Source organism: Papaver somniferum, chromosome 2 (genome assembly GCF_003573695.1).
Source record: "Papaver somniferum cultivar HN1 chromosome 2, ASM357369v1, whole genome shotgun sequence".
Classification (NCBI taxonomy): domain Eukaryota; kingdom Viridiplantae; phylum Streptophyta; class Magnoliopsida; order Ranunculales; family Papaveraceae; genus Papaver; species Papaver somniferum.
In genome coordinates, this window is record NC_039359.1 from 144880717 (window position 1) to 144952805 (window position 72089).

Below are 72089 nucleotides of genomic sequence, written 5' to 3' on the forward strand. Positions count from 1 at the left end.
GGGTATATTAATTATATATCCCTAGTTTTAACATCCTACAAATATACCTTTATACAATAATAAATATAATCCTATTTTTTAATAATCTTATTCATTTAATATTAGATTGCTTTAATACCCTCACCCATATAATATTCTTCTTTATTTCAAAATGAAACAAAATTTCTTCCTCTAGCACTTCACCCACACCACCACCACCATTTCACCACCACACGTCCATCACCACCACCAACATTCAACTACCATTCCACCACCACCGTTCAACGACCACCACCTACCAACCACCACCTGCCAACCGCCACCACTACTACTCCACCACCATTACACCACCATCACCACCACCGATGCGGCCACCGACGCCACCACCGCCAGTCCGCCACCACCACCACCACCCGCCGACGCCACCAAAATTTTGTGTCAACAACAGAAGTTGATCCAAAATTAAAAGTTCAAAAATAACTTTACCAATACATATTCTTATTTTTTTGTGTCAATAATGGAAGTTGATCCAGTGAATGGTGTCAACAACAATAGTTGATCCATAAAAAATGGGATCAACAACAGTAGTTGATCCATAAAAATTGAAGTCCAGAAATATTTTTTACTCAACAACAGTAGTTGATCCATAAAAAACGGGATCAACAACAGGAGTTGATCATACAAAAACTGAATACCAGAGATTTTTTTTACTTGGGATCAACAACAGCAGTTGATCCATAAAAATTGGGATCAACAACAGCAGTTGATCCATAAAAAATGGATCAATAAAAGCGGTTGATCCATAAAAGATGGGATCAACAACAACAGTTGATCCTACAAAAACTGAATACCAGAGATCTTTTTTACTTGGGATCAACAACAGTAGTTGATCCATAAAAATGGGAATCAACAACAGCAGTTGATCCATAAAAAATGGATCAACAAAAGCAGTTGATCCATAAAAAATAGGATCAACAACAAGAGTTGATCCTACAAAAACTGAATACCAGAGATCTTTTTTACTTGGGATCAACAACAGTAGTTGATCCATAAAAAATAGGATCAACAACAGCAGTTGATCCATCCTACTACCAATCACCTGCACCATATCTAGCACATGCTCCTTACTTCTATAAATCACAACCACGACTACCCTCTCCAATATCTGAACGATACTGCTAAAAAATGTAAAACAACCACCAACACCAATAATTCAAAAACTGATATTTAAGCTTATAAACAACAAAATGTCACCTACCAACACCACCGACAACACCACCATCACCAAATCGTATCGAAACAATTGTAACAATTCTACTAGAAACCTAAAGCAGACAACAAACGGGTATCATTCATACACATTTCAATCAAACTCCGTTTAACTTTAAGCTAATAAAAAATATGAATATAAAACAAACGCGAATGCAAAAATGATTCAGGCATGTTTTACCAAAAGAGTAAAACTATACGTTGATGCTGCATAAGACCTAATTGGGTGATATGAGCAAATGTAAATCAATATGTTTATTTCAATCTAGTTCATTGAATCATTTTCAATTTCGAAGTCAGCTGAAATTGTTTCATGGATGCACTAAAATTGTTTATCATTTGAGTCTGTAAACAAACTTAATTGGACTATGAACATGCTAACAAGTTGGGGGAAACAAAACCTCTGGAGCTAACCATCGGTAACCATCCGTTTCGTATTCCGTCACTTCCCCCATGCTCTGGCAGACTGTAACAATACCCAAATCCCTACACAAGCATTTCCCTGCCAATCTAGAAGGATCCTGTTTGCATCCAAATCTCTATAAGCGACATCGTGATCATTCATAAATTTGACCCCTTCCGCAACATTTGTCCAAATCTTTACAACTTCTCTAGCCAGAAGCTTCTTCCTCGTCAGAATTACTTAATGAACTGACCCTTCGTCCATCATTTTAAACACCACACACAACCCATGATTCTCGTCAATGCAAACTCCATGAAACTTCAGAATACACTTATGCCCATATCTTATCAACTCTAACAAGTCTGGTCGAATCTCAAACTTCAATAGTAATAAAACAATAGATACAGGCCAATAAGAACACATTCAAAAACATTAAAAAAATGGTTAAACATCAAGAACACATACCAAAATAAAATATCAAAAACCACAAATTTGAATCATACATGAACCCATATAATTTGTTGAATCATTTGAAATGAAACTAAATCACCAGAAACCCTTAAAAATTGAAATCAAAATTGTATGCAACCAAAATGATGAACATATGAATTGAATCTGTCTTGAGTTTCGATGAACGGAATATGAAAAACTTATACTCTCTTTATATGCAACTCGAAATTACCAAACTCGAAATCAAAAAAACCAGATCTCTCAATCTATATGAATCTGATGAACTAGAATATAATTAATTTACTTGGATGATGAATTTGTTTCTCGGAGGTGAAGGTGACGGTGCGGGCGAAGTGGTGGTAGGTGCAGAGGTGGTGGTGGTTGATGTCGAGAGGAGGAAAGAGAATAGAGGGATTTTTCTGTATCAGATCTGAAAATAAAACGAAGATGTTGATCAACTCTGCTAATAAATATACCTATTGGTGTTGCTAGTTGTGGTGGAGGCGATTGATATGGTGGTGGTGAGAGTGATGGAGGCAACATAGCTTTATCTTCTGTATTATTATCTGAGATAAAGAAGAAGAAAACATAGAAGGTTAAATATGGAATTATTGATATTCCATTTTTAATAAAAATTTCCATTATACCACTAGAGATATTTGTGAAGTCTGATAGGGATATTTGTGAAGACCCATTAAAATGAGGGACAATAGTTCAATTTCCATATTTTAGAATCTCTTAATTTCACGGTTGTAATGACTAGGTGGCCTAAAATGTACAAATTTTCAATACAAATTCGAGGAGAATCTAAGCAAACATGACCAAGTGCACCCACACCCTCCTACATTTTAATGCCATTCTTTATCACCCAGCAGAACAAGAACGGAGACTATACATCGGACACAAGAGACCGAACATATGTTGTTATAGATCAACATATTTGGGATCTCATCTACAACAAAACATCAAGTGTAAATTTTGTGGAACCAAATCAATTGATACCAGTTGCTTTAATCAACGTCTTAACAATGACTGTAGATCCGGTATAATTCTTTCCAGTCTCTGCTGTGAATGTGTCGTAGCGTAGGAAAAACTCTACCACCAGAAGTCTGGCTAACAATAGTACGAATCTTTCCCGGCACATTGTTTATTATCGGCAGTTGGATCAACCGTTTGACGTTCATTAGACCAATAAGCATGTTTTAAAAGCTTCTCTCCTTCTTCGCCCATAAATCTAGTCCCTCTAAACTCATTTGGATTCTCAAATATCAAAGGATCACGCATAGCCAGCAGTTGATATCCAAATAAAACCTCACCTTTTTTCACTTGGTAACTAGCATTATGACTGCTTATTACCATATCTTCTCTAGCTCTGGCATACTGATGCGGGGCAGCTGGTTCCATCCTAAAAATTTCAAACACCACCGATTTTGTGAGCTTCATTTTCTCGACTGACACGAGAGTCACAACTCCGTCTTCGGACTTGACAACGGCTCTAATTTCTTTAGCAAGTTCTTTGTGTAGCTTCTCTCCTCCTAGATATAACCATTCCATCAAACCATGGAAAAGGGGTCTCAGACCAGCGTAAGCATTGGCACCAGACATAAAAACAAGATTATGACAAGTTTCCTCTTTTGATAACCCAAGCTTCTTAGCTTCATCAAAAACCGGTGTAGACGAAGCGTAAATAGCATCATAAATCTTTTGATAGTCGGATTTCACTAGAAACGAAGGACATGGAAAAGTATGCAAGAGAGTATCTTCAATCCAACTCAACCACTTGGGTAATCCTATAGTTATTATTGGATGAAATTGTACAAACAACCATTTTCTTATCATGGACGAACCTTTGTTACCCAGCTTCGCAGGATCGATATTGTAGAAAACATGAAGAAGTAGCTCGAAAATCATGTTATCACTATAAGTGTTGAAGCTAGCTTGACCTTTTGCAGCCACATCGGAGTCAAGATTATCAAAAAGAGTAGCAAAATATTTTTGAGATACAGGGATAGTTTTATGGTGTATGGATGCAAATAGACCGATAAACAGACTTTTTAGTTTCCCATGTTTTTCATCCGAGGGATCCAAATAACCACTAACTTTATACCCACCGGTGAAAGAAGTTGATGGCACGTAAGTACCAACAATGAGATCTTTTTTTTCGACTTTAGAATGATCAAAAAGGATCGGAAAACTAACTGCATCGGCTAATACAATGACTTTAGGATCTGGAACATTGACAAACTCTCCTGGTAGAATGTTCATTCGGAATATAGTTGAGTTGTATTCTTCCATATGAGACTTGATGAACTCTGTATGGCCTTGGAAGTAATTGTAGTTGTAACGATCAGATATTGGACCGAGAATTGGGAGACCCAAGTCTCCAGGGATTTCTTTCAACGGTAGTTCCGACGACCGAACGTCAAAATGCGCCATTGATGCTGTTTAAAGTTGCTTGAGAGTAGAAAATATTTTTTGGATGAACTGAATTAAGCTGGCTAGAGATAAATACACTTGTGCATGTAGACAATTAAGTTATCAGGGATGGAGTATGGGCCAAGTGCCCCCATTTGACTAAATAAAAACAGTAAATAGAAGTGTTCGAAGTTTGGTTTCTGGATGGCGGTCTTCAAAAAATGTGTTTTTTATGGATGGCGGCCTTTAAATGGAGGACTTTTCATTATTTATCTTAGTCCTATCGACTATGGCCGTGTCGCATATATGAACAAGACTTATTTAGCTGGGTGATGTCTTTTCATGCCAACAAACAATAATTGAAAACTTGAAACAAGAAATACAAATAAAGCAATGTGTTGAATTGTCTTTGCTTGGAAAGAGCATAAAGGTGGTAGAAGTGGCTTTGAAACCTTCTTCTACTAGTGAGCCACCAACTGGCCTTCAAAATGGTAGAACTAGACAAACATAATTCAGTAATGGCTGCCTAATATAATGTGAAAGTCTTGTCCTCCTTTGCCAAGTCATGGATGCTAATGGATGATGTTATTGTCAGGTAAAACTTTTTTCTTTTTATTTTTTGTTCAGCGGAAAGTCTATATGTACCGAGAGCCAAGAAACAAACAGTGGGACCCACTTTATCCGCAAAAATCTCAATGCTAAGAACGCTCCCCTCTATTTGTTAGATGAGCGATCGGGATTTACCCTTAGGTTCGAGGATATTTTGTCATCAAATTGTCCAATGATGCTGATTGGAAGAGAATAAGCTATGAAGGTCCGTGGAAAGTTAAAGAACAACAATTAAAAGTGCTGCCATGGACGCCAATGTTCAACCCAGAATCGAAGACGATTAAAAGGGCAGCTGTTTGAGTTCGTTTTAAGAAGCTCTGTCTTGAGTATTGGGAAGAAGAAATTCTTTTTAGGATTGCTTGAGGGCTTGGAAAGCCTGTTGCAGTTGATCTGAGAACATTGAAGCATGAGTATGGTTATTTTGCTGCGGTTCTTATTGATATTGATTTCTCAAAGCCGCTTAATAATATTGTTATTGATGATGAAGATCAACATGACAGTTTTTACTTGGATTATGAAATTTTGAACATGCCTGAATTTTGCGATTATTGTAAGTCTGTTGGCCATGTTGAGGATCATTGTAGAACAAAAAAATACAATGAATTAAAAAAGAAACAGGATGTTGAAGAGGATCAAGAGAAGTGGGATGCACTTCAGGCTGAGATGGACGAGCTAAAATACTGGAATTTGAGAAAATTTAATAAGAAAGATCCCCCACCTGATAAAGGGAATGATGCTAATAAGCCGAAAGACAAAGGTGATGGCAAGGGGGTCGATAATTCTGGAGTTTTGCCGGATAAGGGAGATGGTAAAGATGCTGATGTTGCTTCAAAGGAGAAGCCTGACGATTTACTGATTGGTGGCGCTAAATTTGCTGGCGTTCACACAATTATTCCAAGCCCAACCACTAGTGTGGCAGACGACAATACGGTCCGTAATGAGGAGGTTGTGCATCCTGATAGTTCAGAAGCGCAATCTATTCATGCTCCGACTACTTTGGATGATGGGTCGTCGCAGAATGGAACTTCTGCTACAAATGCAATTGATTTGGCAAAGGAGGAATAAGAGCTTTATATTCATTATGATGAACAGAAAAAACTCGCTAATGAAATGGCTAAGGCTGCGGATTTAGCTAAAGACGAACAAGGTGTGGCTTTGGCCAAGTTACAAAATATGAGAAGATTAATTATGGAACGGAAAAAACAAGCTGAGGCTGAGGTGCAGCAATCTGAGAAACAACATGCCGAGGTGCTACATGCTGAGATGCAATATTCCGAGGAACAACAAGCTGGAGTGCAAGATGCCGAGATAGCCGAGGGAACTAGTCGTATTGAAACTATTGCCATATGTGATCCACCAGCTAATTATATTATGGAGCCAGCTGGAGGTGATGGTTTTAGTTCCCCTACTAAAACAACAAGAAGAAATGCCCAGGCCAACATAACGGAGCCTCTTGAGACTTCAAATATGTTTGAGACTAGAACTGAAGAGACTGAGGAGGAGGTTGAAAACGTTTTTATTGAGACTCAGACTGAACCTTTATCAACAGCAATATCTACTGGCATGGTAGAGATTGAGGCTGCGAAATTGGATTGGAATGCTGCTAAGGATGAGGAAGACCGCTTGAAGAGGGAAAAAAATGAAAAGAAAAAGCTAAATGCTTTAGCCAAGAAAGGTGATAAGGGTACTAAAGTTTCTCCTAAGAAGAAGGTTACTCACACTGCTCCTAAGCCAGGTGAGGAAGAAAGCCATGTTGGCAGACGAGGAAGAAGTAGGTCACGCAAAGATGATGAAAAGGGTTCGGCAAGCCCTTCACGTGAATCCGTCATTTAATGCGTGTCTTTTGGTGGAATGCTCAAGGCTTGGCTAAAGATGGTGCAAGGTCCAAGTTGACTGAGCTTTATCACTTGCATAATCCTGACATAATTTGTGTTGCAGAACCACATGTTTTTTGCACTCTGCGTCTTGTTAGGAAGTTAAACTTAGTGAACTTTTGTGAAGATGTTATTACAAATGAAGCAAATGGCGAAAAGGCTAATCTCTGGATTTTGTGGAGAAATTCCTTGGCAAGGACGGATGTTTTATCTTCTTCAAAGCAGGCAATTACTTTGAATGTTGCGGGAGATTTTGTTACGGCAGTGCATGCTTCTTTTGATCTGGTTGCAAGAAGAAGACTTTGGCATCAGTTGAATTTAGGTTTTATATTTATTCCTTGGTTGGTGTTGGGGGACTTTAATTGCATCTTACGATTAGATGAGAAGAAGGGTGGTAGGCCAATAAAGGAAATGTATGTGAATGAGTTTAAAAGTTGGATTTCAGACAATGGCCTGGTTGAGGCGGACGCAATTGGGAAAAATATACTTGGTCTAATTGTCGTAGTGGTAATGATAGAATTGTTTCAAAGCATGATAGAGCGGTTGTGAATGATGCTTGGCTCTACAAATATGAAAACTGGAGGTGTAAGGCTTTGCCTAGAATCTGCTCGGATCATTCTCCCCTTTTTTGGTTTGCTTTTGAGAATCCAAGGACAGCCTAGGCGCCTTTTAGAATTCAGAAGATGTGGTTGTCTCATCCAAGTTTTATGAAGATGGTTAAAGATAGTTGGAATATGCAACTTAATGGTGCGCCTCCTTTTGTGTTCACGGCCAAATTAAAGAGGTTGAATAAGCGTTGGAATTTTGGAATAGAACTGTTTTTGGTGAAGTTCAATTTCGTTTGAAACAAGCTGAATTAAAACTTGAAACTGAGAATGATCTTTTGGATTTTGATCATGGTAGTGAGTTTCAGTTTGTGAAGGTTGCGGATGCTCAGAAAGCTGTTGACGATGTGAAAACGGAGTTGGCAGTTATGCTTAAGATGAAGTCGCGTGTAACTTGGTTGGAGGATGGAGATCAAAATACCCGATTTTTTCATAATAGCATTCGTATAAGGAGAAGTCAAAATACGATTTCAGAACTTAAAACTACGACTAACACTATTTTGTTTTTGCAGGATGAGATAAATGACTACATTGTAAATCATTATCAAGCAAAATTCAATGGTGGTGACGTTAATATTGATCCAAGGCTGTTTGATATTGACCATGAGAGCATAAGTGACGCTGAAAGTGCTTTCATGGATGCTATTCCGTCCTTGGAGGAGGTTAAAGAGGATGTTTTTGATTTGGGAGCGGACTCTGCGCCTGGTCCAGATGGCTTTATAGGTTCTTTCTATATACAATGTTGGAACATTATTTCTAAAGATCTTTTTAATGCCATTGCAAACTGTTGGGCTATAAGTAAAATTCCCAATGGCATTAATTCAAGTTTGAAAGTTCTCATTCCTAAAAATAACAAGTATGATGCTATCAAGGATTATAGGCCAATTGGTTTGAGTAACTTTTTCTTCAAAAATCATCACTAAGATTTTGGCTACAAGGCTGGGTACGGTGCTTAATAAGTTGATTTCTAAAGAACAAGTGGCTTTTATGAAAGGAAGGAATATTCATGAAAATATAGCTTTGGCTTCTGAGTTGATCGATGAGATTGGCACGGAAAGGAAACATGGTAATGTTGGAATCAAATTGGATATTACGCAAGCTTTTGATACAGTGAGTTGGGAGTCATCACTGACGTTTTTAGGCAATATGGTTTTTCCGAAAATTGGTGTTCATGGATCCTTAGTATTCTGAATTCAGCTCGGATTTCTGTGATGATAAATGGCAGTCCTGAAGGTTTCTTTAGCATCTCTAGAGGATTGCGCCAAGGTGATCCTCTGTTACCTTTGATTTTTTTTCTTATTGAAGATTCTTTAAGCCGCAATCTCTCTAAACTTTTTGCAAGGCGTAGTATGCACTCTATGGTTAGAAAAAAGGTGTGGCCCCTACGCATCTACTTTTTGCAGACGATATTCTTATTTTCTGCAGAGGTAATCTTCATAGTTTACAAAATTTGAAGGATATGCTGGGAATGTACCAACGTGCTTCTGGCCAATACGTAAGTTATGCCAAAAACAAGTTTTATTATGGAGGAGGCACTGGCTCTCGTGCTATTTCTATAGCTAACTATTTGGGAATGGAAAGAGCCTTTTTTCCTGACAAATACTTAGGAATTCAATTGAATCCTGGTATTGTTCGTCACATCCATGTTCGTCAAGTGGTGGAGAAAATTATGGACAAGTTGGCCGGCTGGAAAAGTAAGCTTTTATCCTTTCAGGCCAGACTGGTTTTGATTAGATCCGTAATTTCTAGCTATGTGATTCATTCCATGGCCGTGTACAAGTGGCCATGCACGGTTATTAAGCAGGTTGAGAAGGTCATTAGAAATTTTATATGGTCGGGTGATGCTGAGAAACTAAAGTATTTCACGATTCTTTATGATGATTTGTGCTGCTCGAGGCGTGAAGGTGGCCTTGGCCTTAAGAAGTTGTTGGATGTTAATAGAGCTATGCTTATGAAGTTGTGGGTTTCTATTCGAGATTCAGACAAGATTTGGGCCAGATTCTTGAGGGAGAAATACTTCAATTTAAATGGCAACTTGATTGATTATAAATTGGGTTCCTCGGTTTTCCCAGGGATCAGATTGGTCTACAACTTTGTGCAATCGCACACTCGATCAATTATAGGTAATGGTGTTAATATTTCCTTATTTTTTGATAATTGGTGTGGGGATTTTTCTATTGCGAAGCGGCTTGGAATTTTTTCCAAAGGGCCAAATGATTTCACGGCAAAGGTGAGTGATATTCTTGTTGATGGTGCTTGGGCCATACCTCCTCGCGTGAGGGATTTGATGATTCATTGTAATATTGATATTGAAAATCTACCGCTTATTGCTGGTGGAGATGATTACAAAATCTGGGATTTGGATTACAAGGGCGTTTTTTCAGTCAAGTCTACGAAGGCTTCTATTAAGGCGCCAGCTGAAGTTTTACCTATTGCATCTTTGTTCACTAGGGAAGTTGTACATCCTACTTTGAGTATGCAATATTGGAAAATCTGGGCGAAACAATGTTGTGCAACTGAAGATAATATTATCAAGAAGACTGGTAGGAGTATGCCTACGATTTGCCACCTGTGTAGGAAGAATGAAGAGACAATGAGCCATATCACTTGGCATTGCAGAGTTGCTAAGAGAATCTGGACTATGCTTTCTAGGCATATCTTGATCAAAACCACCCTCCCTGCTTTATTGAGGAACTTCCTTTTCCAAGGCGCCAACTTCTTCTCCATTCTCTGTATTACCACATCCCAAATAGCAACACTCCTGCTATGAGCCCCTATCGGCATGCCTAAGTAGGTAATTGGTAACTCATCTACCTTGCAACCCAACTCCAAAGAAAGCTCATTAACAGCCACATCTGCTCCTATGCTTATCATAAAGCTTTTGTCTAAGTTCAGTTTAAGCCTTGTCAAAACCTGAAAAATTAGAAAAATTATGAAAAGTCTCTTTACTTCCTCCTTGGAAGCATCTAAGAAAATGATTGTGTCATCAACAAACTGAAGGTGAGACACTATCGATCCACCATCTACCATCTGAAATCCTCTTAGCCTGTTCTCAGCCACTTCACCATTAATCAACATAGATAAGACCTCCACAACCAACAAAAATAGAAATGGCGAAAGAGGATCACCCTGGCGGATCCCTTTTGAAGGCTTGATTCTGTTTGTAGCTTTTCCATTCACCAATAAATAGAACTGAGCCCCTGTCACGCACCACCCTATCCACTTCAACCATTTTTCGTCAGAATAGCAAATAATGAAGGCCAACTGACGTTGTCGAAAGCCTTGTCCATGTCTATCTTGCATAGGATGCCCGGTTTCTTCTGCCTCAAACGACTATCCACACACTCATTTGCTATTAATATGCCATCCAGAATCTGCTTGTTATTAATGAAAGCGCCCTGAGTATTCGACACTAAACCCGGCATTACAATTTTCATTCTTTCCGCAAGAAGTTTAGCAATTATGTTGTAAAAGCCGCTAATGAGGCTGAGAGGCCTAAAATCCTTCACCGTGGCTGAATCTTCCTTCTTTGGGATCAGCTTTATAAAAGACATGTTGAGACGCCAGTCTAGAGAACCTTTACTATGAAACTCATTCACAAATACAATAACGTCAAACTTAAGAAAACTCCAGCATGCCTTATAAAACTCAAGGTTGTACCCGTCAGGCCCTGGCGCTTTGTTCGCCCCACAGTTATTAAATTGCAGCTAAAATCTCCTCCTCCCCGAAGTTCCTTTCTAACCAGGTTTGTTGTTCTCCATCTATTCTCCTGAAACGCAAATTATCAAAAGAAGGTGTAATTGACGAAGTAGCTGTAAACAACTTTTCATAATAACTCTGAAGTTCATGATTAATTGTATCTTGATTGAAAACATCAACGCCTTCAATTTCCAACTTTGTTATGCAGTTGCGTTTTTTCTTTGCATTCGCAATCCTGTGAAAGTACTTCGTGTTCTTATCACCCTCCTTAAATCCATTCACTTTAGCACGCTGGAAAGCCATTCTAGCCCTAGTTATTTTGATGTTATTTAGCTTGAAAAGAAGGCTTGCTTGCTCCTCTCCCTGAACATATGTCAATGCTGCTGTCTCCTCTTGCAAATTTAAAGTTTTAATCTTCTCCAGTAACTCATCCTCTCCTTCTTAACATTACCAAACACCTCTCTACTCCAAGCCTTTATAAAAAAAATTAAATTTTGCAATTTACGAAACAGAACATAATATGGTGTGCCTTCAAATACCATTGTCCTCCACCAAATTTCCACCAACTTTATAAAATCCGGATGCTTCAGCCAGTGATTCTCGATTTTGAAACTTGCAGCACATCGAAAATCAGGAGTCAAATCCAGTAATAACGCATTATGATCAGATATTGTACGTACCAGTGCAGTCTGTGTTGCTCCACTAAATTTAGCATCAAACAAAGTGCACACCAAAAATCTGTCAAGTCTACACAGTGTTGGATCAGCGTGTTTGTTACTCCAAGTGAACGCTCCACCATTAAGGGGAAAATCAATCAACTCCTGCTCCATAATGAAATTATTCAGGAAAGCCATATTCCTAGTATCCCCTCCAGGTTTGTTCCTCTCCGCATCACTACGAACTGCAATTAAGTCCCCTGCAAAGCACCACGCCTCTGCTGACCAGTTTCTTATCTCTGCCAGATCTCTCCAAAAGTCCTCCCTCAAATTGAAATCGCACGGAGAATAGGCATTCGTAACAATAAATTTAAAGCTTGTGCTTCTGTACCTCAACAAACAAGAAATTGAGTTCAAACCCACTTTCTTATCTAGAAGCTCCAAATTCGCACTATCCCAAATAGTTAAAAGTCCTCCACTGTTCCCAACACTTCCTTGTGATGGGATGAAATCCCACCCAAAATACGAATCATACCAAATCTGTCTCACAAACCAGCTCGAAAGATGTTGAATCTTAGTTTCTTGAATAGAGCACACCATGCATCTGTGAGCAGCAATCATATCCCTCAACGCCACCTGTTTATCATAGGCATTTAAACCCCTGAGATTCCATGAGATGAGTTTTGAACTCATTGCTCAATCACATTCTCCCTGGAAGTAACTTCATCAGAATCATCTACCTTCTCAGCTGAACTAGTTGTCTCATACGAGTCACAACTATCCTGAATCTTCCTCCCTTCAACGATGGCTTTATAGCGATCTCTATACTTCAAAAGTATTTCATCAATTACCTCCTTTGCTTGGAGTTCATCCTTTGACTTAATGCCTCCCAATCTGCAGCAAAACTCCACTACCATCTTTGACGTGGAGAAAATAACTTCATTAGAGTCAACTTTTGAAGCCTGTATATCTCCAAGATTGATAACAATTCTGTCGTCTACCACCCTAAATAAGCCGGTATGATCTCCCTCTGTAAAGGAAGCATCTGTTGTATCTCCAATGCTGCATTAGTGTCCTCAAGCAACACAATTTGAAGATTGTTATCCTCAGTTGGCTCCAGTGCTGAACTATGTGCTCCTATCACCTCCTCTACAACCTCTCTATGAGAGCCATTCTGGCTGCCAAAGTTTTCAGAATGGTTTGGTGCTTCATCATCTCTACTAACCGCGTTCGTGAAACCAGCTGATTCGGCCTCCGACACATTATCAATGACCTCCAACCTAGCCGAGGCAGCTACTGCTTCTTCACATCCACCATCATCCAGTACATGGAATCTGTTAGCAGTGTTAATAATGTTCATACTGTGAGAGCTGGACGCTCCTACCCCAATCCTCTTCCAAATAGGACCCACATCACCTTGGCCATTAGACCTGTTGGTAGCTACATCTTCCTTCTCAAATAATCCAACATCTTGGTCTGCCTTCTTCCCAGACTGTACTGCCACGTGAGCTGGTGTATTAGACTTCTTGGTGAAGTCACGACCTGACTCCAGGGTCTTATTCGTCTGACTCAAACGTGAATCTGAAACCTGCACTGATTTTGCTCCCGAAAATACAGTACTATTTAAATTTGAATTTGAAACTTTGTCAAACTCAGCTATCAATCTGCTATACTCCTCCAATTTCGGCTTCTGTATAGCTGATTTTGTCAAACTTTGTCGAGCATTGAAATCATTAGTTTTTTTGTTTTTGAAGCATTCCTTTTGCTTTTTTTTCTTTTTGAAGCATTCCTTTTGCTTTCTTTCTGTATAGCTGATGTTGGTGTTGCCAAAAAATAAATAAATAAATAAATAGGAAGAAAAACTATTCACTTTTTTTTTTAATTTTAATTTTAATTATTTTATTTTTTTTTTGCTTTTTTTTGTGTTTGGTTCTGCTAGGAGAAAATAAATAAAAAGTAGTCGAACTACATGAACAAAAAAGTTCGGTTATGGGAAAAAAAATTGCGAGTTAACCAAGCTAAACAAAGAATAATTCGGTTAAGGAATTTTATTTTTTTTTGCGAACTAACCGAACTAAACATATGGGTTTACAGAGAAGAGTTCTTCACCAAATATTTTTTTTTGCGAACTAACCAAACTAAATATATGGGTTTACAAAGAAGAATTCGGTTAAGGATTTTTTTTTTTTTTTTTTTGGGAACTAACCGAACTCTGCATTTGGTATTCTATACAAAAGTTCGGTTATAAAAAAAAAGGTTGTATTAGTCGAAGTGTTCTTCATTTTCAGAAAGTTCGGTTACCAGACTATATATTTTTTTTTAATTTCTACTAACCGAACTTGCTATTGTAATTTCCATCTTCACCCTATTTTGATGGTTACTACTCAATTGTTTCAATCAAAAACGAATTAAGATTAATGTGGGACTTTTACTACTCAATTTTGATGATTAATACTCAAACCTATTTTGATGATTAATACTCAAACCTAATAAAAGAAAAGAAATTTAAAAAATATATATATATATATATATAAAATTAAAATATTGAAGAAAAAAATTAAATTTAAAAAAAAACTAAAATTTTAGAAAAATAATTAAAAAAAAAGAAATAATTAAATTAATATAAAGGATAATTTGCTATTGTATAAGGAGTGACTTTGGTTTACTTCTAAATGTCTTACCAAAAATAAAACCATGGTCCCCCAAAAAAATCTATCATCTCAAAAAAATCGTTCTTTTTTAATGTCAAATAGCCATTACATTGCTAAGGACTAAATCTAAAGTAGGAATTACCTATAGATCCTATTATAGTGTTCTTAGTTAGTGGCAGGTCCACCCACTAAAGCCCGGTAACCAGAGGTCCATAAGAAAAAGAAAATAGAAAAATGGACCCAATTTTTTAAGCCCTGGTCCTGCACACGTGTGGAATATATGAGGACGTATTTTTAAATACCGAAAACACCCTCAAGTATATAAAAGCAGTAACCAAATTCATTTTTTCTTCATTTTCTCGATCTATTCTTCTTCTTCTTGTTCATTTTCTCCTCTGTGGTTCCGTGAACAACTCCGGCTATGAAGATCTTATGAGGTGTTGATCAATTCGTGAATTCAAACTAAGATTAATCGGTAGGTTCACTTCCTTACTGTTGGTATAGTTTAGGTTTTTATATTTCCTTTCTTCTTCAAAAGCTTATTTAATTTAGTTTTTTTTTCCTCGGGTTAGAGAAATTTTCATGTTTATAGCAAAATTTAATGTTTAGGTATTAGATGTGATGTTGATAGTAAACTGGAAGAGTCTACTTTCGTCGATTTGGTATGACCTCTAAGTGTATTTGTGTTGCACCGCGTTTTTTAATTGATTTTTGGGTTCGATCCATGAGTACGTATATGTAATACTGAAATATCTGTTTTGATTCGGTTATATTCAGAGTTTTGTCATTGTTTTAGGGTTCGATCCATGAGTACGTATGTGTAATACTGAAATATCTTCTTTGATTTGGTAATATTCAGAGTTTTGTCATTGTTTTTGGATTCAATCCTTGAGTGTATTTGTGTTGCACCGCGTTTTTTAATTGATTTGTGGGTTCGATCCATGAGTACGTATCTGTAATACTGAAATATCTACTTTGATTCGGTTATATTCAGAGTTTTGTCATTGTTTTTGGGTTCGATCCATGAGTACGTATGTGTAATACTGAAATATCTGCTTTGATTCGGTTATATTCAGAGTTTTATCATTGTTTTTGGGTTCGATCCATGAGTACGTATGTGTAATACTGAAATACCTGCTTTGATTCGATTATATTCAGAGTTTGTCATTGTTTTTAGATTCGATCCATGAGTATATTTGTGCTGCACCGCGTTTTTAATTGGTATTTGGGTTCGATCCATGAGTATGTATATGTAATACTGAAATATCTTCTTTGATTCGGTTATATTCAGTGTTTTGTCATTGTTTTTGGGTTCGATCCATGAGTACGTATGTGTAATACTGAAATATCTGCTTTGATTCGGTTATATTCAGAGTTTTGTCATTGTTTTTGGATTCGATCCAGGAGTACGTATGTGTAATACTGAAATATGTGCTTTGATTCGGTTATATTCAGAGTTTTGCCACTGTTTTTGGGTTCGATCCATGAGTACGTATGTGTAATACTGAAATATGTGCTTTGATTCAGTTATATTCATGGATTCATCACTTATTCTTTACATGTGATTTGATTTTTTAGTTCATGAATATGCAGTACGTATATCACGTACTGATATAAACTTCTTCTGATTTTGTTTTATTCATAGTTTTTCCATTGTTTTTGGGTTCGATCCATGAGCACGTATGTGTAATACTGAAATATGTGCTTTGATTATGTTATATTCATGAATTCATCAATTCTTCTTTACATGCAGTTGATTTTCAGTTCATGAATACGCAGTACGTATATGGTGTACTGATAGAAATTTCTTCTGATTTCTGTTTTATTCAGTTTTGCACTTTCTTATTTCTTTGATCCATGAGTATGTATGTGAAATACTGAAATATGCGCTCATTTTGTATAACTTTTTATGTTGCATATAAAGGTTTTCCTTTATTTTTCCTATGATTTAATATTGTATTAAAGAAATATTAGAGATTAATTGGTATGATCCTACAATATATGTGATGTAAAACATTTTCTAATTTATTTATCATTGATTCTAACAAACATGTACTTTTCCTGTAAGCAGTGTAGCAGATATATACTCGAATTTGTAAGCAGTTTAGCGGATACGTGGTCTATTTGTAAGCAGCGCGGCAGATATGTACTCAGATTTATAAGTAGTGTAGCAGATATGTACTCGAATTAATAAGCAGTGTAGCAGATATGTACTCGAATTTATAATCAGTGTAATAGATATGTACTCGATATAGTGAACGCGTAAACACACACGTTTGGTAACAATGGGGATTATCGTCATTTCCATGTTTTAATTAATTTTGGACCTCAAGATAAAAAAAAATCAGGTTGGACCCTACTATAAATAACCTTATGGGCTTAGGACCAAACAAGAAATTTTCCAAATCTAAAAGCAATAGGCTTACAACTTTACTTTCAGACCTCAACTTTATTGGCGAACCTTCATACACAATATTAATATGACTGAAATAGCCAAAAAGTTGCTAAATTATAAGTCAGTGTGGTTGCCTAGGTGCATATAAATGTTTACTTTAATTTTATTTACTTTAATTTTCGAGGTGATAAATATTTTTTCTCATATATTATCCCGTGGGATTTCCCGAGTCTCACAATTTCGGGGGCCCACTCAAAAGTTTTGTAGGGATGATGCTTACCAACCCGTGGGTCCCACATGACTGTGAGTCACAAATTTTTTTCCTGGATTCTCCTCCTGGTAAATTTAGAATTGTTGTGATATATATGGTGTTTCACGGCTTCTAGTTATTCTTGTGTGTTACATAGAGAAGAAACTTCACAAAAGAACGTTTAGTCCCAAAATCACCGCAGTTTAGACTTTCTAGTCTTGTCTTTCAAATTTACATACTCAGTTGTCCAAATTTCACTATGTAGGAACGAGTCAATCCTTTTATAAACGATTCAGTCCAAACACACTTTTTCTGAAGATAAAAGAATCCTTTATATAAAAGTCGCAAAATAACAGGTCACTCCTTTATTTTTGAGATTCTAGATTATCAAGAAAGAGAGAGAAACGAGGAGAGAGAGAGGCGATTTCGATTTTGAAGGTTTTCGTTCTTCATTTTCATTGGTGAATCATGTTAGTATTTAATCTATTTTTACATTGATTCTTCTTCAATTTTTTTTAAATTTTTTTTGATGGATACTTGCTTTTTTTTGATCTTTTAGATCAATTTGTCTCTCTTTCGAAGATTCAACACTTTTTTTTATCTTTTAGATCACTTTTCTCTCTATTTTTTCGAAGATTCAACTTTTATTTTTCTCGATTTGATTTAATTTTTATTTTATCTTTGATCGAGTTTTAATCTTTGATTATTTTTTATGTTATTTTTGGGTTTTAGTTATTGATAGGACTTGTTATTTTTGATTTTATGTTTAATTTTAAGATTAGCGAATGGTTTTGGCTGATTTTTTAGATTTTCTTTGTTTCTATTTTTGTGTATCTGTATACATGATCGACGACTAATTTTATTATTTTTTTCCTTTTTTTGGGTTTTCAATTGCACTTTATTGTGCACTGTATTTTTGGTTCATGGTGATGAATTGAGAGAGGAATAACTACATAAGTTATAATTAAGGTGTAAAAACTGGTGCACATGTGAAAAAAATGACTCCATAAGCTTATGCTTGCGTAAATAATTAGCGTGTACAAACTGGTGCACATACTTGTACACTAGTACGCTCTGTGATGAATGCATGGCCTGTTTTGTGAGTATGGATATTAAAATTTTGCTATTTTTTCTGTAGATGTGTACATGTTTGTATACTAAAATGCTTTATGATGAATGTATGGTTTTTTTTTGTTTGAATCGATGCTCTATTTGGTAGATGTGCACATATTTGTACTATGATATTCTCTGTGATGAATGCATGAGTTGTTTTTTAAAAATGAATGCTATATTTTGTTATTTTCTATGTTGATGTGTACATACTTGTATACCAATATTCCTTGCGATGTATGCATGGTCTGTTTATGGGTATGTATGCTAGCTAGATTTTGTTATTTTTCTGTCGATGTGTACGTTTTTGTATACTGAAATACTTTGTGATGAATATATGTCCTGTCATGTGGGTATGGATGCTAGATTTTGTTAGTTCTTGTAGAGGTGTACATATTTATACACTAGTAAGCTCTCTGATATGGATGACATGTCCCTTGGGTATGGATGCTAAATTTTGTTAGGTTTATGTAAAGGTGTACATGTATGCTCTCTAATGATTTATTATACGTTTATTTGATTTTAAGATTGTTGAAATCATGTTTTGGGTGTACATAGTTGTATACATGTTGATTATTAAGGTGCACATAGTTAAACACAATACCGATTATTTATGTGTACGTAGTTATACACTTGTTAATTGTTAATGTCAACATAATTAGTTTTTCATGTATTAAATTTAGGGACTCATAAGCTCAAAATAGTAGAACACCCAAGCCTGCAAAAGGTTTGGGAGATTGATGGTTCAAATCCATCTGAGTTTCAATGTTATGCTTTTGAACGTTTGGTTTATCCCATGGGGCGGCTTTGGAAGGAAGAACTCCTCTATGCTTGTAGGTCAACCATTCCTCCTTTACATTTGTTGATTTGTGTACGTACGTACAAATAAATCTTAAACACTCTTGTTATAAATTAGGAACTATCCTCTATTTTGTAAATAATTTTTCTTGAACCTATCGCTTATGGTCGTGTCGCATACTGTTTATAAGCAGTACTTATCTAGCTGGATGATGTGTTTTCAGGCAAGCAAATAATAATTGAAACAAGAAACAGAAAGAATGTGCTGAAGTGTCTTTGGTTGGATGAGCATAAGAGCTAGCACTATGGTGCTAGCTGTCCCTTCCCTATCCCTCAAATGTAGGGAAGGGATGGCACATGAAAGGAAATCTTGCTATGGTGTCCTCTCATCCCTTCCCTACACGAGACGCGTACTCAGTACCCGTATGAATAGTGCCAAACGCGTATTCAATACTCGTATAAGCCAACTCGTTGACTTGACCAAAAAACGAGTACTGATTACGCGTTTCATAGGTTTAAGAACACAGAACTTGGTTCAGTCGACTATTTCTTCTTCTTCTCTTCCTTTCATCCTCTCAAAACCCCTCTTACTCCTTTCGATTTTCATGTTGATTCATTGCGATTCGATTGCTTAGATTAAAAGGGTTTGATGGTTACTACAAGGTGAAACAAATCCATTCTTCAATTTCGAATTTCATCCAAAAAATCATCTAAAGGTGAGTGATTCTAATGTTAGGGTTTCAAATTAATTTGATTTTGATTTTAATTTTGATGGAATTCTTGATATTAGGTTGGTTGGGTATGTAGTATGCAATTCAATAACGTTATTGAAATATATATTTAGTGAGTACGCGTATTACCACTTTTAATTTTGATGAAATTCTTGATATTAGGTTGGTTGGGTATGTTGTATGCAATTCATATGTGTTACCACTTTTAATTATTTTTGGGTTTTAATTATGTATGCAAATGAATTCGTTTATATTTGATGGCATATGGTTTACAATTAGGATAATCCGTGAAATCTTAAAAATATCCTTGTACAGTATACGGATATGTATACATATCCGTGAAATCTATTTCTACAGTATACGGATGAGTATTATCCATGAAATCTCTTTTTGCAGTGTACAGATATGTATACTCGCCATGTATAAAGGATTCACAATCTATTTACCAATGAACACATTAATTCGACGAATTTTGTTCTCTGTCTTCAAAAATAAACACTTATTTTTTTCCAAGTTATTATCCACAACACTTATCTTTCTTAATTATGGTGGGTTATATTCCGGAAGAAGATGAATTGATAGTTAGTTTATGGGTTGAATTCATGTAGAGAATGAAGAAGAAGATGAACAACCAAATAACACAACCTGTTTGGAGCACTTGCTGCAAAAGTTGACTATACACAACGGGAATCCAAACGAATGCACGGTTAAGTATCTGAAAACAAGGTTAAACGTTATAACTTCAGACGTGAAAGTATATGTATCGACACAGAGAGCGTTATATTTATGGAGGGCTGCAGTACCTGCTGAAATCGTAAGAAACTTTATTGGTTACCTATCCAACATTTTTTTGTGTATGTGTACTGAACTGTTTAGTAATTTAATTGTAAATTGATATTGTTTTATTTTGTCGTAGGAGCAATCAGCTATGGATAGTTACAAAAAGAAGGAGGGGAAATCTTTTAGATTTTTTAACTACTATGTGATTTTGAAAAACAGTTTCTCAGAGTATAACCCTTCCCCCTTTGAAGATTCAGCCTCCGAATCATCAGATGAAGAGTAAAGAATTTAAATAAAGATAGGTTTTGTGGGTATATCTCTCTGTAAAACCTCACGAGACATAACTCGTCCAATATGGTCGCCTATTGGTTTAAAGGCTGGTTGCTCAAAAATTTCAAGAATACGAAGCGGTTTTTCGCGCCGAACCCACTATTTTGTCCATACTCACATAAATAAAAGCATTAGTAAGATCAACCTCTTCTTGTGTGACAAAATTAAGTACCATTTTGAAACCTACTAAGATAAAAAAAAATTTGGGTGGTTTTGTAAATCTAAATACCAAATACATATAGTAAGATGAAGAGAAAGAAGAAATCAATTGATATAAGAAGGAGAAAATAAGAAATCAATTGATTTGGTGTGGTTTGAGTAGAGAATTAGAGTGGTATTTATATAAGATTTTGAAAAAATGACTGTTGGGATCCGACGGTGTAGAAAATAGAGCCGTTATTAATGATGGATAGTTAGGATCGGGTGTGAGAGAGGTGTAAACGAAAAAAGGTCAAACAAATAAATTTCGGAAACGCGTACTCAATACCCGTGTAAAAAGCTACACGTACTGAGTACTCGTATCAACGGCTTTACGGGTACTCAGTACCCGTAAAGCGTAAAATAATACGGGTACTGAGTACCCGTGTGATTTCCCTTCTCTACAAGACTGATCAGATCTGATCAGGCAAGTAGAGAAAGAGGTAAGTATCCCTACATGAGTAGGGATTTAGGAGACCATAGTATTTTAGTTTTTGGGATTTTGAGGGATGGAGAGGGATAGGGAAGGGATATCCCTCTCCATAGTGCTAGCTCTAAAGGTGATAGAAGTGGCTTTGAAACCTTCTTTTACCGGTGAGCCACCAACCGGACGTCCGGTCAAAGTTCCAACTTGAGAAACAAATTCAGTAATGGGTGCCTAAATATAATTTGAAGGCCTTTTCCGCCCTTGGCCAAGTCAGGTCTAGTTGCCCAACTTTTTTTCTTTTCATTTTTATCATAAAAAGGATCAATGAAAAGGGTTGCAGCTTGAACTAGAAGTATTGTACGTCATTAGAAAGTCCAAACCTGGGATCCAAGAGCATAGCTCAGTGGTATCCCATCAACTCCAATAAGAAGGAATTCAGGATTTCAATCCACGCCGCCGTAAAGGTTTGTGATAGATTAGTAGTATAGTGGGTTTAGCGGTGTTGGGTCTGGCAGTGGGGCCAGTCCAACTGGCTGGATTCGGATAGGGGCTTGGATCCGGTTTTCGCGTATCAAAAAAAAAAAAAAAAAAGTCCAAACCTGATGAAACATGAAACCGGCATGGAGCACGTCATGTTGATTTATTCAAGAAAAGGCTTGTGAGATCAGATCGAGAACAACAAACACTTAAAATATGAAAATACGAATCTAGCAAGATTTTTGAAAGTCGTCTTCATTCTGAGCACCGAGCAGGTCAAGTCATCTACTCTAGGGCAACGTATATTTTATCTTGTCATATCAACACTATTGATTTAACGAAATACAAGAGTTTTTCAGCACAACAAGAATACTGAGGTTGTGCAACACGAAATAAAGTATCTCTTATATATCTACTTGGTGTCTTGTGTTCAAATTTTTAGAATTTTTGGGTATATTAATTATATATCCCTATTTTTAACATCCTACAAATATATCTTTATACAATAATAAATATATCCCTATTTTTTAATAACCTTATTCATTTAATATTAGATTGCTTTAATACCCTCACTCATATAATATTCTTCTTTATTTCAAAATGAAACAAAATTTCTTCCTCCACCACTTCACTCACACCACCACCACCAACATTCAACTACCATTCCACCACCACCATTCAACGACCACCACCTACCAACCACCACCTGCCAACCGCCACCACCACTACTCCACCACCATTACACCATCGATGCGGCCACCGACGCCACCACCGCCAGTCCGCCACCACCACCACCATCGATGCCGCCACCGCCGCCGTCGTCACCACCACCCGCCGACGCCACCAAAATTTTGTGTCAACAATAGAAGTTGATCCAAAATTAAAAGTTCAAAAATAACTTTACCAATACATATTCTTATTTTTTTGTGTCAATAATGGAAGTTGATCCAGTGAATGGTGTCAACAACAATAGTTGATCCATAAAAAATGGGATCAACAACAGTAGTTGATCCATAAAAATTGATGTCCAGAAATCTTTTTTACTCAACAACAGTAGTTGATCCATAAAAAACGGGATCAACAACAGGAGTTGATCATACAAAAACTGAATACCAGAGATATTTTTTACTTGGGATCAACAACAGTAGTTGATCCCTAGAAATTGGGATCAACAACAACAGTTGATCCATAAAAAATGGATCAATAAAAACGGTTGATCCATAAAAAATGGGATCAACAACAACAGTTGATCCTACAAAAACTGAATACCAGAGATCTTTTTTACTTGGGATCAACAACAGTAGTTGATCCATAAAAATGGGGATCAACAAAAGCAGTTGATCCATAAAAAATAGGATTAACAACAAGAGTTGATCCTACAAAAACTGAATACCAGATATCTTTTTTACTTGGGATCAACAACATTAGTTGATCCATAAAAAATGGATCAACAACAACAGTAGATCCATAAAAAATAGGATCAACAACAACAGTTGATCCATCCTACTACCAATCACCTCCACCATATCTAGCACATGCTCCTTACTTCTATAAATCATAACCACGACTACCCTCTCCAATATCTGAACCATACTGCTAAAAAATGTAAAACAACCACCAACACCAATAATTCAAAAACTGATATTTAAGGTTATAAACAACAAAATGTCACCTACCAACACCACCGACAACACCACCATCACCAAATCGTATCGAAACAATTGTAACAATTCTACTAGAAACCAAAAGCAGACAACAAACGGGTATCATTCATACACATTTCAATCAAACTCCGTTTAACTTTAAGCTAATAAAAAATACGAATATAAAGCAAACGCGAATGCGAAAATGATTCATGCATGTTTTACAGAAAGAGTAAAACTATACGCTGATGCTGCATAAGACTAATTGGGTGATATGAGCAAATGTAAATCAATATGTTTATTTCAATCTAGTTCATTGAATCATTTTCAAATTCGAAGTCAGCTGAAATTGTTTCATGGATGCACTAAAATTGTTTATCATTTGGGTTTGTAAACAAACTTAATTGGACTATGAACATGCTAACAAGTTGGGGGAAACAAAACCTCTGGAGCTAACCACCGGTAACCATCCGTTTTGTATTCCGTCACTTCCCCCATGCTCTGGCAGACTGTAACAATACCCAAATCCCTACACAAGCATTTCCCTACCAATCTAGAAGGATCTTGTTTGCATTCAAATCTCTATAAGCGACACCGTGATCATTCATAAATTTGACCCCTTCCGCAACATTTGTCCAAATCTTTACAACTTCTCTAGCCAGAAGCTTCTTCCTCGTCACACAACCCATGATTCTCGTCAATGCAAACTCCATGAAACTTCAGAATACACTTATGCCCATATTTCATCAACTCTAACAAGTCTGGTCGAATCTCAAACTTCAATAGTAATAAAACAACAGATACATGCCAATAAGAACACATTCAAAAACATTTAAAAAATGGTTAAACATCAAGAACACATACCAAAATAAAATATCAAAAACCACAAATTTGAATCATACATGAACCCATATAATTTGTTGAATCATTTGAAATGAAACTAAATCACCAGAAACCCTTAAAAATTGAAATCAAAATTGTATGCAACCAAAATGATGAACATATGAATTGAATTTGTCTTGAGTTTCGATGAACGGAATATGAAAAACTTATACTCTCTTTATCTGCAACTCGAAATTAGCAAACTCGAAATCAAAAAAAACAGATCTCTCAATCTATATGAATCTGATGAACTAAAATATAATTAATTTACTTGGATGATCAATTTGCTTCTCGGAGGTGAAGGTGACGGTGCGGCGTTGTTTGAAAAGAGTTGTTACCGAACATATTTGTTGTTCCTTTACTGTTAAGTCTGAACCTATTATTAAGTAATTATACTTCGTTGTTGTATTGTCTTGACCTCGTATCCATAGACGATCACACGAAGTGTGAACCGATTAGTTGTATTGTCTCGACTCAGTCTATAGACAATCCCAGAAAGAAATGTCCTGAAGGTATTTGGAAGAATATAACTTAACCCAAACATCTTCAGGGTTTGTTAAAAATCTCCAAACTAGTTTAGAGACTAAAGATAAATTTATTGATTTCATATTACGAATTCCCAGTCCACCATCTTCCTTAACTAGTTTGGAGATTTTTAGAGACTGGGAATTCGTAATATGAAATCAATAAATTTATCTTTAGTGGCATGTGGTATGCGGTAAAGTTTATATAGGAACACAATCATGTGGTATGTGGTAAAGTTTATAAAGTTAGCAAGAAACCGTTTGATATTTTTCCTGAAGAGTGGCATGTGGTAAAGTTTGATGAGGAACACAATCATGAAACCTTGACTCCTGATGAAGTACGTTTTCTTCTTGCCAATAGAAAAATCCCAAAAAATGATGGAGAGCGCATCGACCTGTTGGATAAAAGTGGTCTCTCAATTAGAGAAATGGTACGTGTTATGGAACTTGAGAAAAACTTGCAACATGGTTTTCTTCCATTCCTCGACCAAGATATAAGAAATTATCTCTATAAAAGAAGGAAAACTAATACTAGTAATGGTGCACAAGAAATTTTGGAATATTGCAATATAGCAAAGAATCAAAATTCAAGTTTCCAATATGCATATACAATTGATTCTGAAAATAGACTGGAACACTTTTTTTGGTCTCCACCGGCTTGCTTTGAGTGGTATCAAAGATTTGGTGATGTCGTGGTCTTTGACACCACTTACAAGGTTAATTCATATGAAATGTCGTTTGGTATATTTGTGGGCATAAACAATCATGGGAAAACAATAATGTTCGGATGTGCACTACTTCGAAATGAGACGAGGGAGACTTTCCGATGGTTGATGAAGGTATGCCAATTGATTTGACTTTACCACAACTGCTTCCTTTAATCATATATGTATATAATTTTATTTTTATTCTCGCGCAATATATTTATCCATCTATTTATTGTTTGCAGAAATTTGTATCTATAATGGGTAAACCTCCCATTACAATTTTAACTGACCAGGATCCATGGTTGACAGAAGCTATTGGACTAGAGTTACCTAGTACAAAACACAGTTTTTGTATTTGGCATATCACATCAAAGTTCAGTGGTTGGTTCTTGTTAGTCCTCCGTAGAAAATATTTTGAGTGGTTTAGCGAATTTTATAGGCTATACAGGTTAGAGACGATAGAAGAATCTGAGCATGAATGGCCAATAGCAATTTCGAAGTACAAACTAAATGACAACTCTCACATCAATGGGCTATACGATGTTAGGACAGTTTGGGTTCCAGCTTTTCTTCGAGATTACTTCTTTGGTGGAATGACAACCACCGGACGCTCGGAAAGCATCAATGCTTTTGTTAAGCGATTTATTAATTCACACATTACTCTACGCCAGTTTTTAGAACAGGTGTATATACCCAATTATGTAATAGCTTTTCTACTTATTAAGCATATCTTTGTAGTGTGATTATCTTCCTTTCATATGAAATAATAAGCAATGTAATTTTCAGTTGGATCTTGCTGTAGAAACAATTAGACAGAAGGAGGCTCATGATTCAATGTTGGAGAAACATAAATTTCCTATACTCAAGATAATGTCACCTCTAGAAGGACAATTCCAGAAGATTCTAACACCATATGCTTATGAGATGTTTCGTGAAGAACTGGGAAGGGAAAGTCAGTATGAAGTATTTACACATTTCAGCTTCGAATACATTTTGAGATATTAAGGCAAGAATACAAAACGTCGCAAACTATTTTGGAATGGCCAGGTAATTACTTGCAGTTGTAAGCAATTTGAATTTTGTGGCATAGTTTGTCGACACATTTTGAATATCTTTATCCATACCGTTTGCTTTAAGATTCCCATGAACTATTTACCATTTCGTTGGCACCGTGGTGGTCAACGTGATGAACAAGTGACTTCCCTTTAAAACGGTAACAACATAGCATTTCAAGAAGACGTGGTAAGAGATGTTTTTATGGATCTAATGTTTGTAGCCAAGACTGTCGAGTGTCCACCAAAATGAAATCCTAAAGGGCGCCTTAAGAATGCTAAGCGAAATAAAGGAGGAAAAGAGCTAGCGAAGCAGAAGTACAGTTGTGGATTTTGTACGCTTCAAGGGCATAATACATCAACATGTCCAGACAAACCTAATGAGTTGAGATATTGCGGGTTCTGTCAACTTAATGGGCATTATTCATCAACATGTCCAAATAAACCTCACGAAGTTGGTGAAACATCATCATGCAGAAAGAAAGAAAAAGTGCCTGCCAAAGACATTGGCATAAATCCAATATATTGCGTGAAGTATTAAATTGGAGGAATTGTTTACCGGGTGCTTGTTATTTTGGATGTTACATTTAAAAATTTCTTTTTGTTTCTTTCAAATGGAGACTTGAACTTGAAGTTTAATGATGTTTCTTTTTTGTTATTTTGTTGATTCTTCATCGATGTTACCTGCAATAATGTTGAGTGTTATAAGTAGACCTTCAAAAGCTTGCATCTACAAGCTGATTGACGGGGTTGATGGTTCAGGGAAAGCAATTTTTCGCAGCAGCTTCCCAATTTCTTCAAATGCATTTCGAAACACTGGACCCGCAATCGCAATTTACATATACCTAGACTACATAATTAGGTTGTTTGAAAAACTTGTACTCTCTTTTTCAAATGTAACTCCTAAAATGCAACTTACTGGAGTTGAGATGAACTGCCTCCATTAGCAACTTTTAACAAAACAAAGAAGAATGGTTCCAGTTGGAGCCTAGCATACCTGCAAATAATAATTTTCCATTTAACCTTAATGTAGGTACAGTCATCGATCTACATTTATGACTTAATGGAGAGTGAGACAGTTGTGAATAGAATAATGATTAAATTTAATTGAGTTAAAAAACTGATTAAATATTGAGGGGTAGAAGTGTAAGTCACTATTCCTAGATAAACTAAAATATGATTCCCAAAAATATTTAGTTATCCAATAAGAATTACACTAACCATCGCAAGAAAATATTATTTTATTTAACCTTAATTTTAACATATGCCCTAGTATACAAGTTAGGAGAACCCATTTTTCATTACCTAAAAAAATAACATCATATTCGTAATTTTATTTGGAAATTTGGGATAAAATTGGAAAGATAATCTGTATAGTAAAAATATCTGCATATCTTAGATAAAAAATAATTTATTATTTTATCTATTTTAATTCTAGGTATGGACGATTTTCTTGGCTTTTAAGGATTAACATTTCCAATTACGTAAAAGAAGGACTTTTTGTTTTAACAAAATTACACCTATTTATTTATTCCACTTGGAATTAGGAAACTGTTCAAGGAAAAATGAGACATTGACTGTGCAGTCCATGCCAAGAACTCGATAGGTGCCTAGAAAAGAGGTTTAAGAAAGGCATTAAGAACTTAAATGAATGCCACGTTTTTTCTTCGCATCACAAGTGACCATCTACCTAAATCGGGTGATCAAATTTAGACAAATCATTTCATCAGCTGATCCTTTTCAAGAAAGGCATATACGGCGGATAAAAAAAAATCTGCAAAACTTTAGCCAAGAATTACTTCATAGATAGTAAAATGGCTGCATCATCTTTTCAAGAAAAAACTAGGCATAGATTTTCTCCTCTAATCACTGGTAATTAATCTCTAATTATAGCATTAATCTATACTAGAATATACTTAATCTAATTATTTCTCAAATTAACTTGGATAAATATTTTCTTACTAAGTGAAGCAAAATACCACGATTTTGGAATTCACTCTTCTTCTTCATTGTAAGTATATCCTGCATTAGTTGAGTATCTTTTGCATTATTTAATAACAGATCGTGTGCTTGATTCCATTTTTCATCAGCACAAATTATTTTCACTAGGTGCATTCATTCAGTAAAATCACAATGGGGATTCAGAGAAAATCATTGCCAACTAGTATTTTATGCATTTCTGTTCTTATCGTGATTTATGGATTGGTGGCTGTTGCACCTGAACCTGAACCTGAACCGGAACCGCCTTCTAATGGAGGAAAAGTATCCAAAACTATTACTGTTGGTAAATCAGGGCATGTTGATTTCTCAACTATTCAATCTGCCATAAACTCCATACCAGTTAACAATAGAGCATGGGTACGTGTTCAAGTCAAGAATGGCGTTTACGGGTACGTAAATTTCTTTTCTTCTTCCAAAACTTATATATTCTTGGGTTATAATTTGGTGCTGTTTAACTTAATGTTGATATATGCAGAGAAAAAGTGCAAATTCCTATAGAGAAACCCTTCATTGTGTTGGAAGGTGAAAGCATGAAAGACACAATTATCGCATATGGAGACTACGGTTTGCACAAGAACGCGACGTTTAGTGTTTTTGCTGATAATGTTGTTGCTCGACGTATAAGCTTCTATGTGAGTATAGCTAACATCTATCAAGAAACTATGCGTCTGTAGTTTATGTTGAAATTTATACGTTGCTATACATATTTTTTTTTTTGATAAACTATTCGTTGCTGATCTGCGGATTTGTTAACGTTTCTGGATCAGAATACATATAATCATCCATTAAACAATGGTGTAAATAAGAATACAATACATGAGGCAGCTGCGGCCATGGTAATGGGAAATCGGATTTCCTTCTATGAATGTGGTTTCTATGGATTACAAGATACGTTATGGGATGTACAGGGACTTCATTACTATAAATCTTGCTTCATTGAAGGATCTGCTGACTTCATATTCGGATTGGCTCGGTCAATATTTGAGGTTAGAACCTAATAACGTATACTAATTCAATGACTGAGCATTTTTGTTTAAATTATCTGTTAATAATATAAAATTTGTTAGCGTACGTGATTGAAATGATAGTATCTTGGAGTTTTATGTTATTTTCTTATGCCGTCCAAAATGAAAATAAAACTAAAGCAAACTATTCTAGTGAATGAACTTCTTGTTAAGTATTACGTTCTCACAAACAAACTAGCAGATTCGACCACTCAGTTATCATCTATCGATTTTTGAATTTCAATAGGATAAAATTGCATATTCTGAATGTCTTAATTTTATTAGGATGATAATGTACAATGAGAAAACTAGCATCCGAAAATGTTTGTTTTCAGTTGGTTGCCATTCATGCGCCATAAGAAATACAGCATCAAAAAAGAGGGTCTAAACTAAATCATTATGTGCAGAAATGTGTAATATCAGTGATTGATGATGGGTACATAACAGCACAAGGAAGAGACAGCTTCGAAGATAGAAGTGCATTTGTGTTTAAAGAATGCAGCGTGATCGGTACCGGTAAAACTTATCTTGGAAGACCATGGAGATGTCATTCAACTGTTCTCTTCTACAACTCTAGTTTTTCTAACGCTGTTGTTCCTCAAGGTTGGGATATTTGGAATTGCCACGGTCACGAGTAAGTTTAAAATAGTTTAACAAATATCAAAACTATGCTTTGAACATTTTTTATGGTTTACGATCTGTCAAAATTATTAATTGATGAAAATGTATATGTTTCAGGAGGGACATAACGTATGTCGAGCATGGATGTCATGGACCAGGAGCAAACACGTCGAAACGTGTTAATTGGGTGAAAAAACTAAACAACAAGATGGTGTCCAGAATGTCGAGTTTGAGTTTCATTAATAAAAGAGGTTGGATTGAAAAGCAACCTTAAAGAATTTCTTGTCACGAAAATTTGTACGGATTAATACGCAAGTCATTTTTATCACGGGTACTGATAATTCCTCGTAGACGTGTAGCATTACTCGTAGCAATATCAAAATGGATTTTAAATACAAACAGAACATTACGGGAGAAATAGCTCCAAGAGCTAATTTTTGATTCGATTTTGAATGGGTTCTTTGTATTTACTATTTATTTTTTCTTATCATGTACATTACTTAACTACATCATGTTTTCTCTCCAGTTGAGACTCTCAGTACCTTAAATATAAAAAGTAGCATGTACAGTCCAAGAGTCCCAAATGTAATCTACGTTTTATATGAAGAAAAAAAGCCTGAAAGAGGGAGAAAGGTTTTGAAGTTGTTTAGTTTCATAGGAAGCCAAGAATTTTCCTTTTCATGTTATTACATCAAAACAACAGTTGAGACGCAAACAGATTTACAAGCATCTCGGAAATTGGATTTACAGTAAATTTGGCAATAGACATTCTTGATCATCCAAAGTCCAGTTAATTCATTACCTGCCTCTCTAGGATAGTTGATTAGTTGAGTTGATTTTACAAGATCTCTTAAAGTTTTAATTGAGTGTTCTTTCAACATTAAGCTGAAGAACTCATACATACATGGTTTAAAATTACTATAACACCTAGAAAGTAACCTGTGCAATGCAGTTGGAGGGTGGAGATTTTGTCCCGTTATGTTTGAATGCAGTTTTGAACATTACAAGTGAATTTAACTTCATACCAATTGAACTGAGGTTCTGTAAGACTCCTTGACTACATGGGTGCACCATGTCAGGGTAAAATAGGATGAAGATATTGAACTTCACCATTCGGGAAAACCCTGGAAAGCGCGTGATGCTCACTGTAATGACTGCATAGTGACTACAACCGAAAACTCTATTAAGGAGACAAAATGGAGCAGTAACTGAAAAAAGGAAGAAGGTTGCAAAAAGAAGAAGAAAAAAAAAGGGCCAAATTAGATTCAGAGAACGATAAATATAAATATACCCATTTTTTTGGGAAAATTAGAGAAAAAAGTTTAACGTTGCACATATTCATCCTTAAACATTGTTTAGTGGTATTGTCGTATCAATAATGCTCCCCACGAGTATGAGGGGAAAAGTACCCGAGTTAAAATAAGTGGTAATAATATATTGACTCGTGGCAATATATGCAGAATCATTAGTAAGTACCATTCCCTTTTGGAGATCCCTAGCTCTACGCAAAGATTTTAATCCTTGTTCCTTTGGCCTCTCTGTTTCCTGTTAAGCACGTAAAATCTAAGATTCTACGAAATAAAGGTACAAGGAAACAATGACTTCATCAAAAAAACAACAAAATCACCTTAGGGTAGCCACTAGGAATCCAGGATCATGTGTGTCGATCCCTAATAAATGCCCAAGACCATGAGGCATAAAAACAACACCTATTCTTTCAGTCATCATTTCATTAACATCACTACAACCCAAACCCACAAACAAATTTGCAATTAGGAATTTCGCATTTGGCATGATGGCATTAAAATAGTATGAATTGAGACAGAAAAAGTACCCAATAAGGATGCCACCATCCTTAAGTGAAACGACAATGGTTTTCTCTGTTAATCTGCAATCAAGTGACATAAGTGAACTCAGAGATGCACAATAATATGGCCAAGAAAGCATGATAAAGATAATTATTGCTTATACTACAAGATGGCTCACTCATACAGTCATACTTCAAAAATGTTGGCATACTCTCAAATTTCGGGTTATGAATTTTTGAATATCAGAAAATAGCATCAATTTTCAATAGCTAGCAGTAATGAGGTAAATAAACGCAGGACAGAACTTTTGTCGTTGATTGTCATTCTTACAGCTGTTGTTCTTAAACTCTGACAGACAAATATTCTGAGCTGTGTCTAGAAACTTCATAGTTGCAGCTAAGAATTATCAACTCAGGTGCTTACTTGTGCATGTCCACCCAGTTTACTCCAGGTTCATTTTGTGTATGACATCATCATGAGCCTTAAGAATAGACTGCAAGACATAATAGTTTTATTTTTCATATTTACGAAATAGGAAAGAAAGAAAGAAAGAGCAACCCCAGAAAAATATAACAAGATATGAGAATAAATCGAGACTTCATTGGCCTTTCTACACTCAAAGAGATCCATTCAAACTACTCTAAAAAAGAAGGGCTTACATGTTACATTGTAAATTAGCTTTTGATCACTGGTAAATTTTCCATTGACCTACAATTACAAACAAGTAGATTTTCTGAATCAGAAAATTAGAAAGTCAAGAACAACAAAAAACATGAAAGTGGTGAGAAGCATATACATGTCAGTAATAAAGTACAAAATCTTTCTACTTGAGAGGATAAATAAGGATTTGAAACATGAAATTCATATTTGTATAATAATGAGGTGTAATAGGACATTGGGAAGAAAAATCTCACTATTAAGCAAAAATTTCAAAATTGTTGAAACAGTGATTTGAATGAACGCACAGCAAAATGAGCTCGTAGATACTTACAGGGAAAGAAACATATTAAGTCAGAACCATAAAAATTGTATTCGGCTCCCATATTTAACAATGCCATATCTCCGTCTTTAAAGGTCTGAATTGAATGCAATGTATTATCTCCATTAACTTCAAAAATAAACTCAAAGATTCCAGTTTTAAGAAAACAAACAAGTGGTGGAAACTGGAAAGTCGAAATGATATTCATGTACAGAAATGGTTTCTCCATTTCCCAGTACATTCTGAATTTTATCCCTGCAGTCTATGAGCCAAAAACATGGCAATGCCTATATAAGTAATGAAGAAGTCGTAACACAAATCCGCCTGTGTGGTTTTTCTGCACAGCCTGTCCCAAACCAGGATAAAGGAGGAGGGTTCGTGTTTGGCGTGGCGAGCGAAAGGTAAAAAACACAGCCATTCCCTTGAAAATAGGGTAGTGATAGGTGTGGCAAGCCAGCAGTAGACCAAAAGAGGGCGAGAGCAGTACCAAGATGGGTGACCGCTTGGGAAGTCCATCTTTCTAGCCTACCCAACTTGTTTGGGAAGTCCTCGTGTTTCCTTTCTAGCCTACCCCAACTTGTTTGGGACAAAAAGGCTTGGAAGAAGAAGAAGTCGCAAACCCCAGTATAGCGCTCATTCTGATAAAAAGCCTTAGTGCTACTTAAGAATTTGAAAGCATGAGTTTGAACATACCCGGTCATTTGGAGCAGCTGCATGCCCATAATGGAGAACAGAACTGCACATGGATATAATTTTTACAGTTAATATCAGTTACATATCAACCGGCTACAGAAGTAATCTGCCCATCATAGCTTCACTAACTACATAAATTCCTATTTATCTATTCACATAACATACTGGTATGTAATTCTACTTCTTCCATGCACAAAGATTCATGAATGTTTATATGCAAAATAAATAAGCAAACCAATGCGCGGTGATTCACTTTAATATCTTCACAATGCTAATTTTCAAAAAGTCAAATAAAGAGAAACTTCCATGCTAAAGTGACAGTGTATCTGTGTCCCTCGTAAAACAAATTAGTATTAGTTGGTACTGTATACAAATTACACAAGGAACATGAAGCAGTTCACATCAACGTAATGGAAGCAAACGAAATGCATTTCTCAAACCCAGCAAGCACGTGAATGGACAGTACTACTGCCAAACTTTGAAAAACAAGAAAATATGAACACATAAATGTCTAATAGGCCTTCAAGGTACTGTAGATGGCATGAGTCAGATCAGAACTTACCATTGACTAATGCCAGCGTTCTGACCCGAGTTAGTGCAGGTTGAATGATGGCAACACGATCTTTACCATTGACTATCAAACAATAAGGAAATCCTGGCTACAATCAGAACTTTATTCAAGAAATACTTTATTAAATAGGTAGACTGCTCTACCCTATACAAAAGCCTTAACATGGTGCACTTAATGGTAAGTTCTGGCAATAATTAGTACGACGGTGTTCAGATACGGTGTCGAGGCAATGAAGTGGAGACATAAATACCATGCAAAGGACATGAAGACACCGAGACATTGAGTATGCCATAGCAAAGTTAGCATGGAATATTTAACGGAGAATATTGAAGAATATAACATACCAATTCTGCTGGAAATTATGCCCGTCATTCTATTGAGTACATGTAACCAATCAGGAAGCTATTGCGCAGAACATTTATGGTTAGTACCACTAACCTGTCAATTTGAAGAGTCATTAGTGAACAACAGAAAAATATCAAATATGTATGCATATGATACAACTAATAAACAACGCCAAAATGACGTTAGTTTACTCTTCGCAGCAACATATCTCAAAGTGAAGTCACTGCTGGCCCTTTGGAGTATATCAAATATGTATACTATACGATTGATAAACAACACCGAAAATGACATTTTTCAAGTGGTATTGCCATACCCATGTCAGGAATGCTGTTAGTTTACTCTTCAAAGCCATATTTCTCAAAGAAAAATTGCCAACGACCCTTTGAAGCTATGGAGAAGCTGCTCAGTGATGCAAAATGATACTTGACACTGTCGAATCTGCAATACAAGAAGGCCACCTGAGAATTTTGGTAGTGATTGTAAACTGCATGATACTTTTAAATACAATTCTATGTCAGTTTCAAAACTAAAAAAAAAAAAAAAGGCATGATAATTACTCCATAGTTAACAGTATTTTCTTAGCTACATTTGAAAAGTAATCACAACCCATTTAAGTTAATCCTCAAGCAATCAAAGCAACAACAATAGAACAATCAGTCCCGTAAGTAGTCAGACAAAACTGCCAAAGCATTAATCACTCTAAGAACAAATTTTGCCTAAATGAAGCAGAACCCACAACAGAAAAAGGGATTTTAAGTGACACCCAAACTAAGAAATCTAACTCATAACCAAATTAACAAAGCAGATTAAAAAAAAGAGTTGATGGTTACCACAAATTTTTCTAATAGGGCTTCAAGCTCCAAAAGAACAGGTTCCGCATAAAAATCCCTTTAATGTCTGATTAGCGTTGAATTAAGCTTTAGACGGCGAGGTGGATTGTGCTGGTCACCTTCAGATTACCAAAAAAAAAAATTTGAAATACACATTTCTGATGAGATGATTGAAGAATAACTTTTTTTAATTCTGATGAGAATAATATGATATTGAAGAACAAATTTTCTGGAACAAAAGGTATTTGAATGAAGAATAGTTTTGGTGCAGTTGTGAGTGTGGAATAAAAAAAAGGGTGTAATAGTAGTTCATAGCATTAAAAGGGTGTTTGGAATCTTTGGAAGCATCCCACAAGTTGAAGTCGAGCAAAAAGAAAAAAGTACCTTTTTTCCTTCTGCAAGTTATTTTTAAAAATTGCGTGCTTAATTTAATTTTTGAAATTTTTGAAAAACAATTTGATTATCAAAGTTTTTACTTCTCCAATGTTTGGGCTTAAATTCATTCGTCCAAAATAAAGTTTAAATTTATTGTCATTTGAACTCTAAACAAAAATTCATTCAACCTTATATGGATATATTGTACATAGGCCTGTCAACGGCACTTAACGTAACAAATAATGGCTCTGCCGCTACCGTTGCCGTTTAAATTAGCGGTTAACCGTTATCCGTTAAATGCCGACGGAATTGTAAAATCCAAAACCATTACCGTTACGTCGGATTTATCGGCTAACGGTTAATTTTCCGGTATTAACCGGTATGATAATGAACTCACATTGTTGCAGGAGAAACAAGAACAGATTTACTAGCAGAATGCAAGAACCTGAGATTGAATTCCCTGTAGGTATCAAATTAACAAAACCCAACTAAGAATCCATGAAAGAAGAAGATTAGAAGAACCCAGAGATGAAGAATAGAAGAAGATGATGATCAAGTACTTACGTTTTTGCAGGAAAAGAAACAAGAAGAGGTGGTTTGTGTTGAATTCTTCTTCCATTGCAAGAAGAAGGGAAATGCAAGAACTCGGGTCGTGTTGTTTGATGATTCATTGACAGCAACATTTTGTTTTCTTCTTCTTCTTCAATGGAGTGATTGTTTTTGCTTTGGGTCTGTAAAACTGAATGCATGGGTTTTTGATTCGTTCATCTGGCTTTTATAAGTGAAGGGAAATCAAGAATCAAGAAAAACTGAAAATTTTGAGTTCTGGACCGACTCTATAATGACCATTGGATCATTCTACAGTCTGTTATGATCTAGAACACTGTGCTTATGACACGTTTAGCCCCTAGCTCTGACTAAGGGGAGAACCAAATTTACCGAAAATTAACAACGCAATTGGATGCTCCTCTTTCGCTTTGGGTCATGATTAATTTCACGAATTGAAAACCCTAATTTCAATTTTCTTCTCTCGTTTGTGAGTTGATTCAGTTGAAGAACAGAAGAAGATGAAAATGATGTTGATTCGAGTATAGTAACCGGTATAGATGAATTTTACACGTGCTAGGCACACGTTAGCGGTTAACGGAACTAAGGCTAACGGAAATAGGTCTTTCGTTGCCGTCACCGTCGGATAAAATTAACCGCTACATTATCGGTAACGGATAACGGATATAATGGAACTAAACGTAACGGCAACCGGGTAATCGGATTCGGCTAACGGTTAACGGATTTCCATTGACAGGCCTAATTGTACATATAATATAAGCTTAGTCCTATGGTGTGCTAATCTAGCAGCTAGATTAGCAGTCTCAGCGTTGTTTGGTTCATCGTAACCAATCTCAATCGTCGGATCAAAAAAATAAATCTATGAGCGCTGAATCATTCAGCGAAAAGGTGATTCTTGTGGCGCTGAACCATTCAGCGCAATTATCTCGCTGCTAATTCAAGTGTGAGCAAATGTTAGGAGAGAAAACTAGTGTTAACAAATAGACAACACTTTTTTTTTGAACTACAACACTTTTCTGCTAATCTAGCAGCTCAATCTAGTCACAAGACTTAGCTTAAGATTGTCCACTATATCCCGAATGCAGTCACAAAGAAGCATTGGAAAGAAAAACATGACTCTAGCTGTTTTGATTAATGGGTCTCCTATTGGTTTCTTCAAGCCTACTGGAAGATTTAGTTCCACTCAAATCCATTATGTTTTTTTATCTTCACTCTCTCTCTCACTCATCAGCCTTTTATAAAATACTTAAGCTTTTCTTCATTTGGCAACAAAGTAATACGCACTACTTATCTGCATACATGTAGATACTTCTTAACTCGTGCTACTTTTATGTAACAACTGTTGTTGTTTACAATTACACTTAGTGAGCGTTACAAGGCTCTTTCACGTCACATATGAGATCATTTGTAATTAGGACCTGACTAATGGAAAGTAATACTTATAGTTGAAATTAAAATTTTAAATTATAACAAAACACCATGGAATAAAAGTAATCAACCTTCAAATGATGCTTCTTCTACCCTTGGAACAAGGAAGATACAAAGATTTGAGGTTCTTCTCTAGTAATCTTCAAATTTCTACCCAATTCTAAGATTGGAAACTACTCCCTCCGTTCTTTTTTAATAGGCCAGTTTCTATAAATAAAAGTTTCAAAAAAATAGGTCAGTTTCCTAATTAGGAAAGTCAAATGTTATTTTATTTTTTGGGACCACTTTTCTCTTAACTTCTTTTGATGACAAGTGTCATGTGGACCACTCCACTTTACTTCTTTTGTTAACAAGTGTCATGGGGACCATTTCACTTCACTTCTTTTATTGACAAGTGTCATGAGGACCACTTTCAATGATTAGTTTTCTTAATTTCCTTAAATTTCGCTAAAAACAAAATTGGCCTATTAAAAAAGAACGGAGGGAGTAGAAGATAATAGATACATCTCTCACAAATTGAAATTTCTACCCAATTTCAAATTGGAAATAACAAAGTGTTGGAGGCTCTTCTCTTAGGAAGGACTTAGGGTTCTTACACCATTTTTCTAAACAATCAAAAACTTGGAAACTAGAAGAGCTGGGTTTAAGTAATAAGTAGTAAATAAAAAGGATAAAGATGGAAAATAAGAAAAAGTAAGGGGTAAATGAGTAATTATGATAAAAATGGTGTGAATACCATTATGCATCACTGACATAGTTCAAAGCCCACAGACTTATGGTGGTCAACATTAAACTTCATGGGCACACGTTCCATCACATGTTATAGGTTTGAAAAGTGATTTTATATCCGTATATTTCGATGAATACGAGGAAAAGTTGTTGGGTTAACTTCCCACCAACCATTCATATCATGACCTAAAACAAAACCAATATTGTGTTAGCTTCCCAAAATGTCAAATCGAATCTAGCGTGGGATGATGGAATGTGAATAAAATATACAGAATTCATAAAAATGATGTTAATCACATTTATCACATTAATCACATTTATCACATTAATCACATTAACGGTATTTGAATGCTTGAAGGTGATGGGCTCCCTGATGAGAGCTGAATCAACGAATTTCCTGCGTCAGAGTGCGGACGGTTCTCTATTAATAATCCTGGCGATGGAACTCTCTGGCCTAAGGTGAGATATAGAAAGAAATGAGAATGGAAGCCGCCAAAATGTTGTCATAATTTCTCCGAGGGCCTATTTTACAAAATGTGTATTTGGGTACAATATCTAATACAGATAACTATATGCAGTCTCTCTTATTTACACCTCTAGTTAAATGGTAGGAACAGGTGTACGCACATTCCAGTTAGTAAACAGTCCATTTCTTTAACTTCAAATACGTCGGTATCCAAATCTCTCTGAGAGCATCTCCAATGTTAGGGGTGAAGGTAATCCTAAGCGGAGGTGTTATTAATACCTTTTTGTTATGGGTCATTTCTATATGGCTAAAACAAATAAAAGTTATACTTTCTACTTAAAATTCCATCTCCAACATCAAGGTATTTCTGTCCTAAAATTTTGAGAAAAATTAATTTTGGAATAAAGAATTGATGATATGTCAATAGACTTTGGGTCATAGAGAAAGTGAAGATATGACTTTCTTTTTTACCCTTTCCTATGAGATGGTAGCCATGTCATGATTTTTTATTAACCTTGACCCTAACTTTGGAGATTAATTCTTGGTTAGAAAAATGTTAAATCCTAGGTGTCGTGTCTTTTTAGGATCTTCATCCCTAGCATTGGAGATGCTCTGAATGCTTCTTAATGATAAATCATAAATGTGAGTTTAATAAGATAGCTAGTCAATTAAACTTGAACATGGATTGCTTTAAGTATCTCTGTTAGAGCATAGCTCGGTTGAACCCACCAAGCGTTGGTATGTCAAGTTTGGTTGTCATATTATAGTAAATCAAAACTCATCTAAGAGTCGCTTGAGTATATACTAGAGACAACTTCGTATAGGTTAGACTAGAAAGTCTAGGATTATGAGAAATACAAGTATTACTCGAAGACCTAAAGAATGTGAAGTAACAAGCTACAACGACGACATCATCCTTCCTCTTAAGGTTGGTAATATTGACTTGAACTGTTTCATTCCTAAAGTATCTTTCAAGTCGTGTTATATTGAAAACATAATTGTGAAGCTGTGAATGATTATTATACTCTAGTAGTGAGACATGATCACATGATCATAGTGTTAAAGAATTAGAATACGAAGTATAACGCTTATCTTTTGAACTTCGTATATATGACATCGACATAATCGTATGAATGCTATTGTGATTATGTGTATGGGTAAAGATGAAGATTTCATCCTAGGAAACAATGTTTACATTTGTTTAAAGGAAGTACATTCATGAACTTGTTTTATGAATCGAAAGGGAAATCGCTAGGCTTATTGGTATTGTTATTCATTTCATATCTTTGGATTCCCAATATGCGTGAGTTAGTAGAACCGATCATAACTTGTTATGTATCTTGGTATAACTAATCACAGTGCCTGACTTATGATTTGGTATGACTGATTTTTATTAATTAGTGTAACCGATCCTAAGTAATCACCTGAGATGGTATGATCCATATTTGTAATTGGTGTGACCGATCCTAGTAATTGGTGTGACCGATCACAAAAGAATTGTGTAATCGATCCTTGTAATTGGTGTAACCGGTCCTAGTAATTGGTGTAACCGGTCCTGGTAATTAGTGTAACCGATCCTAGTGACTTGTGTAACCGATCACAAGCAATACCATGAGTATATGGTAACCGGTCCTGGTAATTGACGTAACCGATCCTGGTAACTGACGTAACTGGTCCTGGTAACATGTGTGTTCGATCATAAGTAATCCATATTAAGGTAGAATCGATCCTTGTGATTGGTATCTATGATTGTGATTTGATACTTGATCAATCACATAATTATCTTGGAATACAAATGAACCAAATCTAAACTTGTTTGGAAGTGTGGCATAATCGATTCCAAGATTGTAAATATGAAAAAGGCTTTACAAAGAATAGATGTCAACATACTTTGAACACAAACAGTAACTCTTATATTTTATTGTTCAAAGTTATTCCTTAATTACTCAAGGAGATCCCGGTCCGAAATAAATTAAGAATCTTTTAATTAAGGTTGTTAGTTTTGTATGCTTTAATTACCAGCAATTAAATGCATATCTCTAGAGAATAAAAATTAGTAATGTACATTTACTAAATGGAAAATTTATATTGGGAGATTTCGGAAAATATTGGACAAAGCATTTCCAGGAATTATGAAAACCGATTTGGGCATTTATTGCATATCTTGGAAATATTCGGTTTTGGAAATTCCTTGGTGTCCAAACATCCTTGGTCTATAAATACCTAAGATTGCATTTCTAGCAAACTATCCTAAGAGCCAGGAAAACTTCATCTTTTTGTTGTTTCTGGTGGATCCGTCTATCCGGAGAGAAAAGTACCCTAATTAGGCGAAATCTCTTACGACCGCTCGTTTAAAGACTTCCGTGGGATCAAGAAGCTCTACGAGTACCGTTGGTGGGAAACTAGATAATTGCAGTTTATTAGTTTTTGATTTATTTGATTGACTAACGATTGTTGAACTTTGATTGCACCTAGTTTGTTTATTCTTGAGAATCTTCTCTTCTGATATAAGATTAACTCAAACTAGATTGAAGTGTCGACAGGATCTTTAGAACTGTTTGTAGATCTAAAGACATCTTGTGATAATTCATTGTTAACAGACTCCGTTTTGTGCGTGATTGATCACAAGAGATTCAAGTGGTGTTGTGCAGGTTTAATTGGAGATTAAAGAAGATTTGAAGACCAAGAAGATTTCTGATTGTTTTCTCATATCTTTGTGTAGCACAAACCTTGATCGGCTGGGATCCAACTAGAATCGGATTTATTCGATTGATTTGTTGCGTGAGATCGGCATCGCTTTATAGTTTCTTGTTGGATTCTATATTGATTGATTCAAAATCTAAACTCTGCTACTTCGGTAGTTGTTGGATAGATTGATCTAACCAGGCAAATGAGTTTATTAGTTTAAATGGAAGAGCCTTTGCATATGACTTGAGATATCTTTATCTGGAAAGAATCAATAGAGTTGTTACCAAACAAATTTGTTGTTCCTTTACTGTTTGTAATACAATCCAAAGGAATTGTTCCAGTGCGTGCACTTATTGAATGTCGGAAGCGCATGGATACTGAAGAAACTAAGTGAACTAGGTTTAGTTGCATGGTCTCAACTATACTAAGTTGGTTTAGATTTTGTATAACGGCTTAATTCTGAGAGTATTCAATTATGGACTAGGTCCCGGGTTTTTCCTGCATTTGTGGTTTCCTCGTTAACAAAATCTTGTTGTCATTTATTTTTCCTTTCCGTAATTATAATTGTTCTTATTATAATTTAAAGTAAATTACACAAACGTTAACTCCGCTTTACTTGATAGTGATCCTATAGAGTTTGGTTAAGTCCGAACCTATTATCAAGTAAACACACTTTGATTATTGTATTGTCTCGATCTATCCATAGACAATCACACAAAGTGTGAATACCGATTTTTCGTATTGTCTCGACTTTGTCCATAGACAATCACTTTCGGTAAGAGGACTTACAGGTGGATATTTTAAAGATTGTGGTGTATTTGGGTACCCTCGTCTTTTCAATTGGTATCAGATCAGGCAAACATGAAAAGATCTAACAATCTGTGTTTGGTGCGATCCAACCTATAAGATATGAGTCAAAATAAAAAAAGCAAAGGTAAACTTATGAAGGACTCAGTTAACGTACAACAAGATGTAATCAAGGATATAGCATCACATAATATTCCTGATAAAAATGATGAATTAGAAACCCACACAAGGGCCCACGATCATGATCCTAAAGGTAAGAAGGAAGATGTTGCTCAAATGGTACTCGGTGAGGAAGGTTCTTCTCACCCTAACACTTAAACGTGTTGGAAAGTGCATCCTTAAAATACCCAATCGTTTGATATAAGGAAGCACAGGTATCTGGGCATCTTGTATCCTGTTAATATCTCTTATTCAGCATAGAGAGTATACACAATCTATCTGAAGATACTTAATAAGTCCTCATGTGTAGAAAATTTGTCTTACAACAACTTGTGTAAACATGATAAGTTTTCTTGTCTAAAGTATTTCTAGATACATGATATAGAAGGTTGATTCTTTCAAAAGAATCTTTGTGATAACACATAAGATGCGAAAATATTTTCAAATCTGGTCAGAATTATTTATTTAAGGCTGGCACCTACGTTTGGTATGTGTTAAAAATTCTCTGGTATATGTACTCATCTTGTTTGAGAACTTTTACTAAAGGATGTATCCTCAAACCAGATCTCAAGCTAAGATTCTGAAAGCGTTGAGTGGAATGGCTTCTAATGAAACTATTAATCTTGATGATTCTTTCAAGAAATATGGTTGTGAAGATAAAGGAAAAGAAAAGGAAGATGCGACTCATCTTCTTGTCCAAAACAGTTTGGATGCTAAGATTGATATTCTCAATCTATGTCAAGTCCTCATCAGTACTATTGAAACACAACTAAGAACTGTTATCCGTAACCAAAGAAAGTTGATTAAACTTGGAACCGGTAATAAGGAGTATGCTCGGAATATTAATCGAAAGGTTAATGCTTTAGCCTGTGAATATAATCAAGGTACTGTGTGCAGAATCCGGTAAATCAATCGAGATGATGTTGATGAAGATCCTGACAAATTTGAGGAAATTGAAGATGATCTTTGAAAAACTGTTTAAAGATCCCTTCATAAAATATTAAAATTCTCAGGATTGATCCACGAACAACACGATGACACGGGCATGCCACCTTGGTCGGCCAAGGTCGGCCCTTTGGCTTGTAAAAGCCGGTTTTCACCTCTTTTGATATTTTGACCTAATTAATCTTCTTCAGTTCATATTGGGTTCAAACTCTTTCCAAACAACTTAGAATTTGATCGATTGATCGATCATCAGCTGGTCCCGCGACTACCAAGGGTCGGTTCCATACCCCCTTGGTCAGTCCTCTTCTCTCCATAATTAGGTTTTATCGCCTAATGCTTAGACGAGCATTATTTTAATAATGATTAAAAAAGTATTTAATCATTCTTTTACCAACTGGTCTACAAAGGACTTTGGTGCATGCTCATTCGGGGACCTGGGTGCTACATGGTCCTCCCACCATCTCATGTAGTCGGTCCTCTCTTTGGTTGATTTTCAGTAAATTATCCATTGATCAACAATCAATCAAAAATTAGGGTGTCTAAACAAATGTTATGCAAAGCATAATTCTGAACAGGTTCAAACACCAATACTTTTATGTTGATCCAGCAATCAACATTTTAATTAATTATGAAATATCCGGTCCGGCTACTAATGTTTTTAATTAATATTTTATTTGGTCCTGCTACCAATAATTCATTAATCGAGCAATATTTGCTCAGACTAGCAATATTGATTAAACTATCAATATTTAATTGCTCGACCGAGCAATATTTTTCATGTTGATTCAACTGTCAATATTCGAGTAGCAATATTCCTCATGTTAATTCAACTATCAACATTCGAGAATTCCATATTACCCAGATATTAATATTTCATTGGTTCATCAACCAATATTTGGTTCGTCAGTCGACCATTATAATCTTTCTTTGTCATTCGACAACTCATGACGCGGACGAGTGCTCAACAGCATTCCCTATCAGCAAGTCTACGATCGATCAATCTCATTGGATGCTCATCGATTCAAATTATCAAAACATCATTATTACCTCAACTGGTAAAATGATATATCACAATTCATCAATACTCAACGTCTTTCCATTATTCGGTCGCAGCAGACACCTTATGCTCAATCCACGAGTCCCAGAGCAAACCACATTCGTTCATTATGCTCGTCTCATTAAAGATAAGAATCATGTCTAGTCAAGTCAACAATTGACCAATTAAATACACGTCTTCCTTGCATACTCCACATTCTTGAGACATCAATCATGTTACATAGGGGGGGGGGTATTCGCTAGGGTTTTGGTCTGGCAGCCTACGACACGTGTGTACACCCGCGATGAGAAATATGAGTAAGTCGTGCAAGCATTTGAAGGAGTTAGCAAAGTAGTGAGTGGACAATCAACCAAGTCTTTTCACCACGTGGAACTGGTTTAACCACGATTTTCCACTTTTCGACTATTTCACTCTAGCAACCGTCACATTTACGGGGATCAATGTGTCTACTACTCTTGCAATATAAATAAGTTCCGCAATCCATGATTGAATAACAAGAACTTATCTCGGAACTCAGTTGAACTCATCATAATTCACTAACTTTTAACCAAAACTTGCAGAAGTCTACAACACATCCACAATCCTTCGATAATCATTGATTTCACACAATTCTAAGCCTCCCTCCTATAGATCAACCCTCATCCCTCTTTGTGACCGAATTTACTTTGGAACAACCATTTTCTTGGTTTAGGCCGGAGTCTTACAGATTGAGCTCTTGAACTCAAAGCACTCTCGTGCAGTGCATATGTTTGCTAAAGGTTTAGGAAACTTTCTCAGTCAAGAAATCTCCGCCCGTACGCTCGAGTCTTCACTTTCCTAAAAAACTAGCAAATCGTTTTCACCCATCAACAGATTGGCGACCACTGTGGGAGATTAATCTCTCAGTTACAATCCCAACTCGTCAAAAATGGTTGATCTTAGGTCAGGCTCAGTTACAAATCCTAACCCAAATAATGCTATCACTAGCAACAACAGTGGTGGTACTCCAGTCACTCTTCCCGTTTCCAACAACGGCGCTACTGATACCACCCCTCAAACCAACAATATCGGTGTCCATGCTGAAACCAACATCGCTACATGCAGAAATCCTCTATTTTTCCGAGCTCTTGAAGAAATCAGAGATGATTCATCTATCATAGAAAATCTCATGAAGGTTCAGGAAGTTCTCGCCAAGAATCAGACGTATATTCGGCCGCAACACAGAAGGAGTTGTGAACTTATCTCAAGACTCTGACAGACAAGATGTCGTCTGAGAAAACTCAACCCCAATGGCAGTCGGATAAAGGAAAAGCTAAGGAAACATCCTCATCTGCTGATCCTGAAATCTCCCCAATCCGCATAGTAGAAGATGATGAAGTCCACAATGCTGCAGATAACCCGCCGGTAAAGAAACCAGCAAGATTCATCGCTCGTGAAGATTTGGAGCGCTTTCTAGAGGATTGTGGAAAACACAAGACATCATTTGTCCATCGTCACCGACCTCCATATCCTTCTGCTATACAGAAAGTTTCTCTTCCGAAAGGTTACACTTCTCCAACATTTACACTGTATGATGGAACAAGCAATGCTCGAGAAGATGTTTCTCGGTTCTTAGGATTACTAGGAGAGCATGAGTACTACCATGTTATCCATTTGATGGAATTTTCAAAGTCCCTGACAGGCAGAGCATACACCTGGTACAATAACATCGCACCAGGAAGCATCGCCAGTTGGGGAGAAATGATTAACGCCTTGTACAGAAAGTACTTCTTTTTTCAGAACAAGTCACTCTCTCTGATTTGGGAAGGATATTTCAGAGGAACAATGAACATCCCAATGATTATGTGAAAAGGTTCAGAGTTCAGGCTTTGGATTTTCATGATTGGAATGTCACAGGACAACAACTTACAGACATATGCATAAATGGGATGATCCAGGTCTATAGAGCCTTACTGGAAAATCTTCGTTTCCATATCTTCTTAGAATTTCATGAAGCAGCCAAACGATCAGCAACAACCGCACCCGCTTTGCTGTAAAGAGCAAAGACTGCAAAAGTCGAGGGACCACGGAAAACTCGAGGTAGGATACGCCTAATCAACAAGTAATACAACCTCCAACCTTCCATGAACGTTTTTGCTGAAGGGCGCCAGAGGAAATCCGAAGCACAACCGCACAAAATGACTCCAACATCCCAAGCTCCTCTGAAAGCTCAAAGGAAGGAAAACCAGACCCGAAATGAACAAGCTCCGACCTAGCGACCGGAAACTGATCAAGTAGACCCATACTTCCATTTTCCCATTGAAGAGGTAATTGAATTTCTAGAAGTCTGGATCCATGATGGTGCAATCAAATTGCCATATATCAGGAAAGAACCAACTGAAGAGGAAATGGAGAATCCTCTATATTTCCGTTTTCATAGGTTTGTCAATCATCCTACAAGTGATTGCAATGTTTTGAAGCGCATTTTCAAAGAAAATGTCGATTTCAGGAGAACATAACTTGGGGACTGAATGAGTACACAAAGATCCTCTCATAATCAAAACTTTCACTCTCTCTGAACCACCTGTCAAGGAAGCAGTTCAATCCTTAGTCGAGCATATGTGAACTTTTTTATTTGTCAAAGGCCCAAAAAAAAGACATGTTCACATCATTGAAGCATATCGTCTCTGGGAGTGCGGCTGTGGAATATTGTAGGAGTTAGCTTGTATCTTTATAAACTCCTTGATGAATGCATTTAGTTTCATCTATATGATTGCATCTAAACAAAGTTGATATGTTGTTCTCTTTTGGTCATGAAGTGTATCTATGGAAATTTCATTAGGATCCCACTATTTTGCGTACCTTTGCCAATTTTTATTGACAAAAAAGGGGAGAATTAATGTGTAGTTCACACTACAAATACATATGGTTTACGGATCATTATGTAAGGGGGAGTGGTTCACATGTGAGATGAAGTATTGACTAAGGGGGAGTGATACAAATCACCATAGTATTGTTGTCAAAGTTGTGATACAATTGTACTTTGATGCCGTGTAATAATACTATCACACTGTATAACAATGATTGAGAGCAACTTTTTTCTCATTGTTATGGCTGCAGATCTTCAACAACTATGTTGCTGAGTTGAACACGTTCAGAATCATTGGAGTACTTGGAAGTGACGAAGATTTCGAATAATGTTGAAGAACCAAGGAAATCAAGCATTTGGATTGAGATCTACAAAGTTTATTTATTTTGTATTCCATATGTATTGATAGTTGATGAGTGCCAAATATTGTATATATTTATCCTTTTTTGTTGGCATTTTAACTCATCTTTTGCGCATTAATTCTACATTTTATCCCATATTCTGTATTTTCATTGTTTTCAAGAATAAATATTTTTCTTACTTAATTTTGCATTTTTAGGTAATAAATAAAGTTCGGATGAGTCGCGGAGCGAAAAGAGCAGAAAAGTAGTGAAAAGCCGGGAGAAATTACGCAAGGAAGCCGCGAAGAATGGTGCGCACAACCTCATTTTCTACACACAAAAGCGCCTCCGTTCTCAGCCATCAGATCAGTTCTCGGGAGCATCCGACGGTCGCTTCTTCATAGAGCATCAAAATCGGAAGTCTCTGCCAAGCACCACAGCGCTGAAATTCCAAGCCTTCAGATTAGATGGTAGTTGAATCCAACGGTCGGTCCCTTGCTGTGCATCAAAGTTTGATATCTCCGCCTTACACTACAGCACCTAACTCCATCTGGTGCCGTTAACTTCGTTGCACCTCAGAATCCGACGGTCGCTTCACACATCCTTCCATCTATCCGTTCGATTCCACTCAGATCCAATGATCCAACATCTAAGCTTCGCAAATATCGAACTTGAAGTCTCCGCCTCACACCATAGCAACACATACCCTATTCCCAACCAAACAACCCCTAATCCTAATCCCATCGAGCTCTTCCTTCTCATCTTCCCAAAACCAGTTCACCACAAACACCCGACAGTTGCAGAGCCTGCAACTCCACCACCTCCACTCTCTGCCGCTGTCGCTTACACCACCACCACACCACACCGTACATCACCACTCCATCCCAAGTCTCTCCCTTGTCTCGTTTCTAGCATCTAACTAGGTGCTACAAGCTAGAACAGTGAGAAGCTAGGGTTTCACCAACAGCGAGGAGAAGACACAATTGAGGGCTGGAAAAGCTTCAGAAAAGCAGAGGGGACATACCCAAAGCATGGGTCGAAGCCAATTTACACATGGGTATGTCGAATTCGATTTTCCCCAAAAGTTAGGGTCTGCAAATTTAGGGTTTTGTGAAATTAGGATTTTTTGTGTAAGCTATAAAAGGGAATCTGTAGAGAATGAAAAACTTGTTCTTGGACTAGCCAAGTTTCCACCCAATTTGGGTTAGGTAATTTCAATTGCACTGTTAGTTTTTGATGTTCTTGTTAATTTGCAGTTTCAACTGTTAGTCTCATTGCACTGTTAGTTGCATTTTCACTCTTAATTGCATTTGTTGTTATGGTAGTTTGCAATGTTATGTTAGTTTACTCACTGTTAAACACTCACTGTTATGCTCAATGTTAGTATTGCCCTGTCACTCACTGTCACCCACTGTTATGCAGTTTGTCATGTTCTAAATCACCCTGCTAGGGACTTGATGAAGCTCTAATGTCTTATTGTGTAGTATATTAATCACACTGCTCTAGAAGGCTAAACAAGTTTAGGAAAAACTTGAACTTAGCTCATCATCACCTCACTTTCACAATGTATGCCAAGTATGCTTTGTAGTTAGGTTCATGAGCTGCTGATAAGCTGCAACTCAAGCTGAATTCATAATCCCTTGACTAGTTGTGCTGTAGAAAGACAATTAGTGCTTTGGAAATCATACCATAGTTGTGTTTAACTTCCTATAGGAGAATACACAGTAAAAGTTAGAGTGAATTCAACCCTAGTTCCATAATCAACCTTCCCTGTCATCCATAAATCAATCTTCAACTGTTAGTCTTGTTTCCTTCCACTTGTTTGGTTTACTTGCATTTCTGTTTTGCATTTTCACTGCTTACTTGCTTTCCCTGCTGCATTTCTTCTATTGCTGCAACTGCTGCTGCAGCACTTGTGCTGCTGCACTGTTTTTCCCTCTTCTTGGCCTTGTGCTGTTTTGCCACTTCTTTGCCTGTTGCTCTGCCAAGGTGCTGCTGCTGCCCCTTCTTCTCCTGCAGCCAAGCCAATTCTTCTGTTGCTGCTGCCTTTCTGCAGCTGCTGCTGCCAAACTGCTGCAGCTCTTGCTCCTGCTGCTGCTGCTCCAAAGCCCATAGTCCACAGTTCCTGCAGCCCAAAGCTCACTTCAAAAGTTGAGCCCAATCCAATTCAGGCTTAACCAAAGGCCCTGATTCTCAACTGTAAGACCAAAACCAAGGTCTAGTTCACTAAGGCCCAGTTAAGGCAAAAGCCTAGTTCACTACTAAGCCCAACTTGCAAGTGAACTGTTAAGCCCAACTCCTAGTTGAACTGTTGAGCCCAAAGCTCAGACCAGTTTCTAGAACCACAACCCATTTGCACTTTAAAGATAACTGAGCCCAAGCTCAGTTCATTTTATGTTTAACAAACCAACTAAGCCCAATCCATTCAAAGGGTATTTAAACCCAGTAGTACATTAAGCCCAACACTTCCAAAGGGCTTCTAAGCCCAAAGCAAATCTAGGAACCCAATTTAGCTAAAACACTTCCGAAACACACCCGATCTCTGTGGATCGACCCGTACTTGCACGAGCTACAACTGACGACCGTGCACTTGCGGTATTACTGTAGGCCCGCGTTTCATTACGCTCAATTTTATACACATCTCCGGGCCCACCAAGTTTTTGGCGCCGCTGCCGGGGATTGGTGCTGTGTTTTATATGTGTTTTTCTTTGCTATTTTTGCATTTCACTGCATAGCATTTGCATCTGCATCTGCTTCACTTCATTTGCTGTTGGACCTGCTGTTCTGAACCTGTTTTTCCTCTGCTGGGACGCCACCAAGGAAAAGAACCAAAACCCAACTGGGTTTTTGCAACAATATCAGAGCAGCTGGGCTGTGCTAAAAAGGTAAGCCTAAACCCATTCCATTGAGAGAACCCAACCTGTGGGCTTCCAAATTTTTAATTGTGGGCTTGTAATAATTAACCCAATTTTTTGGGCTTTTTATTTTTCTATTTTGGGTTTGTAATAATTTATTTGTGGGCTTGTTTGTTTAATTTGTGGGCTTGTATTTATTTTGTGTGGGCTTGTTTAAATTCTTTCATTGGACTTGTATTTTAGACTCTGGGTTTAAACCCAGCTGAGCTTATAACTGATTGTGGACTTGTAAGTGAAGCTCGAAACCAAAGTTTTAAAAACAAACGTCGGGCCTTAACCAACTGGGCCAAATTAAACTTTCAAAATTAAAACTTGAATTTTCGTAGGCCGCAGCTTCCATTTCATTAGAGGCTTGCACAGTGGGCTTGCTCCCATTTCAAAAACCAAATTTTATTTTCTTTATTTTATTTAAAAAAAAAAAAAAAAAAAAAAAAAAAAAAAAAAAAACCAAAATTTTCTTTTGCTCCCAATTTTAAACCAAATTTCTTTTATATCCCACCAAAACCAAATTTTTCCCAAAAATCCAAACCCATCAAAAACCAAATTTTTTTAAAACCCATTAAAACCAAATAGTGGGCTTTGTGTCATTTCAAAATGGGCCAACCTCGTGCTCTCCATGAATACATGTATCCATCAATACAAATTCCATTATCATGTATTGTCTTACCTCAAACCAATAACCCTTTTAAAATAAATGCAAGCATGATACAAATACTTCCTATATTTCGAGGGTTCGATTCTGAGAACCCCTATACTCATGTAAGGAGTTTGAACAAATTTGTCGGACTATGCAACCTGATCATTTGTCCGAAGACTCTCTGAAATTGCGTTTGTTTACATTTTCTTTAAAGGAAAGGGCCAAAACATGGTTTTACGGTTTGAGACCACAATCAATCACACTTGGGACCAACTCACAGATCTATTTTTCAAAAATTCTTTCCACACCATAGGACCATCGCTATTCGTCAAAGTATCAATTGTTTTGTCCAATTGGATGAGGAAACTGTTTTTCACTATTTTGAACGTTTTAATGATTTGTTGAGTGAATGTCCGCACCATGGAATTGAGAAGTGGAGACTTGTCGTCATCCTCTATGAGGGACTAGACTTTAAATCTCGAACCATGGTTGAGTCTATGTGTAATGGTGAGTTTATTGATAAATCTGTGGATGATGCATGGAATTTTTTAGCCGAGATTGCAGAGAAAACCCATCAATGGGAATCCGTTAGGGAAACAGGAACAACACCACATGATATGAGTCATCCCCATGAATTAGAGTTTTATTCTTGTAATAGCTCCGACCTTAGGATTGAAAATTATCCTAGATTGCAAAATTCCTATCATGATGATGATGATGATTATGATGTTATGTTAGAAGAACATGTCTATACTGAAAATGTTATGGAACCTTTGGGTTCAAATACATTAGGCTTCTCTGCCCCGACCTTAATGCATGATATTTCTTCTAGTATTCCATGTGATGTTTCCCCTGATGTGCCGATACACGAGAATAAATCTGTTGATGATGTTGATAATTCTGATTGTAATCTTGCCAATTTGATTGATGATTGTGAGCATGATGTGACATGTGTAGATGATTTAGAAGATTTTGATTTGATTGATAATGATATGCCTATTCTTCTACCTAAGTCACAATCTGATGGCCTTCCACCCAACCTAGATTTGGTTTGTACCCATATTGTAAAACCAATTTTTCTGAAAATTCCTAATCTAGGATTGGAACTGTGTGCTTCCCAAGTCCTCTTGGACTATTTTGCTTCAAAATATAATACATTTAAAGAGCCACAGTTGGAAATTGCATGTTTGCCCATCCCGAAAACAGTCCATTATGAGTTAGACCTTTTGAATCCTGAACCCCTAAAATTAATAGATTTTGTGCTTAAAAGTAAACCTGTTGAAAAATTTTGGTTTAGGGGTAATTCATTCGGTTTTTCACTCTCACTCCCATTTAAGTCCAATTTTAGTGTTTTGAAGCTTTCTTTGTCTCTACACTTTGTCTTTTGGGTTGATCCTCAACTCTTTAGATTGTTAGTGTATGGTGAATTTTTTGTATATAATCCAGTAGATAAAATTTTTAAAAACCCTTTTGTTCTTTTGTATATATTTTTGCTAATCCAATATGATCTCGGCTGAAATATGTTGGTTTTTTGCCTTGAATAACGGAGTTTTAATTCTGCTTTCGCCGAAATCGGGTATTCTCTCTCCTTTTACTCTACTCAGCATGTCCCTTTCCATATGTTGCATTTTAATTCTTTCATATTTTGAAACATTGAGGACAATGTTTAGTTTAGGTTTGGGGGTATAGAGTAGATACCATGATAATATGCTATAATTGAAAACGAACTCCTTCTTCTTTTGAAAAAATCGAAAAAATTCAAAAAAAAATTAAAAAATGAAAAATCATAAAAAATGGAGCTCATTTACCTTGAAATGTTGACTCTTGTGCAAATATGTATTTTATTAGGAGTCTTAGTCTAGATATTTAGGCACCCTGATTCTAGCACAATTCACATAGTGATAAGAAATTTGCACGCGCACGATCTACCAATACATGTATGGCCTCGATCTTCAAGGTGTTGATAGGAAGTTACGATTGCCAATCACTTTAGAATACTGAACGAAACTTGACTAGCTTGTTCTTTGGTTGGTTGGGATAGAAGGTGGAGGTTACATTAAGAAAACAACCATCGAATTTAACTGGGTGCATCAAAAAGGGCTACCTCTTGCAAAGTGTCATGTAATTTTTGTTTCTTTTTGTTATGTATCAAAAGAGTCCTTTAAAAAAAAAAAAAAAAAAAAAAAAAAAAAAAAAAAAAAAAAAAACGATGTATATATTCAGAAAAAATAAAAAAAAAAAAAAAAAAAAAAAAAAAATCAAGTATTTATCAATTCCATCATCTCTTGTTCCAAAAATAAAAGAGAGTAGTCAATGTAAATAAGAGTCATGTAAAGAGTCATTTTTTGTTTCTTTGTAATAAGCAAGGAGGGTGTATGCCATTGATGTACAACGCGAGTAATTGTGAAATACCTCCAACTCATTCACAATTCTCGTAAAGTCCGGACAGCTAGCTAGATTTCGACCTCAGTTCTTAGCCTGAGAAACTATCTCTTGGTGATTAGTAGTCATAACTTCAGATCTTTCTTTACACATGTGTAGATACACTTTACACTCTTATCACATGTCTTTTTTGTTATCAGTGCTAGGATTGTGCCTTCGATAGCTAGATTGACATCTCCATTTTGCTGTGAGCTTAAACTGTTTTGCACATGTCACATTTGACGGAATATGAGCTTATATTTTGTCCTTAGGTTTTGTAGGCACACCTCTGGTAAACCTTCACGAGACTTCAACTCGTCCACTAGGGACACTTAGTGGTTTAAAAGGCTTAGTGCATACGCTAAATGCATTCGAGAGACCAGCGACAGTGGTAGGTAGGATTTCCTTAGTTTTGTTTTACTTGAGGACAAGTAAAATTCAGGTTTGGGGGTATTTGATGAGTGCCAAATATTGTATATATTTATCCTTTTTGTTGGCATTTTAACTCATCTTTTGCGCATTAATTCTACATTTTATCCCATATTCTGTATTTTCATTGTTTTCAAGAATAAATATTTTCTTATTAATTTTGCATTTTTAGGTAATAAATAAAGTTCGGATGAGTCGCGGAGCGAAAAGAGCAGAAAAGTAGTGAAAAGCCGGGAGAAATTACGCAAGGAAGCCGCGAAGAATGGTGCGCACAACCTCATTTTCTACACACAAAAGCGCCTCCGTTCTCAGCCATCAGATCAGTTCTCGGGAGCATCCGACGGTCGCTTCTTCATAGAGCATCAAAATCGGAAGTCTCTGCCAAGCACCACAGCGCTGAAATTCCAAGCCTTCAGATTAGATGGTAGTTGAATCCAACGGTCGCTCCCTTGCTGTGCATCAAAGTTTGATATATCCGCCTTACACTACAGCACCTAACTCCATCTGGTGCCGTTAACTTCGTTGCACCTCAGAATCCGACGGTCGCTTCACACATCCTTCCATCTATCCGTTCGATTCCACTCAGATCCAATGATCCAACATCTAAGCTTCGCAAATATCGAACTTGAAGTCTCTGGCTCACACCATATCAACACATACCCTATTCCCAACCAAACAACCCCTAATCCTAATCCCATCGAGCTCTTCCTTCTCATCTTCCCAAAACCAGTTCACCACAAACACCCGACAGTTGCAGAGCCTGCAACTCCACCACCTCCACTCTCTGCCGCTGTCGCTTACACCACCACCACACCACACCGTACATCACCACTCCATCCCAAGTCTCTCCCTTGTCTCGTTTCTAGCATCTAACTAGGTGCTACAAGCTAGAACAGTGAGAAGCTAGGGTTTCACCAACAGCGAGGAGAAGACACAATTGAGGGCTGGAAAAGCTTCAGAAAAGCAGAGGGGACATACCCAAAGCATGGGTCGAAGCCAATTTACACATGGGTATGTCGAATTCGATTTTCCCCAAAAGTTAGGGTCTGCAAATTTAGGGTTTTGTGAAATTAGGATTTTTTGTGTAAGCTATAAAAGGGAATCTGTAGAGAATGAAAAACTTGTTCTTGGACTAGCCAAGTTTCCACCCAATTTGGGTTAGGTAATTTCAATTGCACTGTTAGTTTTTGATGTTCTTGTTAATTTGCAGTTTCAACTGTTAGTCTCATTGCACTGTTAGTTGCATTTTCACTCTTAATTGCATTTGTTGTTATGGTAGTTTGCAATGTTATGTTAGTTTACTCACTGTTAAACACTCACTGTTATGCTCAATGTTAGTATTGCCCTGTCACTCACTGTCACCCACTGTTATGCAGTTTGTCATGTTCTAAATCACCCTGCTAGGGACTTGATGAAGCTCTAATGTCTTATTGTGTAGTATATTAATCACACTGCTCTAGAAGGCTAAACAAGTTTAGGAAAAACTTGAACTTAGCTCATCATCACCTCACTTTCACAATGTATGCCAAGTATGCTTTGTAGTTAGGTTCATGAGCTGCTGATAAGCTGCAACTCAAGCTGAATTCATAATCCCTTGACTAGTTGTGCTGTAGAAAGACAATTAGTGCTTTGGAAATCATACCATAGTTGTGTTTAACTTCCTATAGGAGAATACACAGTAAAAGTTAGAGTGAATTCAACCCCTAGTTCCATAATCAACCTTCCCTGTCATCCATAAATCAATCTTCAACTGTTAGTCTTGTTTCCTTCCACTTGTTTGGTTTACTTGCATTTCTGTTTTGCATTTTCACTGCTTACTTGCTTTCCCTGCTGCATTTCTTCTATTGCTGCAACTGCTGCTGCAGCACTTGTGCTGCTGCACTGTTTTTCCCTCTTCTTGGCCTTGTGCTGTTTTGCCACTTCTTTGCCTGTTGCTCTGCCAAGGTGCTGCTGCTGCCCCTTCTTCTCCTGCAGCCAAGCCAATTCTTCTGTTGCTGCTGCCTTTCTGCAGCTGCTGCTGCCAAACTGCTGCAGCTCTTGCTCCTGCTGCTGCTGCTCCAAAGCCCATAGTCCACAGTTCCTGCAGCCCAAAGCTCACTTCAAAAGTTGAGCCCAATCCAATTCAGGCTTAACCAAAGGCCCTGATTCTCAACTGTAAGACCAAAACCAAGGTCTAGTTCACTAAGGCCCAGTTAAGGCAAAAGCCTAGTTCACTACTAAGCCCAACTTGCAAGTGAACTGTTAAGCCCAACTCCTAGTTGAACTGTTGAGCCCAAAGCTCAGACCAGTTTCTAGAACCACAACCCATTTGCACTTTAAAGATAACTGAGCCCAAGCTCAGTTCATTTTATGTTTAACAAACCAACTAAGCCCAATCCATTCAAAGGGTATTTAAACCCAGTAGTACATTAAGCCCAACACTTCCAAAGGGCTTCTAAGCCCAAAGCAAATCTAGGAACCCAATTTAGCTAAAACACTTCCGAAACACACCCGATCTCTGTGGATCGACCCGTACTTGCACGAGCTACAACTGACGACCGTGCACTTGCGGTATTACTGTAGGCCCGCGTTTCATTACGCTCAATTTTATACACATCTCCGGGCCCACCAATAGTTTTGTCACTAAAATTGACAAAGGGGGAGATTGTTAGAGCACTGCTCGGTCGAACTCGCAAGCGTTGCTATCTCAAGCTTGTTGTCAAGTTTAGTTTCCAAAACTATAAGTCTTTATTTCTAGTCTACTTATAGCTAAGTCTCGGATTAGGATAGAAAGTGTAGTTGAGCATTAGACTTCACGGCGTTCATCGATTTAAGGCGAAGAACTACTAAAGGTAGCTTGTGTAAATTTATCAACTAAAGGTATGTGGAGACTTGAACTCATCTATCACTCAAAATTCTATCTACCCTATCTCCTATTTGAGACAAAAGTCGTATAGCTATATAGACTCACGATTGATATTTCGAGCTGAGTTTAACTCGCTTACATATTTCTCGAAATATGTGTTGGTAAGATTTCGTTTTAACCAAGTTCATCTTATATTCTTGACGAAAGTCAAAAGATGATCATGTGAAAATCGCCTGGTAACATCTTACATGATTTGTGTGAGACAGTCATTTGATGTAGACTCCGAATGTTTCGTATTGATCATTCGATCACTTGAAAATTGCTTTGAAGCTAATAGTTTGTGTGAGTTATCTATTGTCGTCTTCCAAGAATGTTTCAATGGTTGAAATAAGAGTTTAGAACAATTGGATATAAGCATAGTATGCGTACTTGCATATATGTAATCCAAGTCCGGGAACCATGGTTTGCATACCCGTATGCATACTGGTTGGTTTAATGAAAGTCTGGAAACCTTGTACGCATACCGGTACGCGTACTAGCGTGAGGTTCAGTTCCAGGAATTCCTGCTGAGTTTGGAAGGTATGCGTACTAGTTCGCGTACTGGCGAACCAAAACTTAGTCCGGTCATTTAGGTACGCGTACCCGTATGCATACTAATCGAATTTAGATAGTGGTAAGAAAAGTTGTCGTTGACTCGGACTTGATGAGATTGATTTTAAGAATTAACAAACTAAAATAAAAGAAAAATATATACAAAATATTGTCACAGGATGAAGAGAGTTACTGGGACTAGGATTTCGTCGAATTCATAACACAGGATTCAATTTATTTATTCTCAACAATTAAAGCTCAATAAAATTAACATGGACTCTGATTTTTCCAAGATAGATTCTCAAAAGATTAGTTGTAAATCCTAAGCATGATGTATCAAAACATTTAAGCTAAGCATACTTCATCAAATTAAATGACAACCAATTAATTCAAATCATATTTCAATTAAAATTAATGCAAAAGTCTTAAAAAGAATTAAATAATTTTACCCATGTATGAAATTTGTCTTCCTCCGTCGTCCCAGTGTTGGGGTTTAGCTCATTAGGTTGGAAAGACACTCAAAATTCATTTTTATTGCTGAAAAGGTGTTCACAATAATGAAATGGGAGAAAAACAGTTAAAACCGGGTTTTTAACAATTATATTTGTTACAAACAAAACTGTTACAGAGAACGATAAATATGAAGTGTCGCTGGCACTGTAGCAATATGTTTGTCTTCTATAGTCTAATGTTCTTCGTGTTCTTCTTCACCAGCAGAACTGGTTCATCTCCGCAACTCAGATTTCTCGCCCTATTCCGTCCCCTAACTCTCCATCCCCCTTCTCTGACACCACAACAACTCTTTTATACTCTACAGGTCCAAGAATAACACCCCAGTACTTCAAAATCTTCTCCATTACTCGGCATTAACTCGGAATATTTTTCTTTCCTTTATGTCTCTGGCACGTATATGCAATTGTTAATTACGTGTGCAGTATCCTTGTTTAACTCCTTCACGTCTGTGCAGCAACCAAACGCGTTCAATACACGTCCAAACTCGCTGTCATCCCGTGATTATCTCAACTACATACGTACTCCCTTGTTTTCTTCCCAACGATTATCCAGCCCAACTTAGATGAATCAAACGACTATACCAACTCTGTATAAGCGAAACAGGCCCAGACCTATCCACTGGAGTGATTGAATCACTCCAGAAATCTCCAAAATCAAAACCAGCAACTCTCGGGTTTTCTCAAGCAAAACCCGTAACCCCCTGTTTCACTCAAACTCGATGATTCAGCCAATTCTGATCAAAATTAATAAGCATAACACGCCTGTGAAGATGAGACAAGTCTTCCCAATCAATTACAGCTGTTGAATCTCAATGAATTGCGTAAAAACTCCAACCCTAATTCTGCCAGCTTCACACACTACTTTTCCGCCAAAACTGAAATTTAAATGTGGAAGAAGAAGGTCGCCGCCTATCCGTCTGTGGAGCGCAAATAGCTGGTGTCCAACTGAGGTGCCTCTTATCCAAAGCAGGAGTCCATCTAGCAAATGTCCTCCGGGATGCCTTTAGCAACTTTTCGAGCCGAATTTTCCAAAAAATGTTTATTTCCCAAAAATACCTACAAACACATAAAATAGCATAATAAGTACAAAAATCGAGTACCAACAATACAAAAAATTAAGGACAACGTAGACACAAAAATGTGTCTATCAAATACCCCCAAACTTATTATTTTCTAGTCCTCGAGCAAATCTAATATAGAAAATAAAATCCTAACTCACTGTCGCAGGCACCGCGATTGCACTTAGCATGTGCAACAAGCCTTTGAACCCCTAGGTGTCCCTAGTGGCCGAGTTATAGTCTCGGGAGGGTTTACCAGAGGTATACCCACAAAACCTTTACTCAAGACCCTATCTATCTATGCAGAACCTTGGAATAGCACTAAAGAACCTCCTTGGTTGGCATACTCTCATTGACTACAGGAGGAAGTACCCTGATACGAAATTCCAATTGTTGTACACGATTTTGCACTCAAGCATACTAAAATTCATATATAAGTGACAGAGCTCTACTCAGATAGTCGCAGTATGTACATCAATATCCGGAGTCAAACAAATCACATGAAAAGATAAAGAAGATGGATATAGAGAAAAAGTAGATGGTTTTAAGGTGAACGGTGTTTCCCATATCTGTCTGAAGGCCTCTGCCAAGATGAACCTATCCTAATGGACTGACATACCGGCCTGACTAATATCAAGACTACTGGAATATACAAGGGGACCAGCGGTCGATAATCCTAACTCTAGGTCAACACAACTGGCATATACAAGGGAACCAGCGGTTGACTTTATTGAATTTATTCCGGTTGATTTGATAGTCTGGTCTCAATTTCTTCTTTCTTTCATTCATTTTTTTCCATCATTTTTTTTTCATCTTTTTTTTTTTTTGGTATCTCAATCACTCTATTTCACCCTAGCAATGGTAACAACTTGAATCGTGTGCCCCACCAAATCACTTAAAAGAAAAGAAAAATAAAAACAAAAACAGAAGGTGAAAAGGACTCAACGAGATATGGCGAAACTACCATGTTATTTCTAACACCTGAGCTCTGTGCTTTTATGAATAGACTCTATAGATGTTTCCATCCATTCAGATTGGTTCCTCAACTCCTACGACCAAGATGCTTCCATCCACTTAGATTGGTTAGTGCTATCCTTAATAGGCATAAATTTCTAGGCTCTGGAGTTTATTTATTTATACTGCAACTGAAAAGTTTCTCCCATACCCCCAAACTTAAATCTAACATTTTCCTCAATTTTCTAAAGATGAAATTAAAAGCATGAACAAGGAGAAACTGTTACCACTTGAAGAAAAGAGTAAGGAAAGATGTTACCGTGTTGCATGAGCATGGGTTACCTCCCAAAAAGTGCTAAGTTTAAAGTCTTCAGCCAGACTAAGAAAAGATTAGTCACCTTATAGAATCATAAAGTAATAGCCGGAATAACTGCGGATCACCAAAACCAAATAAGGCTATCACAAGTAAAAGGAATCTGCAACATGCCAAGAAAATTAACAAATAAAGCATACCCTTGTCTAGTTTCCTGTGTAAGACAACTACATCTAGCTGTGGTTCAGGTTCTATAACTGGGTCTAGATAAAACATTTTCATGGGTTGCGTTTCCTCATAAGTTAGATCCGAATGTTCAGGTTCTAGAGTCTGGAAAAACTCAAATAAAAACTTAGAAGCACATAATAATAACCTAAATAATTGTGGATCCTTAAAGTCAATCAAATTTGACTTACACAGCTGACCACAATGAGAGTGGTGGTCTTCCTTAGACAAATGTGTCGACCCTAATCTCCTAAAATAATTAGGTTTAGTCTCAGAACTTAATAACAGACACATTTGAAACTCATACGTTCCCACATTTGGAAGAAAAATATTTGGTGGGAAAACAAAATCAATCTCGGTATCATAGCCTTGGTCAACCACATCAACCAGAGGATGGGTTTCTAACAACTGAACTTCCTTATGGACATTACCAGGCTCAGGAAAACGTGTATGAAGATAATCATGTAAAATGGTTGAGGCACATATGTCAAGTCCCAAGTGAGGGACCTTTCTAAGAGTTAAAGCACATGGAGAATGATAATCGCCCCGAAACTTAGAATTTTCAGTGTCTCTAGGAAGACTAGTCACAACTTCCCTAATTTCTAGGTCATCAGATTCCTGAAAATGGACAACTGATTCTTCTAAGTCGGGTTCATCCTCACTTATATCCACAAGTTCATTTTCTTTGTCTAAGTCTAATGTTTCTAAATCGCTAGACTCTAAAACAATATTCTCAGAATAAACTCGTTCCTCAAATCTATCATCGGCTTCATAAAAAGGAAATACTACATCGTCTAAAACGGGGGTATTTCTAGTCAAATCCTCATCCTTTTGAATAGGTGAATAATTATTAAAAATTTAAACCAGAAATAGTATTAACATTATAAAGCTCAACTGGAGTAACAAATTCCTGATCACTATGCCTAAAAACTTCAGATTCTTCATCAACACTATCCCATCATGATCATCATTATAATAACATGAAAATTATTGAAACTCATCTAAAAAAGTAGTGTTACCAATTCTAACCTTGTCATCTTGATTATAAAAATTTTCCTCATTTTCAAGGGTACTATTGGAAACACCATATCGAGCATTCTGCGCCTCTAACAAACGCTTCTGAATCGAATCACAAGACTTCCTGATGGTATCATGTATAGAAGGTTCCTCTTGGTTACAATTATTTCGTCCATAACTAAGTCATTTGTCTCAGTTGACTCATATGTCGACTCAAGTAACTTACGTGTTGACTCAAGGATCCTACGTGCCGACTCTAGTTGAGGAGAAACATAAGAATCTTGCTCGTATGACCGATATGCATGTGGATAGTAGTTTGGCTCACCATGGTATGACCCATGTCCTTTAAAAGGATGACGTTCCCAACGACTATTCACACTATGATCACAATAGGAATAATGTCCATGTTGCTCAGTCGGATATTCGTTGTATTAACTATTATAATACCAGTTCGACATTCTCAACACGAAATAAAACCTACTGACAGGGGATTCGTGGGTGGATAGAGTCTTACCTCCCGTACCAGACGGGCGATGAACCGTTGAAGTTGACTTAGGCCACCGACTCCTATGTCAGTGTACGAACCTGAGGGGCCGAGACAGTATCGTAACTGTCGTCCTTCCCTGCAACAGTTTTATTTAAATTAACCCTTCCTTAGGGTTTTTTAAAAAAATGTCCAATGTCCCAAAAAAATAAAGTTCGAAAAGTGTCCAAAAATAAAAAAAAAAAATTACAAAAAGTAAAACCTATTTACAATTTCTAAAAATAATAATAATAATATAAAATAACTATATACAAAAAAAATTCTTCTTCACTCCTTTTGGATTCCTCTTTTCTTTCCTTCTTTGGCTTCGCTTTTCTTTTCAGCACTTTCTCTCTTTTTCTTTAGCTCAACTCCAAATCTGAAAGCAAACAAGAAATACCAAAACACGTAAAAAAGAACAAAAATAATAAAAAGAAAAAGAAAACCTAAAAACAAATCTATACACAAGTCCGCGTCAGCGGCGCCAAAAATTGATCGAATTTTAGATAGTGGTAAGAAAAGTTGTCGTTCACTCGAACTTGATGAGATTGATTTTAAGAATTAACAAACTAAAATAAAAGAAAAATATATAAAAAATATTGTCACAGGATGAAGAGAGTTACTGAGACTAGGATTTCGTCGAATTCATAACATAAGGTTCAATTTATTCATTCTCAACAATTAAAGCTCAATAAAATTAACATGGACTTTGATTTTTCCAAGGTAGATTCTCAAAAGATTAGTTGTAAATCCTAAGCATGATGTATCAAAACATTTAAGCTAAGCATACTTCATCAAATTAAATGACAACCAATTAATTCAATTATATTTCAATTAAAATTAATGCAAAAGTCTTAAAAAGAATTAAATAATTTTACCCATGTATGAAATTCGTCTTCCTCCGTCGTCCCAGTGTTGGGGTTTAGCTCATTAGGTTGGAAAGACACTCAAAATTCATTTTTATTGCTCAAAAGGTGTTCACAATAATGAAATAGGAGAAAAACAATTAAAACCGGGTTTGTAACAATTATATTTGTTACAAACCAAACTGCGCTGGTACTGTAGCAATACGACTGTCTTCTATAGTCTAATGTTCTTCATGTTCTTCTTCACCAGCAGAACTGGTTCATCTCCACAACTCAGATTTCTTTCCCTATTCCGTCCCCTAACTCTCCATCCCCCTTCTCTGACACCACAACAACTCTTTTATACTCTACGGGTCCAAGAATAACACCCCATTACTTCAAAATCTGCTCCATTACTCGGCATTAACTCGGAATATTTTTCTTTCCTTTTTGTCTCTGGAATGCATATGCAACTGTTAATTACGTGCGTAGTATCCTTGTTTAACTCCTTCACGTCTCTACAGCAACCAAACACGTGCAATACACGTCCAAACTCGCTGTCATCCCGTGATTATCTCAACTACATACGTATTCCCCTATTTTGTTCCCAACGATAATCCAGCCCAACTTAGATGAATCAAACGACTATACCAACTATGTATAAGCAAAACAGGCCCAGACCAATCCACTGGAGTGATTGAATCACTCCGGAAATCTCCAAAATCAAAACCAACAACTCTTGGGTTTTCTCAAGCAAAACCCGTAACCCCCTGTTTCACTCAAACTCGATGATTCAGCCAATTCTGACCAAAATTAATAAGCATAACACGCATGTGAAGCTGAGACAAGTCTTCCCAATCAATTGCAGACGTTGAGTCTCAGTGACTTGCGTAAAAACTACAACCCTAATTCTGCCAGCCTCACACACTACTTTCCTGCCAAAACTGAAATTTAAATGTGGAAGAAGAAGGTCGCACCCTATCCGTCTGTGGAGCGCAAATAGCAGGTGTCCAGCTGAGGTCCCCCTTATAAATTGAGGTGCCCCTTATCCAAAGTAGGGGTCCATTTAGCAAATGTCCTCCTGGATGCCTTTAACAACTTTTCGAGCCGAATTTTCCAAAAAATGTTTATTTCCCAAAAATACCTACAAATACATAAAATAGCATAATAAGTACAAAAATCGAGTACCAACAATACAAAAAATTAAGGAAAACGTAGACACAAAAATGTGTCTATCACATACCTAAGTGGATAATGTTCTAAAATCGGTTTGTTCATGAAATAATACATTTATATATTAAGGAATGCAATCTTTTTCAAACCGTGGCTATAATGTTCATGACTTGATTCGTGTGAATCAAATTCGATTTTGCTTCAATAGTGTCTTGCATACTTCTATGAGAATATAAACAACTGAACAACTCTAGAACTAGTTTCGTTTGAGTCATTTGAACTAGTTATGGTTAAGGTGAATAAGGTTGATATGAAAGTGTTCATATGGCTAACCTCGGTTCACTATTGTTGAGCCAACAAAGGTGCACACGTTTAGATATGGTTACTCATATCCAAATGAATTCACTTTTCATTTGTGTGTAACAAGGTAAGTTCGATCTAACGGTTAAAAGATATTAGCTTGAGTCTAATCAGGTTTTCATTCAACGGTGAATATTGGATCCTTTGTTACCAAGGTAACATCGATAGCAAACCCTGATTTGAAGACTATATAAAGGAGAAATCTAGCAACTGGGAAACCTAATCCCTACACCTCCTGTGTGATATTAGTTGCGACTAGAGTCGATTCTCCTTTAACCTTAGGTTTTTCACGAAACCCTGTAGGTTAACGACTTGAAGACTTCATTGGGATTGTGAAGCCAGGCCCAACTATTTTCTATGTAGTTGTGCGTTCTGATCTTGCTCTATTCTATCATACTGAGTAATATCTTCTCTAAGATTTTCTCGAGATTTAATCTCCGATAGGAAAGATAAAAAGTAGTCACAAACATCTTCGTCTCATCGTTTGTGATTCCACAAAATCTTGTTTCGCTACCATACAATTAAGATTATTGTGAGGTGATTGATATTCTAGGTTGTTCTTTGGGAATATAAGTCTGGTATATCAGTTGGTTCCTGTTCACCTTGACTTATCAAAAGACGGAACAAAACTCATAGGTTTATCTATGGAAGACAGATTTATCTATGCAATGGAATTTTCTGTGGGAGACAGATTTGTTTATCAAGTCTTCGACTTTGTGTCGTAGCAACTCTTAGTTGTGGGTGAGATCAGCTAAGGAAATCAAGTGCTTAGAGTCATGCTGGGATTCAGAGACGTAAGGAGCGCAACTGTACCTTGATCAGTGTGAGATTTAGGGATCAACTACATTCCATTCCGAAGTTAACTTGGAGTAACCTAGTGTCTGTTGCGGATTAATACAGTGTGGTGTTCAAATTTGGACTAGGTCCCGATTTTTTTTTTTTTTTGCATTTGCGGTTTCCTCGTTAACAAAATTTCTGATGTCTGTGTTATTTCTTTTCCGCATTTGCGGTTTCCTCGACAAAGAGAGATAACTTGGACGGTACCAAAGACCAATATCCAAGGATCAGTCAATATCAATCAACAACCAAAGGTTGGATTTCCAATTGATGATCTTTAACGCACAACCTGTGTTATTTCAACTATATAAAAAATATAATGCGGAAAAGAAATAACACAGACACTAGAAGTTTTGTTAACGAGGAAACCGCAAATGCAGAAAAACCCCAGGACCTAGTCCAGATTGAATACACACTGTATTAAGCCGCTACAAACACTAGCCTACTACAAGCTAACTTCAGACTGGACTATACTTGAACCCCAATCAGTCCCCCACTAATTCAAGGTACAGTTGTACTCCTACGCCTCTGATCTCAGCAGGATACTGCGCACTTGATTCCCTTAGATGATCTCACCAACAACTAAGAGTTGCTGCAACCCAAAATCGCAGACTTGATAATAAACAAATCTGTCTCACACAGAAAAGTCTATCAAAGGATAAATCTGTCTCCCACAGAAAAACCCTAGGTTATTTTCCGTCTTAAGATATAAAATCAAGGTGAACAGGAACCAATTTATAATCCGGTCTTATATTCCCGAAGAACAGCCTAGATTAATCAATCACCTCTCAACAATCCTTCTTGACTACACAAGCGGTTTGTCGAGGAATCACAAACAGTGAGACGAAGATGTTTGTGACTTCTTTATCTTTCCTATCGGAGAACTCTCACGATCTCAAGCAAATCAATAGATTGTACTCGTACGATAGAAGATGCAAGATCAGATCACACAACTACGATAAATGTAATATCGGTCAGGCTTCACAATCCCAATGAAGTCTTTTAGTCGTTAATCTGGTTTTAGAGAAGAAAACCAAAGGTTAAAGGAGAATCGAATCTAGCGAGCACACTAGTATCACACAGACGTGTGGGGATTAGTTTTGCACAATGCTAGATGTCTCCTTTATATAGCCTTCAAATCAGGGTTTTGCCTTAGTTACAAAGCAATCCATATTCACCGTTAGATGAAAACCTGATTTAGATTCAAGCTAATATTTCTCAACCGTTAGATCGAAAACTTAGCTTGTCACACACACTTGGGTAGACGTCTACTGGGTTTGTGAAAACCATGCCCAAACGTGTACGTGTGTGTTGGTTCAACATAGTAACCCAAAAGGTTAACCATATGAGCATTTCATATTAACCTAGTTCTTCTTCACCATAACTAGTTCAATTGACTCAAATGAACTAGTTAGAGAGTTTTTCAATTTCTATGAGATCTTATGTAACTACACAAGACACAATTGAAACAAAGATGATTCGATTCGATGAATCGGCTCATGAACTTTATAGCCACGATTTGCATAAATCATTCCTTAGTAATTTAAGTTTCATATTCATAGCACATCTTTAGATAATAACCACTTAAGCTCACAAACAAGTTCGCGGACTTAAGACAACCAACAGAGTTTTCCAAACTCAACAGAAAATCTCGGGAGAGACACTTCCGCCAGTTCACGGACTGAGTTCGCGGACTAAACACGCAAACGAGTTTTTGGAAAATCCTAGCAGAAATTCTCGGTAAGAGAACTTCCGTCAGTTCGCGGACTGGGTTTGCGGACTTGGCAAAGTTAATTCCTCTGGTTTTTCTCAATCAACAAAGTTCGAAAACTTTGGATTAAGGAATACATGGTTATGTAATCTAAACTCTCATTCCAATCATTGAGACATTCTTAGAGGACGTTATATAGCCATTATTCACAGACCGTTTCACGTCAGAGTAATTCTCAAAGTAATTGAAACTTTTCATGACGTTCGTCACTAGGTGAAGATAAACTTGATCGAACCGAAACGCTTTACCAACACACGATTTCGAGAAAAAGATAAGTAGTGAATACTCAGCTCGAAATGTCAAATGTGTATGATCCAGTCTATATAGCATACGAATTTTTGTCTCATAAGAAGTTGGAGATAAAATAGATAGACTTTTGAGTGATATATAAGTTCAAGTCTCCACATACCTTTTTGTTGATGAAGTTCCACGGTTCTTTGAGTATGTCTTCGTTGTTGTATAATGAATCGCCATGAAATCCTTGAGCTCAACTACACTTTTCTATCCTAGTCCGAGTCTTAGCTATAATAGACTAGAAATCAAGACTCATAGTTTTGATCACTAACATTGACAAACATGCTTGATATAGCAACGCATGGGAGGTCGACCGAGCTATGCTCTAACACATATGATGCTTGATATAGCATCTTTTGAGTGATAGATAAGTTCATCTTAACCATAACTAGTTCAAATGACTCAAATGAAACTAGTTAAAGAGTTGTTCAATTGTTATATTCTCATAGAATTATACAAGAACACAATTGAAGCAAAATCGGTTTGATTCACTCGAATCAATCATGAACATTATAGCCACGGTTTGCAAACATTGCATTCCTTATTATATAAATGTTTATGTTCATGTTTAAAACCGATTTTAGAACTTTAACCTTCAAGTATGCAAACAGGTACGCATACTTGAAATACCCGGACTAAGATTGAGTTCCGCCAGTACGCAAACGGGTACGCGAACTTCAAATCCCAGCAGAAATTCTCGGACATGAACCTGTATGCCAGTACGCAAACGGGTACGCATACTTAGGTTCCCGGATTTTTCAAACCAACAGGTACGCAAACGGGTGCGCATACTATGGTTCCCGGACATGGATTACATATGTGCAAGAGTGCACAACATGACATATCCAATAACGGTTAAGTGTTTTATACTCTTATTTCAATCATTGAAACTTTCTTAGAGGATGTAAATAGCCGTTTTTACACACTATTAGCATCAAAGCAATTTTCAAGTTATTGAAATAATCATTACGAAACATTCCAAGGAAACACCAAATGATTGTATCACACAAACCATGTAAGATGTTACTCAGAAATTTTCACATGATATAAGATGAACTTGGTCGAAGCGAAAGCTTTCCAACACATATTTCGATAAATATGTAAGCGAGATAAACTCAGCTCGAAATCTTAAATGTGTATATAGAAAACTATATCGTATTACGACTTATGTCTCAATATAGGAGATAGAGTAGAAATAGACTTTCCAAGTGGTAGATGAGTTTAAGTCTCAAGATACCTCTTGTCTATGAAGTTCCACAAGCTCCCCTTAGTAGTTCTTCGTCTTCAAATGATGAACGCCGTGAAAACTAAGCTCAACTACACAATCTATGTCCTAGTCCGAGACATCTATAAATAGGCTAGAAATCAAGAATTGTAGTTTTGATCACTAACATTGAAAAATATGCTTGAGATAGCAACGCAAGCGAGTTCGACCGAGCAGTTCTCTAATAATCTCTACTTTTGTCAAGTTTAGTGACAAAACTATCAATACATATGGATTACAAAATACATAAAAATTTGTAGCTTCTCATCCAAATGCTTTATCTCCTTGGCATCTTCAACACGACTCGAAAACTTCGTCACTTCCAAGTACTCCATGATTCTAAACGTGTTTAACTCAACATCATAATTGTTGAAGATCAGTAGCGATAACAATGAGAAAACAAATGCTCTCGATCATTGTTATACAGTGTCATAGTATTATTACACATCATAAAAGTTCAATTATATCACAACTTTGACAACAATACTTTGGTGATATGTATCACTCCCCCTTGGTCAATACTTCATCTCAACATGAAAACCAATCCCCCTTACATAATGATCTGTAAACCATATGTATTTGTAGTATGAAACTACAAATTAATTCTCCCCATTTTGTCAATATAAATTGGCGAAGGTACGAAAACTAGTGGGATCCTCATGAAATTCTCATAGATATACTTCATTACCAAAAGAGAATAGTATACCAAATGTCATTCCCGAAAGAACAAACAAAGGCGACCTTGCTTTTACAAGAAAATAAGGATTTCTTTGGATATAACCAAATCACATGAAAATATGAATTTGTATCCAAAAATCTCAATTGAATCAACCACAATAATGATCAATTCAATTGGTCATGCTCGACATAAGAGAACTTACAGAGCAACACAGTATGTGCACAAAAATGTGGATCGGAGACGACCAATAGTGTGGAATACACAAGGATTCATTATATTTTCCATCACTATGTGCACAATGACATACAATAGCCATAATCCTTATAAACAAAAGTTTTATCCTTTCTTCCATCAAATAATGACATAAAAGGCTTTAACTTTTGTAAGTCAAAATTTCATTCTATCTTTTATCAATACTTTCATACCGACATGATAGAGATAAATTTTCAACAAGTATGGGACAATCACAGGTTCACGGACGTAAACAACATATCCCATAACAATTTGCAATATATAAAATCATAAAGATTAAAATTGCAAAATCATCTTCCGAAAAACTTAGAATTTAAATAAATAAATCTAAAAACATGAAGATGAAAACGTTGGAGATAGTTATGTGTACTCACAATAATGACTATTCCAAACCCTAGTTACTATTTTAAGAACACAAGAAATAAATTCTCATAAGAAGATTTACTAGACAAAAAAACATCAAAGTTGTTTAAGAACCTCATACCTTTCAATGAATCCATCATAGAAGGTATCACTGATTTCCTTTATTCTCTTGACCGTAGACACACCATGTTCGTGAGTTAGAACACAAAATTTTCGGTCAACAACCCGAGAAAGTTGTCTAGCTTTGACACAGTCCATGATGAGCTTTTTCTGATTCCGTATCAGAACATTTTGGTTTGCAAGGATTCTGGCCTGACCATCTAAGAGGTGGTTTATTTGCAGTTGAAGATTTGCAAACTCGACCTTTAAATCACCCTCAAAACGAGTTAAATCCTTGACAGATTCATCAATCCAGAAGTTGTGCTCTTTCCTTGCAAGCATCTTCTTCAGAATAAGTTCTTGAATCGAATCACGACCTTGAGTTTCCTCTTCCATGTCAAGACTCACAATCTCTTGAGATTTTGAGGAGTTCTCCATATAATTTTGTTAGGGACGGAATAACACAATATAGAATATATATATATATATATATATATATATATATATATATATATATATATGTTTGTAAACAAGAGAAGGAATCTCTTATTATGGAAACCCTATGAACACATATGAAGGGGACACAGGCGTTCGTGGACCGGTCACAGAAGAGGAAAGGATAAAAGAAAAACCAACAAGAGAAAATACTATACTTGTTAAACATGGATCAATAATTTAGAAAACTTCTTTTCAAATTAGTTCCCGAGATACGATTAACAGGATCGAATAAAATTAACATAAAACGCATAAAAATATACAACTATTCTTGAGAATCCCACATCATCATCCTTGCAACTCTCAAGATAGATACAATGACGAAATTACCTGGAATTAGGTAAGAAAGTGATAAGTATTCTCACTGTGAATAATGGGAGATGAGTTGTACAAATTGTTAGAGCATTGCTCGGTCGAACTCGCATGCGTTGCTATCTCAAGCATGTTTGTCAATGTTAATGATCAAAAATATAAGTCTTGATTACTAGTCTATTATAGCTAAGTCTCAGACAAGGATAAAAAGTTTATTTGAGCTCAAGAACTCCATGGCGATCATCATACAAGATGAAGGACTACTCAAGGAACTGGTGGAACTTCATCGACTAAAAGGTATGTGGAGACTTGAACTTATCTATCACTCAAAAGTATATCTACTCTATCTCCTATCTTGAGACAAAAGTCATTTTGCTATATAGACTTTGATTATACACATTTGCTATTTCGAGCCGAGTTTATCTCGCCTATCTATTTCTCGAAATATGTGTTGGTAAGCTTTCGCTTTGGCCAAGTTCATCTTTACCTAGTGACGAAAGTCATATTATGTTTCAATCACTTTGAAAATTTCTTTGACGAAAAATGGTTTGTGAATAACAACTATATAACGTCCTCTAAGAATGTTTCAATGATTGAAATGAGAGTTTAGATTATATAACAAATGATGGATATAAGCATTGTGTGGTAACACATTTATGTATAAGTCTTTTTTCCTTGACCGAAGTTTGCGCACTTTGTTGATCAAGAGAACCGGAACAAGAGTCGTGAACTCAGTCCGCGAACTGGCGG

At 36.6% G+C, this 72089-nt stretch overlaps 4 protein-coding genes, 1 long non-coding RNA gene and 1 pseudogene across 7 annotated transcripts; 3 read left to right on the forward strand and 3 right to left on the reverse strand.

Annotated features, from left to right (window-relative positions):
* Positions 1–1423: 1423 nt before the first annotated feature.
* On the reverse strand, positions 1424–4618 carry LOC113349349 (annotated as a pseudogene).
* A 2339-nt stretch (positions 4619–6957) lies between these two features.
* LOC113352131 lies at positions 6958–10190 on the forward strand. Its single transcript, XM_026595996.1, has 7 exons — positions 6958–7541; positions 7813–7993; positions 8117–8498; positions 8599–8714; positions 9061–9687; positions 9790–10062; positions 10182–10190. Exons 1-7 carry the CDS (start codon positions 6958–6960, stop codon positions 10188–10190), a joined length of 2172 nt encoding a protein of 723 aa, XP_026451781.1.
* Positions 10191–11704: 1514 nt separating this feature from the next.
* Positions 11705–12652, reverse strand: LOC113352132. Its single transcript, XM_026595997.1, has one exon. The coding sequence runs from the start codon at positions 12650–12652 to the stop codon at positions 11705–11707; it is 948 nt and encodes a 315-aa protein (XP_026451782.1).
* A 13234-nt stretch (positions 12653–25886) lies between these two features.
* On the forward strand, positions 25887–26867 carry LOC113352133 (protein FAR1-RELATED SEQUENCE 11-like). The gene is made up of 3 exons (XM_026595998.1): positions 25887–25994; positions 26105–26545; positions 26649–26867. Exons 1-3 carry the CDS (start codon positions 25887–25889, stop codon positions 26865–26867), a joined length of 768 nt encoding a protein of 255 aa, XP_026451783.1.
* Positions 26868–29047: 2180 nt separating this feature from the next.
* On the forward strand, positions 29048–30891 carry LOC113352134 (probable pectinesterase 29). Its single transcript, XM_026595999.1, has 5 exons — positions 29048–29304; positions 29391–29547; positions 29683–29901; positions 30327–30553; positions 30658–30891. The coding sequence occupies exons 1-5, from the start codon at positions 29048–29050 to the stop codon at positions 30812–30814; spliced, it is 1017 nt and encodes a 338-aa protein (XP_026451784.1). The 3' UTR covers positions 30815–30891.
* Positions 30892–31810: 919 nt separating this feature from the next.
* On the reverse strand, positions 31811–36085 carry LOC113354072. 3 transcript variants are annotated; one of them, XR_003361662.1, is made up of 11 exons: positions 35767–36085; positions 35250–35374; positions 34936–35029; positions 34583–34654; positions 34021–34063; positions 33340–33424; positions 33008–33056; positions 32772–32841; positions 32375–32428; positions 32168–32281; positions 31811–32085 (listed from the first exon to the last, which is right to left on the reverse strand). It is a non-coding gene; the product is annotated as an uncharacterized LOC113354072 (long non-coding RNA). The 3 variants fall into 3 exon arrangements; XR_003361663.1 differs by having other exon boundaries at positions 34583–34679; XR_003361664.1 differs by lacking the exon at positions 34583–34654.
* Positions 36086–72089: the final 36004 nt, after the last annotated feature.

Bases quoted from the DNA above. Each gene is read 5' to 3' on its own strand.
- LOC113352132 (XM_026595997.1), bottom strand. From the start codon at position 12,652: ATGAGTTCAAAACTCATCTCATGGAATCTCAGGGGTTTAAATGCCTAT.
- LOC113352131 (XM_026595996.1), top strand. From the start codon at position 6,958: ATGCGTGTCTTTTGGTGGAATGCTCAAGGCTTGGCTAAAGATGGTGCA. The intron at 7,994-8,116 runs GTAACTTGGTTG...TTGTTTTTGCAG, and splicing joins TGCTTAAGATGAAGTCGCGT to GATGAGATAAATGACTACAT. The intron at 8,715-9,060 runs GTGAGTTGGGAG...CAAAATTTGAAG, and splicing joins TTACGCAAGCTTTTGATACA to GATATGCTGGGAATGTACCA.
- LOC113352133 (XM_026595998.1), top strand. From the start codon at position 25,887: ATGTCGTTTGGTATATTTGTGGGCATAAACAATCATGGGAAAACAATA. The intron at 25,995-26,104 runs GTATGCCAATTG...TATTGTTTGCAG, and splicing joins CTTTCCGATGGTTGATGAAG to AAATTTGTATCTATAATGGG. The intron at 26,546-26,648 runs GTGTATATACCC...TGTAATTTTCAG, and splicing joins TACGCCAGTTTTTAGAACAG to TTGGATCTTGCTGTAGAAAC.
- LOC113352134 (XM_026595999.1), top strand. From the start codon at position 29,048: ATGGGGATTCAGAGAAAATCATTGCCAACTAGTATTTTATGCATTTCT. The intron at 29,305-29,390 runs GTACGTAAATTT...TGATATATGCAG, and splicing joins GTCAAGAATGGCGTTTACGG to AGAAAAAGTGCAAATTCCTA. The intron at 29,902-30,326 runs GTTAGAACCTAA...CATTATGTGCAG, and splicing joins TGGCTCGGTCAATATTTGAG to AAATGTGTAATATCAGTGAT.